Below are 72,089 nucleotides of genomic sequence, written 5' to 3'. Positions count from 1 at the left end.
CCTTGTCTCAGGCCTGCCACTGCAAGGCCTGTGTGTGCAGTTTCACTGTCACCTCGACTTGGCATTTAAAAGTACTTGCCAAGCCTAAACCTCCCCTTTCTCCACATATAAGTCACCTCTAATGTGTGCCCTAGGTAACCCCTAGAGCAAGGTGCTGTGTGGGTGAAAGCAACCTGTGTAGTTTACATGTCCTGGTAGTGTAAAACTCCTAAATTCATTTTTGCACTACTGTGAGGCCTGCTCCCTTCATAGGCTAACATTGGGGTTGCCCTCATACAGTATTGAAGTGGTAGCTGCTGATCTGAAAGGAGTAGGAAGGTCATATTTAGTATGGCCAGAATGGTAATATAAAATCCTGCTGACTGGTGAAGTTTGATTTAATATTATTATTCTAGAAATGCCACTTTTAGAAAGTGAGCATTTCTTTGCACTTAAATCTTTCTGTGCCTTACAATCCACGTCTGGCTGGGCTTAGTTGACAGCTCCTTGTGCATTCACTCAGACACACCCCAAAACACAGGGTACTCAGCCTCACTTGCATACATCTGCATTTTGAATGGGTCTTCCTGAGCTGGGAGGGTGGAGGGCCTGCTCTCACACAAAGGACTGCCACACCCCCTACTGGGACCCTGGCAGACAGGATTGAACTGAAAGGGGACCTGGTGCACTTCTTAGCCACTCTTTGAAGTCTCCCACACTTCAAAGGCACATTTGGGTATAAAACAGGGCCTCTGCCCTACCTCATCAGACACTTGCTGGAGAAGAAACCTGAACCAGAACCTGCATCCTGCCAAGAAGAACTGCCTGGCTGCTTAAAGGACTCACCTGACTGCTTTCTACAAAGGACTGCTGCCTTGCTGTTGCCCTGCTGCCTTGCTGAACTCTTGTCTGGCTGTAAAAATGCTCTCCAAGGGCTTGAATAGAGCTTGCCTCCTGTTCCCTGAAGTCTCAGGACTAAAAAGACTTCTCTTTTTCACTTGGACGCTTCGTGCGCCGAAATTTTCGACGCATAGCTTGTTCCGCGGCGAGAAAAACGCCGCACACCGATGCTGATCAACGCAGCACCTTCGGGACGACTGGAACTTCGACGCATGGCCTCGCAAGGAAACGCCGCCCGACCTCCAGAGGAGAAATCGACGCGACGCCTGCCGTGAGAATGAAACTTCGACGCACAGCCCTGCAGAACGACGCGCAGCCGGTAAACAAGCAGGAGAATCCACGCACAGACCCGGGACATCTGGTAATCCCCGCGATCCACAGAAAGAGACTGTCCGCGCGCCAGAAAATGATGCACGACTTCCCCGCGTGAAAAATAACGAAGCAAGTCCGTGTGTGCTGGGGAGAAATCGACGCACACACCCTTTTTCCACGTATCTCTTCTTCTGTGGCCCTCTGAGGAGATTTTTCACTCCAAACCAGGTACTTTGTGTTTGAAAGAGACTTTGTTTGCTTTTTAAAGTCTTAAGACACTTTGGGGCATATTTATACTCTGTTTGCGCCGAATGTGCATCAAAATGTTTGACGCACAATTGGCGCAAACCCTGCCCCATTTTTATACTTTGACGTCCGACCCCGCGGGCGTCAAAATTCCACCATGTGTGTCATTTTTTGGAAGGAGGAACCAGCCTTGCGTTAATTATATGCAAGGTAGGCGTTCCCTTCCAAAAAATGACTTTAAGGCCTGTGCCCCTTATTTATACTCTGGCGTCATTTTGACGCACAGGAGGGGGTGGGCCTTAAAAAACAGCGCACAGCCTGATGTGCGCCGTTTTTTTACATCTGGGTCAGCGCAGGCGTTAAGGGACCTGTGGGCTCGGAAGGAGCCCAGAGGTGCCCTCCCCTGCCCCCAGGGACACCCCCTGCCACCCTTGCCCACCCCAGGAGGACACCCAAGGATGGAGGGACCCATCCCAGGGAAGTAAAGGTAAGTTCGGGTAAGTATTTTTTTCCAATTTTCTTTGTGGCATAGGGGAGCCTGATTTGGGCCCCCCTACATGCCACTATGCCCAATGACCAAGCCCAGGGGACATAAGTCCCCTGGGCATGACCATTGGGCAAGGGGGCATGACTCCTGTCTTTGCTAAGACAGGAGTCATGTCAATGGAGGTTGGGCGTAAAAAAAATGGTGCAAATCCGGTTTGAGGCCTGAATTTTGCCTCAGACCTGACGTGCACCTTTTTTTGACGCACAACCCCCATTTTCCCATACGCCGGCGCTGCCTGGTGTGAGTCTTTTTTTTTTACGCACACCAGTCCGCAGCACCGGCTAACGTCATTCCATTAATAAGGCGCCCGCATGGCGCGTTGGAATGGCGTTAGCCGGCAGTAACATTTTTTACGCCCAACTGCGTTGGCGCAGTTGTGCGTCAAAAAGTATAAATATGGGCCTTTATATCACTTTTCAGTGATATCTCTACAAATTCACGTTGCAACTTTATTTGTTTTGACCTACAATTATCCTGATAAATATTATATATTTTTCTAAACACTGTGTGGTGTATTTTTGTGGTGCTATATGGTGGTATTGTATGATTTATTGCACAAATACTTTACACATTGCCTTCTAAGTTAAGCCTGACTGCTCGTGCCAAGCTACCAGAGGGTGGGTACAGGATAATCTTGGATTGTGTGTGACTTACCCTGACTAGAGTGAGGGCTTTTGCTTGGACAGGGGGTAACCTGACTGCCAACCAAAAACCTCATTTCTAACACCTGTTCAGCGGTGCTTGAGACGGCGGTGCCCTGTTCAGCGGTGCCTTGTTCAGCGGTGCTTGAGATGGCAGTGCCCTGTTCAGCGGTGCTTGAGATGGCGGTGCCCTGTTCAGCGGTGCTTGAGATGGCGGTGCCCTGTTCAGCGGTGATTGAGATGGAGGTCTCCATTGCAGGATCTCAGCTGCTGGCGGTCCTTCATGGCCCAGCGGGGCTTTTGCTGGCGGTCCTTCATGGCCCAGCGGGGCTAGTGCTGGCGGTGGCCTCCTGGGCAGGTGGGCTGGTACTGGCGGTGTCCTCCTGGGCAGGTGGGCTGGTGCTGGCGGTGGCCTCCTGGGCAGCTGGGCTGGTGCTGGCGGTGGCCTCCTGGGCAGTTTGGCCGGTGCTGGCGGTCCTGTCCTGGGCAGCTCACCTTGTGCTGGAGGTGGGCTCTGGGGCATCGGGGATGATGGCGGTCTTCTCCGCCGTACTGCTCTTCCCAGACTTGCAGGGTTTCTTGTGGCCCTTCCCCACCTTGGAAGGTGTCACAGCTGACTCCACACTCCCACCGGGAGCCCTGGGAGCAGCTTTGATGGCTGGAGTCTTCCTCCTCTCCCGCCGGGCACTGGCCAACTTCTGATGCTTCACAGGTGGGGGACTGACTGTGCTGTGGCTCTGTGCCACACTGGCTGCCCTGGTGGCCGGTGCACTCCAGACTCTGGTGACTACAGGCACCACTGGTCCCGGAGATGTTGTGGCTGAGGTGCTACTTCGGGACCAATGAGACGGACGGGGTGGGGGAGGTGTGGGAAAGAGGTCAATGTTGGACAGGAAAAGTTTTTGGGAGACACTGGGACGGGTAGCTGGAGGGGGTTTGGGAGTGGAGGAAGAGGTGGTGGTTGTAGGTGGTGTACGTTTGGTGACTTTGGGTGAAGGTGCATGCGCTGGAGGCTATCGTGAGGTGCATGGCTGTTGGGTGGGTGTGTGCCTGCGTTTGTGTATCTTGGGAGGGGGCGTCACAGACACACTGGGAGAGGACACAGGGGACGTGTGAATGGTAGTGGGGGTGGTGACTGCACGTGGGCGGGGTGTGGTGGTGGGTGAGAGGGAAGTAGTGCATGCAGGTGTGAGTGGAGATGAGACTGGGAGGGAGGAGGGAGACGAGGAGGAGGGGGACACAGTGGAGGCAGTGGATGTTGGTGTGTCTGCATGTGTGTGATGCTTGCATGAGTGCCTGTGGGATGTGTGGTGCTTATGTTTGCCAGAGCTTCCCTTATGTGTTGACGTGTGTGCATGCTGGTCTGTAGGTGTGCTTGGGATAGGCTGAGGTACAAGGGTTTGTGTCTGGGTGGAGGAAGTTGAAGGTGGGAGGCTAGAGACGGGGACAATGGCAGTCATCAGTGCTGAGGCCAGAGTCTGAAAAGCTCGCTGAAGGGCCGCCTGACCAGAATGAATGCCCTCCAGGAATGCATTGGTTTGTTGCAAATGCCTCTCTACACCCTGGATGCCCAACAGTGAGGAACCTGAGGAGGTCAATGGCCTCCTCACTGAGGGCAGCAGGGGTGACTGGGGCAGGGCCTGAGGTGCCTGGGGTGAAGGTGATGCCCACCCTCCTGGGTGAGCGGGCACGGGGCAAAGGATGAGGGGCTGCTGGGAGGGCGGTGCTGGTAGGGGGGGTGGCGGCTGTACCTGTAGATGCGGGGCACAGATGTTGCCACCACCACAAGGGAGCTCCCTTCAGAGGACGAGTCCGTGTCGCTGGTGTCAGCTCCTGTCCCCGCCGTGGAGCTCCCCTCGCCCTCCGTCCCACTGGTGAACTCTGAGTCCATAGTCTTGCCCTCCAGGGCCATGTGGGATGCAGCTCCCTAGTGCTCCGGTGCCACTGCTCCTCCGCCTGATGATGCTAATGCACACAAGAACAGGGAGACCACAAAAAGGGGGGGGGGGGGACAGAAGAAAGACATGTTGAGTGCATACATTACCGCTACAGTTGGCGGACACGTCAGACACAGAAGCCCCTTGCACTACGCCGCGCTCTTGGGGACAACAGTTAAATTCCTGGGAAATGGCCTACAAGGCTATGGACGACATCTGCACACATAGATGACACAGGGGCATGACTAGGTGTACTTGGCACTCTACAGAGGTGGGTTGGGGTGCCACATGGCCTGCCTTACGGAGGGGCCTTGCCTACGGAACTTGCCCTGGCCTAGGGAAACCCACAGCCCACCTCCCCCACCCAGACACCTCCACTGCGTGCAATTTCAGCAGAATGACAGTGTACTCACCCCCTTGTGGCCGTCAAAGTGATTGGCCCCCATCCCTACCCTTGTCATGTGGCACATGCATTCACCGTCTTTCATGCACGCAGCACTCTCCCCCCTTCCTTCTTACATCCAGCCCTCTCCACACAGGCATGGCCCATACAACATGCTCCCTGTGTACTTACCTGTTTGTCTGGAGGACCATAGAGTAGCGTGTACTGGGGGAGGACCCCATCCACGAGCTTCTCCAACTCCTCCGATGTGAAGGCAGGGGCCCTTTCCCCAGACACTTGAGCCATTGTCTCTTCCAGACCGAGGTCACAGCAGCACTTGCAGTGTAGGTCCTCTCCTGTCGAAGGTCAGGTATTGAGTGATTGAACAGATAGAAAATGGCGGTCACGTCCGAGGCGGTGCGTACCGTCACCGCTGGCGTACATCGTCATTGGCTCCTGGGACCCATAGGGTCCAATGTTAACCAATGCAGCATTGCGCCGCCGTCTTCGACCACCTACCGCGACGGTGTACAAAGCCAGCGCAGTTACCTCACATTCCATTGTCCCAATTTACAGGTCAGGCAGCCGCCATTTCAGGGGCCCACATGGCTTCATTTTCAACTGCGTCACACATACCTAGGCCTAGACTCTACACACATGCAGGCCATCTTTTGTGAATGAATGGTGTTCTGTGCACACTGTTGGTACGTACCTCTGAGTTGTTTGACTCTGTGCTCGCTTTTGTCCTTCATAGGCACCGTCCGCTGGGACATGTGAGGAGATGGCGGCATCCTCTGGTGTACCGACCGTTGGTGGACCTGTCGACAATGGAGGAGCGACATGTGATTATCAGATACAGGCTTTACTGTGCCACAATCCAGGAACTGTGTACCCAGTTGGAGCCAGACCTGATGTCAGCAATCCGCCATCCCACAGGAATCCCCCCTCAAGTGGAGGTGCTGTCAGTGCTCCATTTCCTTGCAAGTGGGTCTTTTCAAACAACAGTGGCCATAGCATCAGGAATGTCCCAGCCTATGTTTTCCAACATATTGTCCAGAGTGTTGTCTGCCCTTCTGAAACACATGCAGAGCTACATCGTTTTTCATCAGGTGGAGGATTTGCCTACAGTGAAAGGTGATTTCTATGCCCTGGGACACATCCCCAACATCATAGGTGCCATTGATGGGGCACATGTGGCTTTGGTCCCCCCCACAGGAGTGAACAGGTGTACAGAAACCGGAAGAGTTATAATTCAATGAATGTACAGATGGCATGTTTGGCAGACCAGTACATCTCCCATGTGAATGCCATGTTCCCTGGCTCAGCGCATGACGCCTATATCCTGCGGAATGGCAGCCTCCCTTATGTGATGGCTCAACTCCAGAGGCACCGTGTGTGGCTATTAGGTGAGCACCTGGAAGCAAATCATTGGGAATGGTTGTCTGGGTCTGGGGATATCCCTCCAGGTTAGTGCATCTAACAGTTGTCCCTCACCATTTGCAGGTGACTCTGGTTACCCTAACCTGTCATGGCTACTGACCCCAGTGAGGAATCCCAGGACAAGGGCAGAGGAACGCTACAATGAGGCCCATGGGCGAACTAGGAGGGTGATCGAGCGGACCTTTGGCCTCCCGAAGTCCAGGTTCCGGTGCCTCCATATGACAGGTGGATCCCTATTCTACTCACCAAAGAAGGTGTGCCAGATCATCGTGGCCTGCTGTATGCTTCACAACTTGGCTTTGCGACGACATGTGCCTTTTCTACAGGAGGATGGTCCAGATGGCGGTATTGTGGCAGCTGTGGAGCCTGTGGACAGTGAAGACGAGAAAGCAGAGGAAGAAGACATGAACAACAAGGACTCAGTGATCAGCAATATTTCCAGTGAGACACAGGTAAGGGTACAGACCTGCCTACTACATGTACTTTAACACTACTACCTCTCTACTGTATGTCGTTTTCACCCAGTGTATGGTCACTGAGTTGTCACTTTCCCTTACGATTTCACAGATGTGGGTCCCACTGTGTGACATCTGCTTAGATTCCTCATGGACTAGAGCTGTGTGACATAGGTATGTTGACATTACAATTGAAAGAGCATTTTGTCACTGTAATTGCTAATACACTATTTCGAAATCACAGACAGACTCCAGATTGTTTTGTGCTTTAAGGGTGTTTATTTAAGTGCTCAATATTGGAGGGGGTAGTGAAATGGTGAGAGGTGATGGCAGAGAAATGTCCATGGCAGAGTCCAGTCTATTAGTCTCACAGGTGTATTGCCCATATGGGCACAAGAAGTGGAACTGGGGCAGTTTAAGTATGGACAGGGTGACAAAGTGGGACAGTAGGATGACAATCAGGGTGAGCTCATTTCTTGGCGGGGGTCTTGGCATCTAGCTCTGTCTTTGTCCTGGATCTCAGGGACCGTTTGCGGGGTGGTTCTCCCTCTGCAGGGGGTGGGGTGCTGGTGTGGTGGTCCTGTGTCGGGGCGTCCAGTCAACTAGCGCCAGCGGAGGTGGTGGGCAGTTCATCGTCTATGCTAGTGTCAGGGGCCCCTTGTAGTGCCACTGTGTCCCTCCTGGTGTTCACGAGTTCCTTCAGCACCTACGATGGTGCCCAGCGTGGAGCTGATGGTTCTGAATTCCTCCCTGAAGCCCATATACTGTTCCTCCTGCAGGCGCTTGGTCTCCTGAAACTTGGCCAGTACTGATGCCATCGTCTCCTGGGAGTGGTGGTAGGCTCCCATGATGGTGGAGAGGGCCTCGTGGAGAGTGGGTTCCCTGAGCCTGTCCGCCCACTGTCACACAGCAGCCCTCCCAGTTCCCCTCTGTTCCTGGGCCTCCGTCCCCTGGACCGTGTGCCCACTGCCACTGCCCCCAGGTCCCTGTTGTTGTTGGGGTGGTGGGTTATCCTGGGTTCCCTGTTGTGGTGGACACACAGCTGATTGACGTGTCCTGGGGACGGAGGTATGGGCCCGCTGGGTGGGTGCTGTGCTGGTGTTTCCAGATGGGGGAAGGTCTGTAGTGGCCTGTGACTGTGTGAGGGGAACCGACTGTCCTGAGGTCCCCGATGGGCCGGGCTGGTTATCTAGATCCAGTTGGACAGAGCTGCTGTCATCACTGTGGGCCTCTTCTGTTGGTGGTGTGGACATGTGTGGACCCTCCTGCCCGGTGATGTTGGGTAGGGGTCCTGCAGGGGTATAAAAGGATGGTTATGACATCTGTGTGTGTCATGGTGTGCAATGGGTGGGTGACCGTGTACCCCAGTGCTTGCATTCCTGTGTGGGACCTTGTGTGATGATGGTCTAGGGGGTTGTATGGGTATGGGCAGTGGGCATGCTTTAGTGATGCGTGTCCATGCTTTGTTGTTGCATGCAGGCGTTGGTGTTGGGATGGGTGGTTTGTGATGTTGGGACATATGTGAGGAGTTGGGGTGCTGGGGGTGAAGGTGAGGGTGGGGGTATGTGCTGGCATGCAGGTAGGGTGGGGGATGTAAAAATTAAGATTTGTCTTACCAGACTCCATTCCTGCAGCTACTCCTGCAAGGCCCTCAGTAAGCAGGATCGCCAAGACCTGCTCCTCCTATGTTGTTAGTTGTGGGGGAAGAGGTGGGGGTCCGCCGCCAGTCCGTTGAACCACCAGGTGGTGTCTTGAGACCACGGAACGCACCTTCCACCATAGGTCATCCCACCTCTTCCTGATGTCCTCCCGATTTCTTGGGTGCTGTCCCACTGTGTTGACCCTGTCCACTATTCTTCGCCATAGCTCTAATCTTCCTTACTATTGAGGTGTGCTGCACCTGTGCTCCGAATAGCTGTGGCTCTACCCGGACGATTTGCTCCACCATGACCCTGAGCTCCTCCTCCGAGAACCTGGGGTGTCTTTGCCGTGCCATGGGGTGGTGTAGGTGATGTGTGGGGTGGAGTGTGTGGGGATAAGTGTGGTGATATGTATTGGGGTGTTGTGTGAGGTGCGTGGAAGTTCTGTGGGTGATGGTGTTGTGTGACTGTGGATGCTGTTGTTCTTGCTGGTGCTGTCTCTCTCTGGCCTTCTTTTGGAATTTTTTGGTCGTAGGGGTTTGTGGGTGATGTGGGTGTGTGTTTTATATTGTAATTGGTGTGTGGTAGTGGTGTGTGTATGTGTATCAGGTGTGTGTATTTTGAATTGTCCAATGTGGCTGTGTTTTGTAGATGTGTGTGTATTTTGAGCGCAGCGGTGTGTACCGCCAATGGAATACCGTGGTTGAAAGATCGCCGCGTGGATTCGTGTGTCGTGATAGTGTGGGCGTATTTCTGTTGGTGTGACGGTGGAGGTTTTGTCGCCGAACCGGAACGATGCAGCTCAGGTCCCCAAGTGGATATCGACGCAGTGGCAGCATTGTGACCGGAACTTCCACGCACAGCCCACTGGAACAACGTGTCACTGAGCCGGAACTACGCAGCCCGACTTACTGCGAGAGGAATCGACGGAGTGCCAGCCGTGCAACAGAAACTTCCCCACATTGCCCTTCAGATCAACGCAGCACCTGTGACTTCGTCCAGCATGCCTAAGATTACCACGCATTGTCCCTGGGTGTCAAAAAGAACCTACATCACAAAGAGGATTAAAGCTTGCGGGCCGGAAATCCAACGTACACCCTTAATTTTCCACGCATCTCCTCTCCTGCGGTTTGTGTCTAATTTTGACGAAAAGCAGGTATTTTATGCTTGAAGAGACCATTGTTTTGTGAACTAAAGATTTTTTTTATCATTTTAAAAGTGATATTTCAACATGTACTTATTAGATCTTGATCATTTTGACGTGCATTTAATCAAATAAATATCTTATATTTTTCTAAACCTATGTGGTGTCTTTCTGTGGTGTTCTCACTGTGTTATTGCATGATTTATTGCAAAAATACTTTACACTTTGCCTTATAGGTTAAGCCCGACTGGTCAGTGCCAAGCTACCAGAGGGTGGGCACAGGATAAATGGATTGTGTGTGACATACTCTGACAAGGATTGTGACCCCAATTTGGAAAAGGGTGTATACCTCTGCTAACTAGATACCCCATTTCTAACACTAGGTATGGTATGAGATAAGGGTTTCTCTGAAGGCAATTTCCACCAATTTGTGAGCCTATTCGGAGAGACAGAATCTGACATGTACCTTACTTTAGTGGTCTGTGGGAAGTTACTTACCGACACCTAGGCAGAAGCAATGCATGTTTAGACATACTTGACTTTGACATTCCTGACACTCGGTCAGCCTATGTGCTTTACAGTGTAATAAATAGAGATTGGTGACTGTCCACTTGTGTCATTGTGTTGGTATTGATCCCCAGCATGACACTACCTATCCCACCTCACATTTCCTTCTTATGAGTCAATAATTAGAAGGAAACATTTTGCAGATGAAACTACTCCCATTGATGAAAAATGACAATCATACTTAGATAGTGTAGAAGTTGGCTCTGTATGTACTATTTCAAAGTGAGAAATAGCATGCACAGAGTCCAAGGGTTCCCCTTAGAGGTAAGATAGTGGCAAAAAGAGATAATTCTAATGCTCTATTTTGTGGTAGTGTGATCGAGCAGTAGGCTTATCAGAGGGTAGTGTTAAGCATTTGTTGTACACACACAGGCAATAAATGAGGAACACACACTCAAAGACAATTCCAGGCCAATAGGTTTTTATATAGAAAAATGTATTTTCTTAATTTATTTTAAGAACCACAGGCTCAAGATTTATAATCAATACTTCAAATGAAAGGTATTTCACTTAGGTAACTTAGGAACTTTGAATCAGCAAAATAGCATGTACAGTTTTCACAATAATGGCAATAAGCTATTTTAAAACTAGACACTGCAATTTTCAACAGTTCCTGGGGGAGGTAAGTGTTTGTTAGTTTTGCAGGTAAGTAAACCACCTACAGGGTTCAAAGTTGGGTCCAAGGTTGCCCACCGTTGGGGGTTCAGGGCAACCCCAAAGTTACCACACCAGCAGCTCAGGGCCGGTCAGGTGCAGAGGTCAAAGTGGTGCCCAGAACGCAAAGGCTTCAATGGAGAAGAGGGTGCCCCGGTTCCAGTCTGCTAGCAGGTAGGTACCCGTATCTTCGGAGGGCAGACCAGGGGGCTTTTGTAGGGCACCGTGGGGGACACAAGTCAGCAGAAAAAGTACACCCTCAGTGGCACGGGGGCGGCCGGGTGCAGAGTGCAAACAGGCGTCGGGTTTGCAATCGGTTTCAATGGGAGACCCAGGGGTCTCTTCAGCGAAGCAGGCAGGCAAGGGGGGGCTCCTCGGGGTAGCCACCACTTGGGCAAGGGGAGGGCCACCTGGGGGTCGCTTCTGCACTGGGGGTCGGATCCTTCAGGTCCTGGGGGCTGTGGGTGCAGTGTCTTTACCAGGCGTCGGGTTCTTAGAAGCAGGCAGTCGCTGTCAGGGGGAGCCTCTGCAGGCGTCGCTGAGGGGCTCAGGGGGGTCAACTCTGGCTACTCACAGGGTCGCAGTTGCTGGGGAGTCCTCCCTGTAGTGTTGTTTCTCCACAGGTCGAGCCGGGGGCGTCGGGTGCAGAATGCAAAGTCTCACTCTTCCGGCGGGAAACATGGAGTCCTTTTAACCTGTTCTGTGCCTTGGACGAGGTGACCTCGTCCAAGGCTACAGTTCCCGTGTGCCTTGGACGAGGTCACCTCGTCCAAGTCACAGGAACTTGGGGGAGCGCTAGCGCGCCCCCCTGTGCACCCCACCCACCCCCCCAAGGCGGGGATGGAAGGGGAAGCCCTTCCCCTTCCACCCCGTCCCCCCGTCCCCCCCAGCCCCCCTGTGACGTCAGCGCGTGAGTGCGCGCTGATTAGTCACAGCGATTGAAAGAGAAATGCTCAGCATTTCTCTTTCAATCACGTGGGGGAGGCTCGGAGAGGCTTCCAAGGGAAGGAAATGTATTTCCTTCCCTTCGAAGTCCCTCCCAGGGTTTTTGAAACCCCACTAGACACCAGGGATTTTTTTTTTTTATTGGTTATGAACATAAGGGAGCGACCCCTTGGGCAAGGGTCGCTCCCAGGGGGGGCATTTTTTGGGGAAGTCCTTTTCTGCCCCCGGGGGGGGGGGGCAGAAACCTCTAGGGCACTAGGGATCATTTTTTTTTTTTCTATTTGTTTTGTTTTTGTTTTTTTTAGGTGGGGAGTGACCCCTTAGGCAAGGGTCGCTCCCGTAGGGGGCAAATTATATTTAGGCAATTTCTGCCCCCCTTGGGGGCAGATTGGCCTATTTTCATGAGGCCAATCTGCCCCCAAGGGGGGCAGAAACCACTAGACACCAGGGAGTTTTTTTAGTTTTCGTAAATTTCACGCAAGGGGAGCGACCCCTTAGGCAAGGGTCGGTCCCCTGTGGGGGAAATTATTTTAAGCCATTTCTGCCCCCCTGGGGGGTAGATCAGCCTATTTTGATTAGGCCGATCTGCCCCCAAGGAGGGCAGAAACCACTAGGCACCAGGGATTTTTGTTTTTTGTTTTACGGATGGGGAGCGACCCCTTGGGCAAGGGTCTCTCCCCTGGAGGGGAAAATTGTATTTAGGCTATTTCTACCCCCTATGGGGGCAGATCAGCAGTTTTTTGCTACGCCAATCTGCCCCCAAGGGGGGCAGAAACCACTAGGCGCAGGGATTTTATTTTTGGCGCCAATGTCACGCAGGGGGAGCGACCCCGTAGGCAAGGGTCGCTCCCGGGGGGGGGTTAGAGGGGGCACATTTATTTTAGGCAATTTCTGCCCCCCTAGGGCAGATCGGCCTATTATTATTATTAGCGACTCCTCCTTGTTTTTCTCATTATCTCCTCTGGCCTTGCTGCCAAAAGTGGGGCCGTGGCCAGAGGGGGCGGGCATCTCCACTAGCTGGAGTGCCCTGGGGCGCTGTAATAAAGGGGGTGAGCCTTTGAGGCTCACCGCCAGGTGTTACAGTTCCTGCAGGGGGAGATGAGAAGCACCTCCACCCAGTACAGGCTTTGTTACTAGCCACCGAGTGACAAAGGCACTCTCCCCATGTGGCCAGCAACATGTCTGGTGTGTGGCAGGCTGGTAAAACTAGTCAGCCCACACTGGAAGTCGGGTATGTTTTCAGGGGGCATCTCTAAGATGCCCTCTGGGGTGTATTTCACAATAAAATGTACACTGGCATTTATTGTGCTCAGAAGTTTGATACCAAACTTCCCAGTTTTCAGTGTAGCCATTATGGTGCTGCGAAGTTTGTGTATGACAGACTCCCAGACCATATACTCTTATGGCTACCCTGCACTTACAATGTCTAAGGTTTTGCTTAGACACTGTAGGGGCATAGTGCTCATGCACCTATGCCCTTACCTATGGTATAGTGCACCCTGCCTTAGGGCTGTAAGGCCTGCTAGAGGGGTGACTGATCTATGCCATAGGCAGTGTGAGGTTGGCATGGCACCCTGAGGGGAGTGCCATGTCAACTTAGTCATTTTCTCCCCACCAGCACACAGAAGCTGGCAAGCAGTGTGTCTGTGCTGAGTGAGGGGTCCCCAGGGTGGCATAAGAGATGCTGCAGCCCTTAGAGACCTTCCCTGGCATCAGGGCCCTTGGTACCAGGGGTACCAGTTACAAGGGATTTGCCTGGATGCCAGGGTGTGCCAATTGTGGAAAGAAAGGTACAGGTTAGGGAAAGAACACTGGTGCTGGGGACTGGTTAGCAGGCCTCAGCACACTTTCAAATCATAACTTGGCATCAGCAAAGGCAAAAAGTCAGGGGGTAACCATGCCAAGGAGGCATTTCCTTACAGATAGTATATTAGTTGTGTTTGTTTACATGTGCACAGGAGATTAGGATGAATGTGAGCAACAAAATAATGTTCAAACAGTGAAGGGATCTGTCATGGTAGATGTTATCATTAGGGTAGCTGCCACAACATTTTAAGTCCCAAGTCCAGTATCCTACCATATTGGGAAATTAGAAAGTGGTTGTAGAAAAGTCAACAGGGTGCATCTGAGGCACAAAAGAGAAAATCTATCAGTTGGGGGTTACTTCCTGGCAGTGGTTGTTGCAGGGGGGTTCTTCAATTACCGAGGCATGGGTGTCTGAGGCATGTCCTCCTGGCAGAGCCTGCATTCCACTGGCTGAATAAGATGTTTAAGGGGCTGGTCTAACTTGGTCAATGGAAGGCGTCTTGTGCTGTGGACGCTCCCTGTTCAGGGTGGTGTTGATGTCTCTCAGCACTGCTGTTTTGGCAGCCAACTGAGAATAATGGGCCTCCCATTGTTGCATGACTTCCTGGTGGTTGTCCCTCTGCAGCTGCTTGATCTCCCTCATAATGGCAAGTACCCCGCCCCTCATGCTTTGGGATGGTTGGTAGGATCCCAAGACTTGTGAGATGTTGTCTTGACCAGAAGTATCCCCAGGACCTTATGACACTGTCCTACACCATTCCTCTCACACACCCTATTCCCACTTGCCTGTGCCCTTGGCACAGTTTGCACACTGCCACTGTTGTCGGGATCATTTTAAGGGATTTCGAGTTGTGACTCTGGCACCTGAACTGGGGGGCAGTTGATGGTTGCTACTGTCCTTGGGACACTGGTTTGGGGTGACTTGTTGCCTGAGATGTATATGCAACAGGGCTGGGATGAGTCGCTGTGGGCAGGGTGAGGCTGACAGTTGTTGTCTGACCAGGTTGGCCAGATGGGCCAGAGCTGTCCTCAATGTCCACACATTCATGAGTGCTCTCCTCACTGAGGGCTTCATGCAGGGGGAAAGTGGCTGTCTCAGGTGTGCTTTCTATGGTCCCAGTGGCCGGTGGACCTGTTGAAGATGGAAAACAGACAGTTACAGATTATTATGTGACATGTAGCATCCAAGATGAAAGGCAGATATGTTTTGGCCCATGTACAGATTGGCTTTGCTTGATCCTCTTATATGGCAGTGACACCTGATTTAAATTGAGACCTGATGTTTGGGGTACAGACAATTCCTTTTTTAGTTACCCTGATACAAGATGTCAGAGTTTCTTGGCACTTGGATGTCTGTTCATTGATTCATATTTTGGCAGTAGTGTAGTATTATATGTTTAATGGTACCTCCCAGTTAGCAATACTTCATTGTTGAGTTACCAGACAGCTGCACAACATCATGTGGACTGACCTGGGCATCAGATTTGGAGTAACCATTATACCTGGCCATAAGTGACGGATTACACTGAGTACAGCATATATGTGAGATCCCCCAGCTGAGTAGAGTCAAATAGGTAATGGGAGGTAGGAGGGACAGAGTAGTAAAGGACACAGTTGTAGCTGTGTGTGTGGGGTATGTCAGTGGCAGCTGTCTTTGACATTCCTGTCAATGGCTGTCCTATGGCAACCGACATTACTATTGTTATCCCACTAGGTGAGTACTGTTCTATAGGGGATATGCGGTAGAAGAGACAGTTTAGTAGAGGACACAGTTGTAGCTGTGTGTTAGTGTTATTGTACTAGCAGATGTCCAAGAATTGCTGTCATTCCCTCGAGCTGTACAATTGTGCATCATTCAGGTGAGTATCCTCCATTGTTCAGGTTACATGCAAGTCTATTTTCAATATGGTACACTTTTCTGGTTTTCTTAATGGTAGAACAGTGCCTACTGGGAGTTGTAGTGCTGTCAGTCTCTGGACTACCGACACCATACACAGATACAGTGCACCTAGGGAAGCTAACTTCACATGTGAGATGCCAGACAGGGGTATTCAGACAGTTGGACACAGGGTTGGTGAGTGGGTTGACTGTTAAGGTGGCAAAAGATGATCAGTGAGCATGCATGAGAAAACATTTTGGTGCCTTCATTGGTATAGTGACTTAGCCAACTCGACTCTCCCAGGTATTCCTGTCAAGCCCTCAGGATGCAGAATGGCCAAAACCTTCTCCTCCCATGATGTGATCTGTGGGGGTGGAGGTGGGGGACCACTGCCATTCTTGTGTACCAGCAGCGGGTGGCTGGCTGACATGGAATGCATCTTCCCCCTGAGGTTGTTCCACCTCTTCCTGATATCCTCCCTTGGTAACAGAATTCACTCTGTCAACTATTCTTTGCCACATTTCCATTTTCCTTGCAAGTGTGGCGGTACTCTCATAATTTCATCTACTATGATTCTTGACTCGTCGTCTGTGAAACAGTGATGTTTTGTTGTGACATTGTGGTGGAGGACAACAGTGTAAAAGGATGATAGGATGTAGGTGCTGTGTGGTGAGGGGTTGACGGTTAGTAAATGATGTGTGGAGGTGTTATTTTGTGTGGTGGGTGTATTATACCAGTATGGGATAGTTGCTATGTGACAGTTAGATGGAGGCCTAAACTATAGTACTGCCTCTGATTTTGGGCACTGGCTTCTATGTGTGGAGTTGTAGATGCAAAGAATTCTGGTGTGTGAAGGGTTGTGTTTTATAGCTCAGTTTGTAGGTGTGTCAGATATGTGGATGTGTGTCAGATGTGTGGATTTTAAATCTATCCAATGTGCTGTTGTGTGTTACTGTGGTGACCGCTGACCTCCGTGATTTGTGCCATCATTGGATGACTGCCATGAAAGATCTGCCATTGTGATTTGTGAGTTGTAATAGGTGCGTTGGTTGGTTGACGGGTTGGTGGTGCTGGTAGTAGGATCACCTATTTTCCACACTCCAGAGTCCTGGCGATGTTGGTTTTTTAGCTGGGTTTGGCAGTCCTAGCTGTGTAACTCATAATACGACAGTCTGTGAGACCGCCAACATGGTAGTCTTTTGGCTGCTGCCACCATGGCAGTCTAGCGGTCCAACCGCCAGACTCGTAATAAGGCCTTAAGTAACGACATAGGGCTTGATTACAAAGCTGGTGGTCTTGAGACCACCAGCCTTGCGTTAGCACTCAGGATTGCCACTGCTATTGTGGTCCAACTGACACATTATGACCCTGGCAGCCAGACCACCAGATTCCCACCATCACCGCCGGGATTGGTGATCCCAAATGGCTGACACCAGTGGAGATCAGAATAAGCCAGGGCGGCGCTGCATGCAGTGCAGCGCTGCTGATTACGACCTGGGTCTCCGCCATCCTTTTCATTGTGGTATCACTGCTATGAAAAGGCTGGTGGAGAACAGGTGCAGGGGTCCATAGCAGAGCCCCTGCATTGCCCATTCACTTGGCATGAGTAGTGCTGGGGGCCCCCTGCCTGGCACCCTTGCAATGTTTCCTGTCTGCTGTGCAGATAGTGAGCATTGCAAGGGTGCTGGTGACCACTGCAGCAGAAGCATTGCCACTGGCTCGATTACAAGAAGGCAGCAATGCTGCATCACTTTCCCACTGGGCTGACGGGCAGAAACTTTGGTTTCCACCCATTATCCCAGCAGGAAAGTTGTAGTGGGCCCAGAGGGGAGGTAGCCAGTTTGGCAGCAACCTCCCCGTTGGAAGTTTCCTACCTGCCCAACTCGTAATGAGGCCCATAGTCATGACAGTTATGCAGTACAAACTATAGCTGGCGCTCCAGATATGGAGCTCAAGGTATAATGTTTTCTGATCTTTGAGAGAATCAATTATCCACCCAATAAATGCAATTAAAGTATTTTGCTTGATCACATATATAGCTCTTTTTTTATTTCAGGAAGTTTTTCAAGTGCAATTCTGCTATGATTACAAATATGCACTATTTGAGATGTATCATTCATAATGATGAGGCCATGTCCAGATATCTAAGTGTTGTTTTGTGGATAGTGACACTGGCAATTTGTATCTTGAAATCAAAAAATGAAACAAAATTGCATTTCAAAATTTCACACTTTATAACACAGCTCGAGGCTGCATCCAAAACTTATTAGACAAGATGTCTACCCTGAGATTCTTAGGAGGTTTAGATTGTTTCTATTTTGAGCATTTGCTCTAATATAAATAAGTGGGCGATGATGGGGCAAGAAAAAGAATGAAAAACTATGCGTTTTATTTATTAAAGACAAAGACAAAAAATACCTCTATCACAGTTGTTTGTTTGAGAAAATACCTGCTACAATAAGTACGGTTTTGTAGAACCAATACTAAAATCTTGAATGAGGTAATGCATTTTAATGATCCATGCATCAAAAAAATATGCATATGAAATGATTCTTAGAAAGAATGCATGAAATTAATGGAAGTATATCGAATGCTTAGTGAAAAGTAATCATATTTTAATGTTTATATTTTTTTATGTTTGTAGGAATAGTACAATCCACAGCAAGAACAATTTATTATGATAATGATAATGTAATTTCAAAAGCATCTTCTTGCAGGGACATCTGCTGGCAGAAATTAAAAGAGTTGTAGGAACATTTAATACAAGAACCCTCTCAACATAGCTCTCGACTCTTTTTCAATGTGCATCCCTCTCTCCCAAAATTGTGCGTCTCCTTCCCTTTCAGCTGCCACCGTGTTCTGAAGTGCAATACATTTATTAAAAGGGCAGTGCAAACCCGATGGGAGACGTGTCCGTGATTTTGGTATTTTGCAGTTTGGAGAACAATACTTCAGTGATAAGATTTCCATGTAATAATGGGCAAGGCAATGAGCTGAAAGTAATGAATTGAATGTCTGTGAGTGTCTTTAAAAACAAGCAATAAATATAGCTAGCATTTGGGGTACTGTACATGTCAAGGTAACGCTTTGAGCCTTATAAAGTGTAAGTAACCAGAGGGTCCAGATTTATCATTATTAGACACAGTGCAACAGGCAACACAACTTCCTGTGCTGTGATTTGTCAAATGGAGAGTGCAGGAATATGCTTTATTTGCTAATATATGACATATTCCTGAACACCCTCTCTCTCTGTTGGTGCACTCAGTGCAGCAAAGCGCCAAAGCAGGCGCCCTTGCATCATGTTGCAAGGATGCCTGCACTGCAGCCACAATTGTTTTTGTGCAGGAAGAGACACCTTTCTGAAAACCACAATCCTTACAGATGTTTTCCTCTTTCTAAGAGTGCTGCAGTATGATATTTCTCCTCAGTGCACCTCTATCAGGAAGGAATAGAATTTTGACCCGTTCTCAGGTGTACCTGTCTTGGTAAATCTGGGAATGTGTCAAAATACATTGGTGGATGCCTGAGAAGCACTCTTCACCCATTTGCTTCTGCTTCTTCCTTGCCTTCCCAGTTCGTTCTTTCAGAATTGTGGTATTGAAGACTAGAGGCTGTGGTTCAGGGAAGGTGTATGGTTCTCTATAGGCTTGGGCTTATCCTGACAGATAAACATCTCGAGTCCCTCAAGTCCGCTAAAGTTTCACACCACATACTCAATATTATTCCTATGTCCTCTCTTGGGTCTTCTCTTGTCCTTCCAACCCCTACCTCTCCAATTGTTGAACATTTTTGCTCCTTTCTCTCATCCTCAGAATGCCATCTCCTGACGAGTGGCATAACGTAAAATAGTGGGTGCCCCTGCAGAATGTGAAGAGGAGCCCCTGAGTTTCCCATATCTCATAAATATTCATTGGCTTTAGGCACAATGTAAACCCTCTGAACAGTTTACCTTGTCCTCAAATCTACGTTCTCCAGTGTCCTCTGTACCCCATGGTTTACATCCTCTTTAGTGCCTGGTCTCCAATTGTTCTTTGCCAGCCTTGTTCAGCTACAGTCACTCCTCCCCTCTTGTTCGTATTCTTGAATCTCCCTTGCTAGTTTTCCAGTGTCTTCTCTGGTGTCTAATTGCCAACTTATCCTCCTCTCTAAAGTTTACTCCTCTTAGTGAAAGACAGAGAAGACCCCTGGGACCTGTTTCTTTGACATCTCTAATGCTAAGCACGTTTCTCTAATTTGTTGTTGAGCTTTACGTTTACTTTTCACTAAAAGTGAAAAGTATGTTAGCTAAACATTAATTTAGCCAGATGACCATTGACACCTCAGAACAAGACCTTGTATATGAGATGAATATTCGAATTGATTTAAGTAGCTAGTTTTAAAAGTGATTTTTCTCCTTTATTTGCACACATGTGCCAGCCCTTGGTGAAGGTAGAAGTTGTATAACTATAAATGCCGCGTACAGAGTGTAGGAGTGAGTGGTGAAATGCTGTTTCCACAGAGGAATGTAAAAACTAGATACAAATATTTTAAAGACAAACCAATAAGCGAGCAAACAGAATGAAACGAGTCGTGAATACTTTGTTTACGTGAAACAAAGTGATTGCAAGTTACAAGCACATTCTATACTGGGACAGTAGAGGGCATGGGAGGAAAACGCAATCATTATCTGAACTCTGTGTACCATTAAATCAAAGCCACAACTATTAGGACTGACGACTGAGTCAATGCTCAGTCACTGGTGGGTGCCAAGCAAAAACACATTTAGCAACAAAAGAGCTATAGATAGAAACCTTATCGCTGGACTCTTGCTAAATGTACCCATGTTTGCTCAAATACAGTTAGAAAAATAAGATGTTGCTGAACTTTAGTCTGATTTACTCACATTTATCTCACTTACTGTAAGTTGTGGGTAAAAGATAACTAGCCCTAGCTTGCCAGATTTTACACTGCAAGCAACAAATGCAGAGCAAAGAGAAACTGTGTCAAATTCACTACTGCTGTGAAGTAGATGAGTGCATTCTGTCCACACTGAATAAAACTTGGAATTAAATGAACTGCAAACAGGTCGCTAACATTTGTAACTCCACAGTTTTATACTTACAAAATCGAGGGGGATATGCGCCACATTAACGTAATTATTTATTTATGACATTAATGTGGCCCAACGAGGCCTAAATGTCGGCACCGTATTTACAGGGTGGCGCAATGCATTCGTTGCGCCATCCTGTAACCCTTTGTGCTGCATTATGCATGTGCCAGGCATAATGTATGCAAAGGGGGCGTTCCCCGTTAGGGGAGCTGAAAAAATGGCATAAGGAAATTTATGAGATTTCCTTGTGCCATTTTTTACCACACTTTTAACGCCTGCTCAAGAGCAGGCGTTAAAAAGAGGCTTCCATTCTTTACAATGGAGCCCTTGGAACTCTGCAGGAGTAGCGCCAATATTGTGGCACTACTCCTGCAGAGTACATCAATAGTGTCATTCGAAATGGCGCTATTGCCCCCTACCCTGCGCCATGGCACACATGGTGGCGGTAGGGAGGTGCTAAGGGGTGCAGGGGCAGCACCACTTTCCATAAATTTGCCCCCAAATGTCTAATATTTAGCTCATGTTCGCATCATTTATCCATTTAAATTTTGGGGTACTTCTTTCATACTACAGCTACTGGTATTTCTACTACTACAATCAAGGCCACAACTTTTACTACACTACGGCAGCTATTACTACTACTACCACTACTACTACTACCCCACTACTACTACCACTGCTAAACCCAATTGTTTTTGTAATATTTTCAAAAAATTATATTTTGGATTGAATAATCACATCAATCATAAAAATACTACAACAAAGAAAGGTATCATCAATAGTAATAATAGTGCATACATACACAAATATACCTACACACATGGATGAGATATAGAAAAGAGAAGTAATTGATTTAACCTTCCATCAATTAAATACATTTAATCAGGCCTCAAAGATAAAAGAGAGCTACCAGTGCTTAACTTGAGCTGATGTATGCTGGGGTGGATGTTGCACCAGAACTAATATTTGAAGACCAGAACTTATTTCAGGCATTAGATTTTCACAGAGCATAAAAAAGGGAAAAACAAACAACACAGAAATACCGAGGAAGAGAAAGACAGAAAACATGTCGCAAAGGGAGAAAGCAGAAAAGTGCAAGAGTGAGATAAAGGGGCAGGGAGTTTCTAGCAGTGAATTAGAGCGGCCTGAGGTGGATTTAAGACTACACAGACTTGTAATTCGGTCATCAACATCTAATTGCACTGGCAGACAGCTTTTGAGCAGAACTTTGAGCCCCAGGTATTCATTCTTTTACAAATCAAGTACTGTTGGCTGTATTACATGAAGGGTATCAGCTGGCACTTTTTTCACTAAAAGTTGCAGTGGTGGTGTTTTGCGACCGTTAATCGTCTTTGATTTGAATGGTGTGTAATTTATCACTAAATGGAGCTACAATATTTTTGCAGGTAATACTTTTCAAGAGAGAATATTTTTTTCAAGCATGACTTTATTTTGAGTTGCATTTCGGTGTACACTTCGATATTTGTAGGCAGGCTGCAAATGTTTTCAGTGATGAAACACTAAAAACGTTGCTGTATGATCCTACAAGTTATTTGATATTTAACTCAAAAGATAATCAGTACAGCTAACGAATTGTATTACGAAGTTAGACTTTTTTTTTTCCAAACGTAGAGTAGTGAGTCGTAATTTTGTAATTAGAGTCATTGCTAAGAAGTAGCTAGCCCTGCACAGTATGTGAGTGCTATTTAGCACTATAAAATTATGTGCCAATTTTACCACAGTGCGAAAAGGAGTCAAACAAATTTACTGATCACAAATTCAGAGAGAAATAGTACTGCCATGACCCCTTGTCGTGTCACTTGTGCACAGCCTTGTGGTATTTTAATTGGCTGTAATAAATTACACATAATGACTAAGATCATATTGTCTAGAGATGGGTGGACTAAAGAAAATGAAACTATGCTCATGGGCGACCTTATCCAAATTCTTTGCTGGCAAAAACGTTTAAACCAGCTCCATGTAGCAGGAGGCAACAAGTAAAATGGGGACATGGTAGGACGGTTGGAACATGGCAGCTCCTGCCACCATTGGCGGCTGGTAATTTTAGGAGGGAGGGGGGCGGGCAGGACATGCACACTCACACTCATTCACACACATGCGCATACACATCCATTCACAACACTCATTATCAAATATTCAAACATACAAGCACATACCAAACATTAATTTAAAGAAAAAAAATACACACACACACATTTACCTTCAGCTCTGCCTCTGAGGTCTCAGGAGAGTTGGGACTGCTGCTTTTCCTCACTGGCCAACCTAAGGTCAGCCAGTGAGGGAAGGCAGCAGGCCCAACTCGTCATCGAGTGGGAAGTCGTAAAAGAGATTGCTGACCCCACTCTACTCTGTGACAAGGTGTCACTGATTGATATTCGCCCTAGGTGCTTCTGATTTCAATTGGTTTTGCCTCTGTCCTGCTTCCTCTTATTGTCTGATGGCAGATAGGTTATTCCTTAGTCTTTTGCTCAGGAAAGGACTCTTGAATTTACTATAGCTCTCTATGAGGTTTAGAAAGGAACACAGGTTTTTCCTGCACACTTTCAATGTTTCACTTGTCCCAGTTGTCTCTAACTCATTCATTTTTGTGGGCAGAGGTTCTTTCATGCATGCAGAACACTGCATGACCCAGAGGACAGATTAGAAAGAGAACTTTAGCCCCTGTGTTGCCATTCCTGTGGTATCTTTGTCCTTCACAAGTGCAGGAGTTGAGTTGGCCTGGCTCAGCTGGGTGGGACAGGTCCTACATACTGGGTTAGCACATGTTCACCCTTCCTCCTGTGATCATGTTTGTGGGGGAGTCTAGGAGCAGGAAGCCTTTGGTGTTAGTCAATATCATCTAAGAAACATACTGACTACCAGTGTTTTTTCACAAGGTAAGCACTATGTCCTTCCTGTTCAAGAAGAAAGACTAACAGTGCATATTGGGGCATATCATGATCGGCTGCAATGTTAAGCGCAAAGCCAAACACTTGGGGCCATATTTATACTATTTAACGCAAAACTGCGCCGCCGCAGTTTTGGTCAAAAAATTTACCGCCGGCTAACGCCATTTCGTAGCGCCGTGCGGGCATCAAATTTATACTTTGATGCACGGCGGCGCAATCAACAGGTGGGAGTCATTATTTTTGACGCACACCGCGGCATCAAGTCGTAAAGGAAAACAATGTTAACGTTACGGAAATGACTGTGGGTCGATTTACGACACCGCAACCCAGATATGCGCCGTTTTTGACGCAATAGCGTAAAAAAAAAACGCGAACACTGCAAGTGCACCAGAGGAGAGCCAAAATGGATCCCAGATGCCACTACAGACCCCAGGAAGATGACAGCAGACCAGGAACCAGCCAGGACGATCCATACAAGAACCAGGACATTTATAGAAAGAAAAGAAAGTGTTGCTTCAGTGCAGAGGAGCAGGAAATCCTGGTTAAAGAGGTGACGGAACACCAGCACCAACTGTTTATCACCTCAAAGGCAGGACCAAGGAAAAAATGGCCAGGAACAGGAAGGCAGCACTGCAGACTGGAGGTGGGAGTCCAGCACACCAGGAGGCCGTGGACCACATGGAGGAGATGTTCGCAGCCGTCATCCCTGAGGAGATTGTCACAGGGATTCAAGGACAGGACAGCGCAGACTACCACGAGACAACACACATGCAGGGTAAGTCGCATGGGGAATTTAAATACAATAATGTTGACTGTAAGCAGGGGGGGAAATACCTACTACACATTGCATGTAAGTCATCATATACATGGAGTGACATGGGTAAAGGGGTACTGCAGGGGGGCATGGCCTGCACAAACAGAAGCTGGGGCACAACATTATACTACACCAACAACAGTCCTTTGGGGGCATGCTGTCATGCCAACAATGGAGCAAAGGGAAAGCCTCGACAAGAGGGAAGGCCACTACATCAAACTTACATCCTGGCACTCGTCAGCCAACATATCTACTACATTAACTAGGGCCCTATTAGCAATCCTCTAGCCAAAACGACAACTGCAATGTAACTGCCACAACAGTTGACACTACCACCTCTGATCTGTGTGCAGCTATAGTAGCCAATGGCAGTAACCTCCCCATGGAACATACATACCTAAATTAGGGGGTGAGGATGACATCTGCAACAATCTCCTGAAACAAGACAAAGGCCCCAGTACACGCAAATGTCAATGCCCACAGGTGTCACAAACATTAGCCAATGTAAACAGCAATAGGAGTGACACAGCACTAAGGACACACCCATGCTGCATATGTCAGGGTCCTCCCCGTGCCTGGCAAACAAGGCAACATCACAAAAGTCATACTGCTCAGACAACAGCATTGAGGAGGGGACACATGGAACTGGTCACTGAAATACACCTGCACAGTCAGAGGGGGAAATAGGACACTGATACGACTATCAGGGCAATCCAATGTAACACACATTACCCAACATCAGCAGGACACATTAACAATATCAACATCCATATCACATCATAACATTGCCATGCATAGGATATGCTACATGTCAATTACAATTAAGTCAATGTGAACGATCAGGGATTGGGGCAGGTCCTGAGAGTCAAGTGTGCTGCCAGGACCATCAGAACACCCACAGCCAGTGAAAGGTCTCACCATGAGAATGGATATACACGGAGGGTCGAGTAGGACAAGAAGGTGGCTATTCTCTATTTGGCATAAAACAACACCTAGAAGCAATGAGGCTGACAAGTCTGATAACTCAATAACATACATGTGACACACAGGTGGGCCATAGGCCTATAACAATGCCCATCTGAAGGACAGCAGATATCAATACAAAACAAGATCACAAAGTGAATTCATCAAAAGGCAGGCACGTCACGTCAAAATTGTCACAACACAGACACACTAATTGTACCCTGTTTCATTGCAGAGGAAGATGGATCACCTGCCGATATGCCTGTCCCAGATTTCCCTGATGACATGGATGACGAGCCCATAAAGATTCTCCAGGAGACCATCCAAAAGGTCCTTGAAACCCTCCAGACCCCACCTTCAGTCACAAGGAGGAGCACAGAACAAGCAGCCAGCGCAGAGGATCCACCCACCACCCCAATTGCAAGACCTGCCAGCTCCAATACAGCTGAGGACTCAGACGACACTGGCACCAGCTTTGAAAGAACTGTAGTTGGAGTACAGCGGGAGCTGGCCAAGGAGGTGCGGGTGGGGATGCAAAATATGGCAGCCAACCTTGAGGGGGTGCGTTCGTGCATGATGTCATCTGCAGATCAGGCAGCAGCTATGCAAGCCCTAACATCCATACTGCAAGGACTGCAAGGACTACAAGAAACTGTCAAGGAATTCATCACTGCAGTAAGGGAGTTGCCACAACACCTCGCACCCCAAACCTTCCACTGCATGCACGAATGCAATCATGACTCCCTCAGGGCCGACCTGGCTGCCTACCATCGTGATGTGGCTGCTATTCTCAAAAACCAGCAGACCCTCCTTGCTGCAGTGCTGTCCTTAAGACCTTCACAGGGAGCAGCGACCGGGATGTCTGACTCCACGTCTTCTAACACTGAGGTGTGTGTTGCCCCTTCACAACCAACAACAACAAGGACGAAGCAGGCAACACACACATCAGAAGAAGAAGACATGGAGCAGATCACATTCACATGGAAGAGTACCCGGAAGCACTAGTCCCTGCACCATGGTCTACTTTGACCAAGGTCCTACGTTTAGTCAAATGCCAGTCTTACAACAACTATACTCAATGACTGTTCTGCTAACCACTGTATAACTTGTCAGCATGCCCAGTGAATGTCTCTCTCCTACTAATCGGCAAATCCTGTCCCTCTGCACTGTCTGTAACATCACCCTAGCATGTCAGGAGCATGATCCACACCCCTTCTGTAGGATCACCATGTAAGATTGCACTAGAACGGACTCAGCAAACATGGACAATGTACATATTGCACTACGGCACCTATCAATAAATTGCACTTGCACACCAAATATGTCTCTGTGTAATTTGACACATCAACTGTGCAGTAGATAACACAAATGTGCCTGTGTGACAACCATGTAGCTTGTCAATACAACTGTCCTGACATCATGTAGTCAGATACATCTGTGCAGTGGCCAGGATTGCATCATAGCCTGCCCATCCTGAGGAGAATAACTTATGAAGGGAGAAACCACACACCATCATGCTGTGTTGGACAGAATAATGCTTCATCAAGAGAAATCAAAGTCAACTAATAGTGCCTGATAAATGTTGTCACCATACAATACTAACACATTGAACTATGCAGTCTAATCTAAGCAAACACTACAAAACACAGCATCAATCAACCTTTCTGAGTAAACAACCAAATAGGTAATCATGCTGAATTTTAGCACAAATTATCGATGTCAGTAATGAAGACAAGAAGACAAGAGTGTTAACAAGACCTCATCTTCAAAGATGTCCCTGAACATCACACTGCAGTCCGACCTAAAACTGTCCCCACAATACCAAGTCTGGAAGCACACTTTGTGACGTAGAAAACATACTCATCGACACAAATCCTTTGTGATCCATGTCAACTCCAATTGGTGGTTCTAACAAATGGTGGATACTTACCAAGGTAGCACAGGGGTAGCTGCCATTTTACACCTCAGTTTGTTTTTGTTTGTAGCATAGGACACAAATGTTATGGAACAACAATCATCCACACTGATGGCAAGGCCATGATCAAGTAGCAGTTAACACATAATGCAAAGGGTTATCTATATATGTATTCATAACTAATCACACCAGAGGCAACTAAGGGAAAAGTCATACCTACACTAATCTAACCTGACTACTCATTACCCACAACTGTCCCTAACTAACCTAAGCTAAACTTCCTCTTCACATATAACGAATCGATCTAAACATCAACCCCCCACCCACCATTATGAGACAGGAGACATGCAGGACAACACATACTAACCTACACACATACTATACTATCCTAAACAATCATATATTTTTTTGTTTATTTAAAAAAAAAAAAAAATGTTTATTATTTTCTTTTTTTTAACACACTGGAACCCCAATATTGACCCCCACCCACCCACACACTTAATAAGGAAAAGTAGAAAGAATCAGAACCCCCCACCCTCCTCCCTAACACTAACTAAACTGACAACCTATACTAACCTAACACTAATCCCCCAATCCCACTAATCATGAGAACAAGGAAAGAGGAGGGAGGGGAGGGAATTATGTCCATTGAATACATCAGTCCTAGAGGTTGGCCCTCCGGAGGGTCCGCCTGATAGACCTGACCCGCTTGGTGATGTAGGCGACATCCTGGCTGAGATTATCCACCTTTCTTATTACTTTGTCCATTTTGCGTTCCAAAGCCAGGAATGCCGCAGGGTCGATTGGAGGTGCTGCTGCTGTTTGGGTCCCGGCAGAGGTGCTCTGTGTGCGTGTTGAGCCTAGCCCACTGGACTGTCCTGCAGCTGTCACACTGCTGGGGCCTGGGTGTGCTGCAGAGGCAGGGACAACTGTCCCCGCTGTGGCTGGGGCCACTTGGGGAGAACCGGTGGTTGTGGTGTTGGTGGCTGTAGTGGGCAACCTTGGGCCACCCTGTGGTGAAGCCCACCATGCTCCGGAGGCCCAATCCGACTGGTATTTACGGGCCATCCGTCGGAACCCCGACTGCACCTGCAGGATGTGTCGGTACCTCATGGCACGCCTCTCAAATTCATGTCTCAGTGCGGCACTCATGTTTGCAGCTGTGAAGACAAGAGGCAACTATTTACCATAGGAACTGCATTGTGTGGAACAGCACAAGTGGTCAATCTGACAATACATTTACTGTACTTGTAACAGCTCATATCACCATACAGATCATTGAAAGTCTCAGAGGAAGTACATGGAAAGCCTGCCTACAAAGGTCATCTCACACATAGCACATACAATAATCTACATGATGGGTAACAACTGGCAATAACTTGTCATCAAAGTACTTACACTTGCAGCTAACAATCATGCTGCACCTCCTCCGCCTATTGCCTGGACTACATATGTCAGTGTATGTGATAACAATCCCAAACTTCAAGGTCTGCATTTTGTAATGAGATTTGCTAGTATAGAACTCATGTGCCATAACTGAGTGTGTACACTAGGTTCAAAACCTTTTTGTCTTTGGGGGGGGGGGTAGGAAGAACAACAAACAATCCCAAAATAGATGCACACCCAGTAGTGTATAGAAAGCTCAACATGTTTTTGCCTCCACACACACACCACCAGTAAGGGCTATCAACAAATTGGAGTCAGCTAAACCTTATCCTATCCAAGGTCCACGCATGTCAAAATGTATTGACCTAGGGCACCATCACATACTTCCAGTGAGGCATATTTTTCAACAGACACAGAGGAGCAAGAACACCCATGATCATGAATAGCATGCAAACCTAGGCCGTTGCACTCTAGTTCCACACACTTCTAGTACAACTTGTGGAAGTACATGCTCCCGGAAGATCCAACCTACAGTGTACTTAGGGGCATATTTATCCTCCGTTTGCGCTGAATTTGTGTCGTTTTTTTCGACGCAAATTCGGCGTAAAACTAACGCCATATTTATACTTTGGCGTTAGACGCGTCTAGCGCCAAAGTATGAGGAAAGAGCGTCATTTTTTTGCGTGAACGCCTTCCTTGCGTTAATGAGATACAAGGTAGGCGTTCCCGTCTAAAAAAATGACTGCGACGCAAATGCGTCGTATTTATACTCCCGGGCAAAAATCACGCCCGGAAGTGGGCGGGGCAAAAAACCCCGCATTTGCGCCGGATTTTAGCACCTGGGTCAGGGCAGGCGTTAAGGGACCTGTGGGCTCAAAATAAGCCCACAGCTGCCCTCCCATGCCCCCAGGGACCCCCCCTGCCACCCTTGCCCACCCCAGGAGGACACCCAAGGATGGAGGGACCCATCCCAGGGACATTCAGGTAAGTTCAGGTAAGTCTAATTTTTTTTTTTTTTTTTTGCATAGGGGGGGCCTGATTTGTGCCCCCCTACATGCCTCAATGCCCAATGACCATGCCCAGGGGACATAAGTCCCCTGGGCATGGCCATTGGGGGGCAAGGGGGCATGACTCCTGTCTTTACTAAGACAGGAGTCATGTAAATGGCGTCTGGGCGTCGTTAAAAATGGCGCAAATCGGGTGGAGGCGATTTTTTGGCGTCAACCTGACTTGCACCATTTTAAGACGCCCTAACGCCATTTTCCCCAACGCCGGCGCTGCCTGGTGTACGTGGTTTTTTTCCACGCACACCAGGCAGCGCCGGTCTGCTAGCGCCGGCTAACGCCATTCAATAAATACGGCGCCCGCATGGCGCTTCAGAATGGTGTTAGCCGGCGCAAAACTTTTTGACGCTAAACTGCGTTAGCGCAGTTTAGCGTCAAAAAGTATAAATACGGGCCTTAGTACATCGGTTAATAGGGAAGCAGCAGTTTTCAGACAAGCCGTTTGCAGAAGCTATCTGGGAGAATATCAGTCTGATATGCAGACTCAGTCCGAGACGAGTCCCAGTGCAACTCTTATTGTAACTAGTGTATTCCACATGACTTACCCCAGTTCCCATAGCGGGCCCTACAGGAATGGCCTTCAAACCCAAGATCAGACAAATGGATAAGCATTGTGTGAGAAACTGGGGCTGATTGCAGAGGCCCCATAACTTTTTGCCCCCATTTTCCACTTTATGCTGGTGTTTTCCTGACTCTGATGGTGCCCTGGGTACTGCTAACCAGTCCCATGGCCTGTGCTCTGTGTAAAATGGATATGCAAATTAGGCTAATTATAATTGGCTAAGTTAACCTACCTATAAGTCCCTAGTATATGGTAGGGCATGTAGGTTTATTGACCACAGCATAGGTGGTGCAAACCTAGGTGCATTGCTGAGGTGCCCAGTGTCATTTTAAAAGCAAGCCTGCCTTGCTGGCTGCTTTTAAATTAAAGTTATATGCAAATTCGACTTTGGAATTAAAGGTACTTCCAAAGTCTTAAACTACCTTATTTTTACATATAAGTCACCCCTAAGGTGTGCCCTATGTGCCCCTAGGGCTGGGTGCCATGTAACTATAAGCAGGGACTTTATAAAAATAGATTTATAAGCCCTGGTGAGGTAAAAACAGCCAAATTCGTTTTTCCCTCATTGAAGTAAATGGCCTTCATAGGCTAGAATGGGCAGACTTTATTTTACATTTTAAAGTCTCCTTAAATGTTACATACCAAGAATTTGGTATCAAATTGATTGTTGTAATAAATCCCACAACTTCCAGTTGTTGGATTTAATATAACTAGTTCAGGTAAAAAGTTTAGACTTTACCTAAAAAGTTGCCAATTTCAGCTCTGCATTGTTTTTGCTGCTGTGCTCTGATTGGCCAGCCTGCAGCAGCTTCTGCCAGGCTACCTTGATGAGGTGTGAAGTGGCCTGACTTCACACAAAGGAATGTGCTTGGGGGAGAGAATCTCCCCTCAGCAGATGGTGAGGCAGGAAGGGGGAGGGCTGCCAAACTGGTCTTCAAAGGCAGAGAAGGGCATTTGCAGCACCCAGCAACACCCCCACATCCTGCAACCCCAGACAATTAGGTGCCCCCTTGATTAGATTAGGAGAGGGCAGGAGAGGGGTGTGTTTATGATTTTTAGCCACACCAGTGGGTGGGCTCAGACAGATGTAACCTCCAAAAATCAGATTCATCCATGTTGGATTTTTAGAGACTGTTGCCTTCTGGGATGGATTTTTGCCACACTTCCCAGGAAGTGGTCATCACAGGGGGACGACCCTGTCCCTGATTGGAGAACCAGGGCCCCCCTACTTTTCACCCAGGAGCAAGTATAAAACTGGCAGACCTGCACCCATGCCTCAGATCCCCTCCAGAATTCAACAAGAAAGGAACTAAAGAAGAAGAAGGACTGCCCTGCTGGACCCCTGGCCTGCACCTGGACCCTGCACTCAGAAGGACTGCACCAGCTGCACACTTGGGCTTCACCACAAGAAGGACTTTGCCTGGCTTCAACTGGTTCAAGGAGGGACTCCCTGTTTGCTACAGGTGAAAAATTGCTAACCAGAGTCCCCTGCACCAACTCCTGAAGAAAGCGACCAGCTGACCACTGTCCAGTGGCCAAAAAGGAGTTTGCGCCAGGTGCATTCTGGGAGTTGAAGTCCGCACCCCCCAAGGACCATCACAGAACTTCTGGACCCTTGGGGCGAGCTGTGGACCCCAAAAGAACCTTAAAAGAACATCTGGGTGAAGCCCCAGAAGTTTGGAAAAGATTTGAGAATTTTTGGAAAAAAGCTCCAGAGAGGGACCGACCCGCCGCGGAAATTCTAGCCGGCTTGCCTCAACCGCGACCCGGCCTGACTTCGTGGTTCGTCCCGGTAAAGAAAAACATCCAAAAAAGAGAGTAAGTCCGAACGTAAAAAGTTGACCGGGACCTCCCAGCCATCGTATCCGAGAAGGGCTCCATGGACGTCGGATCAAGATCCAGGTTTACCCCGGTCGAAGGATTTTCATCTCGAAAAAACGACTAAGTCCGAAGGTAAAAATCTCCACCGAGGAAACCCACATTGCGTATCCGGACAAGGGCTCCAGGAGGTCGGATTCAACTGGCAGGTTCGTCCCGGTGAAGAAAAACTTCAAAATAAAGACTAAGTCAGAAGGTAACTTTTTAACCGAGGCCTCCCGCGACCTGTAGCCGAGCAGGGCTCCATCGTGGTCGGCCTGAAAGTTTGACTTTGCCCCGGTCGAGGTGCAACCAGATGACCCGATTGGCGCTTTTTGTTTCTAAGCGCTAGAAAAGTAATAATTCTTTAAAAATTCATATCTCCGGTTCCCCTGAACCGATTTTAATCGTTTTTGTGTCATTTTAAAGATAAAAATATAAACTATTTTTATAAATTGGTTTTGGATTTTTAAACTGTTTCCTGTGTTTTATTTAATTACTGTTTTGTGATATTTGAATGCTTTACACTTTGTCTCCTAAGTTAAGCCTTGACGCTCGTTGCCAAGCTACCAAGGGTTGAGCTGGGATTAATTTACTGAGACCTAACTGTACCTATGTGGAGGTTAGTGGCTTGTTGCTAGGTGTAGGTACCTACCTGCCCTACCAATAACCCATTTTCCAACATAATTGGAAGCAGCGACGGGATCCTGTACTTGTGTTCAATATCACGTTACAGTTTTGAGTAAAACAAATTAAAAATCCTTTAAATTGTCCTAGTGCAAAAATTGTTTTTAATTTTTAATTTTAATTTTTTTTATTAATTTGGATTAATTTCAATTATTGAATTTTTGTAATTTTTCTAAATTCTTGTTTCCAATTTTTGCAGAGTTTTTGTTGACACAAAACTAGGGAACCATGGAGCTTGATCTGGCTAGCCTACCCACACTGACAGTAGTCCAGCCTAGGGGGTTGTGTATTGAAAGAGGGTTGCCTGCAACCACTGATCTCAGGAAGCAAATCCTGATCACATCCCTGACAGCATGGGCTGAGGCCCAAGAGGTAGAGTCAGAGGAAGCTCCAGAGGAGGGAGAAAGAAGGGAGGATGCAAGCTCTAACCACTCAGGGGAGGGAAGGCATCTGACCCTAAGTGAGGACGAGGAAGAACGGTCCTCAGTAAATACAGTCACTAGGGGCAGACCCAAAGCTAGTGGTAGGAAGGGGGTCCCTTCAGGAGGAGAGAACCCATCCATCAGAGAAAGAGAGCTGGAGGCCCAGCTAGCATACATAGCTTTGGAAGCAGAGAAGCTGGCCCAAGAAAAGAAAAAGTGGGCATACAAAGAGACAAGAGATGGAAGCAGCGATAAAGAAGCTGAGGTGTCCATGGGTGGGGAAGTTTGCCCCAGATTACCCAAGGGGGTGGTTCCTACTTATGTAGAGGGGGATGACATAGATAAGTGGCTAGGGGCCTTTGAGAGGGCACTCCAAATGAGAAGGGTTAGGCCTCAATACTGGGGTTCCCTTTTGTGGGAGTTGGTCCCCAACTCAGGGAGGGATAGGCTTCTGACGTTAAGGGGGGAGGAGGCAGATTCATACCCTAGTATGAAGAGGTGCTTAGCCAAGAAGTTTGGTCTGACCCCAGAGCAATATAGAATGAAGTTCAGGGACACCCAGAAGGTCAGTACCCAGTCTTGGGTTGACTTTGTGGACATTTCACTAAAGGCACTAGAGGGCTGGATTATTGGTAACAAAGTAGATACTTATGAGGGGTTATACAATCTGATCATGAGAGAGCACATCTTGACCAATTGTATCCAAGAAAGGTTATGCCAGCATCTAGTGGACTCTAAGCAGACCAACCCTAGAGAGCTAGGGGAGGCAGCTGATGAGTGGTTGAGAACCAGGGTGGTTGTCAAGTCCCAGGGGGGAGACTCCAAGAAGGGGGGGACAGGTCCCCAAAAACCTAAGGAGGGAGGTGGTAAGCCCACCACAGAGACTCCCTCTGTACCCCAGAACCCTAAGAAGGAGGAGAGTAAATCCCACTCCCACTCTGACCAGCAGAGACAGTTAGACCCAGGGTTAAAAAAGCTCTTGGACAGTAGGGCTTGCTTTGACTGTCAGCAGACAGGTCACTTCAGAGGAGATGCAGCCTGTCCAAAGAAGGTGGTTAGCACTGGGCTGTCCAGTGTAGCCATAGAGGAGGATTCCTCAGATGATGAAGTCCTCCTAGCATTGTGCTGGGAGACAGGACCAGATGGTAAGCTGGTGATCCCTGAGGGTGGGAGTAGGCACTTCCACCACATTCAAGTGAATGGGATCCCTACCACTGGCCTGAGAGACACCTGTGCCAGTCACACTGTAGTGAGTGACCGGTTAGTGACCCCAGACATGTATGTCCCAGGAAAGACAAAGAAAGTCAGGATAGCCACAGGGGAGGTCACCTCCAAACCTGTAGCCATAGTGCCCCTAGAGAGGGAGGGTATCCTTGACTGGATTAGGGTGGTAGTCAGTGCTGACCTTCCCCTAGATTGTATCCTGGGCAATGACCTCCCAGAGGTGAGTCTGGTCACAGATGGGGTGGTCGCCCAGGGCGCCCCCCCAACCCAAAGTCCTGGGGAGTCAGTCCCTACAGTTAGGAGACAGGGGTCCCCAAGAAAAGGAAAGAAGAAAAGGAAGGGTAGGCCACTCTTAAAGAGAGTTCCAGGGAGCCAAGGGCCTTCTGCCCCAGTAAGGGGGGAGCCCAGAGTTGGCACTGGTGAGGCCTCACCTGACCCCAAGGAAGTCCTGAGTAGTCAGGCAGCTGTCCAGATGCAAGGTGTTGCCCCTGCACTGACAGAAGGGAGAGTGGAAGGAGGGTGTCTGCCACAGGAGGCGGTAGCCCCCCACTCTAGACAGCAAGAGGGGTGCCAGGACCCCAAAGTTGCCCCTAAAGCAGCTCAGCCACCTGTCAGTGGAGAGCTTAGGGTGTGGTTCTGGGTACTGACAGCTGTCAGTAGCCTCTGCTGGGTGCTAGCCTTCCTGGCAGCACTGTACTTGGCCTGGGAGGCAGACCCCAAGGCCAATAGCAAAGTAGGCCCCCTGACCCTATTGGTCATGGTGGGGTTGCTCAAGTGTTGGGTGACCTCTTTGGGTAAGCTAGGTGTTGCCCTAGCAAAGTTAGGAGTAGGAGAGGTGGGCACCTCACTACCCAAGTTGGCAGAGAGAGAGGAGGAAGAACCCCCTAGAGGGAAGTTTCAGTTTGAGTTGGGTCCTTTTACTGTTGGGATGGCTTCACTACCCAGAAGGAGTGACCCTGACAGGAGGATATAAGGCAGAGTAGGCCCTGCAAAGGGACAGCCAGTTTTCTTCACTGTCTTCCTCGCCAAACAAGCCAGGAAGACTCTCCCAGGGTTGGGCTGAGTCTCCTGGGCGTGTGGGCTGGGGGGGGGGGGTTGTGTGAGAAACTGGGGCTGATTGCAGAGGCCCCATAACTTTTTGCCCCCATTTTCCACTTTATGCTGGTGTTTTCCTGACTCTGATGGTGCCCTGGGTACTGCTAACCAGTCCCATGGCCTGTGCTCTGTGTGAAATGGATATGCAAATTAGGCTAATTATAATTGGCTAAGTTAACCTACCTATAAGTCCCTAGTATATGGTAGGGCATGTAGGTTTAGGGACCACAGCATAGGTGGTGCACACCTAGGTGCATTGCTGAGGTGCCCAGTGTCATTTTAAATGCAAGCCTGCCTTGCTGGCTGCTTTTAAATTAAAGTTATATGCAAATTCGACTTTGGAATTAAAGGTACTTCCAAAGTCTTAAACTACCTTATTTTTACATATAAGTCACCCCTAAGGTGTGCCCTATGTGCCCCTAGGGCTGGGTGCCATGTAACTATAAGCAGGGACTTTATAAAAATAGATTTATAAGCCCTGGTGAGGTAAAAACAGCCAAATTTGTTTTTCCCTCATTGAAATAAATGGCCTTCATAGGCTAGAATGGGCAGACTTTATTTTAAATTTTAAAGTCTCCTTAAATGTTACATACCAAGAATTTGGTATCAAATTGATTGTTGTAATAAATCCCACAACTTCCAGTTGTTGGATTTAATATAACTAGTTCAGGTAAAAAGTTTAGACTTTACCTAAAAAGTTGCCAATTTCAGCTCTGCATTGTTTTTGCTGCTGTGCTCTGATTGGCCAGCCTGCAGCAGCTTCTGCCAGGCTACCTTGATGAGGTGTGAAGTGGCCTGACTTCACACAAAGGAATGTGCTTGGGGGAGAGAATCTCCCCTCAGTAGATGGTGAGGCAGGAATGGGGAGGGCTGCCAAACTGGTCTTCAAAGGCAGAGAAGGACATTTGCAGCACCCAGCAACACCCCCACATCCTGCAACCCCAGACAATTAGGTGCCCCCTTGATTAGATTAGGAGAGGGCAGGAGAGGGGTGTGTTTATGATTTTTAGCCACACCAGTGGGTGGGCTCAGCCAGATGTAACCTCCAAAAATCAGATTCATCCATGTTGGATTTTTAGAGACTGTTGCCTTCTGGGATGGATTTTTGCCACACTTCCCAGGAAGTGGTCATCACAGGGGGACGACCCTGTCCCTGATTGGAGAACCAGGGCCCCCCTACTTTTCACCCAGGAGCAAGGATAAAACTGGCAGACCTGCACCCACGCCTCAGATCCCCTCCAGAATTCAACAAGAAAGGAACTAAAGAAGAAGAAGGACTGCCCTGCTGGACCCCTGGCCTGCACCTGGACCCTGCACTCAGAAGGACTGCACCAGCTGCACACTTGGGCTTCACCACAAGAAGGACTTTGCCTGGCTTCAACTGGTTCAAGGAGGGACTCCCTGTTTGCTACAGGTGAAAAATTGCTAACCAGAGTCCCCTGCACCAACTCCTGAAGAAAGCGACCAGCTGACCACTGTCCAGTGGCCAAAAAGGAGTTTGCGCCAGGTGCATTCTGGGAGTTGAAGTCCGCACCCCCCAAGGACCATCAAAGAACTTCTGGACCCTTGGGGCGAGCTGTGGACCCCAAAAGAACCTTAAAAGAACATCTAGGTGAAGCCCCAGAAGTTTGGAAAAGATTTGAGAATTTTTGGAAAAAAGCTCCAGAGAGGGACCGACCCGCCGCGGAAATTCTAGCCGGCTTGCCTCAACCGCGACCCGGCCTGACTTCGTGGTTCGTCCCGGTAAAGAAAAACATCCAAAAAAGAGACTAAGGGCCTGATTCTAACTCTGGAGGACGGTGTTAAACCGTCCCAAAAGTGGCGGATATACCACCTACCGTATTACGAGTTCCATAGGATATAATGGACTCGTAATACGGTAGGTGGTATATCCTCCACTTTTGGGACGGTTTAACACCATCCTCCAAAGTTAGAATCAGGCCCTAAGTCCGAACGTAAAAAGTTGACCGGGACCTCCCAGCCATCGTATCCGAGAAGGGCTCCATGGACGTCGGATCAAGATCCAGGTTTACCCCGGTCGAAGGATTTTCATCTCGAAAAAACGACTAAGTCCGAAGGTAAAAATCTCCACTGAGGAAACCCACATCGCGTATCCGGACAAGGGCTCCAGGAGGTCGGATTCAACTGGCAGGTTCGTCCCGGTGAAGAAAAACTTCAAAATAAAGACTAAGTCAGAAGGTAACTTTTTAACCGAGGCCTCCCGCGACCTGTAGCCGAGCAGGGCTCCATCGGGGTCGGCCTGAAAGTTTGACTTTGCCCCGGTCGAGGTGCAACCAGATGACCCGATTGGCGCTTTTTGTTTCTAAGCGCTAGAAAAGTAATAATTCTTTAAAAATTCATATCTCCGGTTCCCCTGAACCGATTTTAATCGTTTTTGTGTCATTTTAAAGATAAAAATATAAACTATTTTTATAAAATAGTTTTGGATTTTTAAACTGTTTCCTGTGTTTTATTTAATTACTGTTTTGTGATATTTGAATGCTTTACACTTTGGTGGTCATTCCAACCCTGGCGGTCCATGACCGCCGGGTTGGAGGACCGCGGGAGCACCGCCGACAGGCCGGCGGTGCTCCAATGGGCATTCCGACCGCGGCGGTAAAGCCGCGGTCGGACCGGCAACACTGGCGGTCACCCGCCAGTGTACCGCCGCCCATTGGAATCCTCCAAGGCGGCGCAGCTAGCTGCGCCGCCGAGGGGATTCCGACCCCCCCTACCGCCATCCAGTTCCCGGCGGTCCGCCCGCCGGGAACCGGATGGCGGTAGGGGGGGTCGCGGGGCCCCTGGGGGCCCCTGCAGTGCCCATGCCACTGGCATGGGCACTGCAGGGGCCCCCGTAAGAGGGCCCCTAAATGTATTTCACTGTCTGCTGCGCAGACAGAGAAATACGCGACGGGTGCAACTGCACCCGTCGCACAGCTTTCACTCCGCCGGCTCGATTCCGAGCCGGCTTCATCGTGGAAGCCTCTTTCCCGCTGGGCTGGCGGGCGGCCTGAAGGCGGCCGCCCGCCAGCCCAGCTGGAATGTCAGAATTACCGCCGCGGTCTTTCGACCGCGGAACGGTAACCTGACGGCGGGACTTTGGCGGGCGGCCTCCGCCGCCCGCCAAGGTCAGAATGAGGGCATTCAGAATGAGGGCACAAGGTCAGAATGAGGGCATTCAGAATGAGGGCATTCTGACCTTGGCGGGCGGCGGAGGCCGCCCGCCAAAGTCCCGCCGTCAGGTTACCGTTCCGCGGTCGAAAGACCGCGGCGGTAATTCTGACATTCCCGCTGGGCTGGCGGGCGGCCGCCTTCAGGCCGCCCGCCAGCCCAGCGGGAAAGAGGCTTCCACGATGAAGCCGGCTCGGAATCGAGCCGGCGGAGTGAAAGCTGTGCGACGGGTGCAGTTGCACCCGTCGCGTATTTCACTGTCTGCGCAGCAGACAGTGAAATACATGTAGGGGCCCTCTTACGGGGGCCCCTGCAATGCCCATGCCAGTGGCATGGGCACTGCAGGGGCCCCCAGGGGCCCCGAGACCCCCCCTACCGCCATCCGGATCTCGGCGGTCCGACCGCCGGGATCTGGATGGCGGTAGGGGGGGTCGGAATCCCCGCGGCGGTGCAGCAAGCTGCGCCGCCGCGGAGGATTCAATGGGGCCGCGGTACACTGGCGGGACCCCGCCAGTGGTGCCGGTCCGACCGCGGCTTTACCGCCGCGGTCGGAATCCCCATTGGAGCACCGCCGGCCTGTCGGCGGTGCTCCCGCGGTCCTCCGCCCTGGCGGTCAAAGACCGCCAGGGTCAGAATGACCACCTTTGTCTCCTAAGTTAAGCCTTGACGCTCGTTGCCAAGCTACCAAGGGTTGAGCTGGGATTAATTTACTGAGACCTAACTGTACCTATGTGGAGGTTAGTGGCTTGTTGCTAGGTGTAGGTACCTACCTGCCCTACCAATAACCCATTTTCCAACACATTGGTCAACTCAAAATAATGTGATAACTGAAATCCCACTAATGGAACAAGACTAATGATTGGGCAGCGCATCACACCTTGCAATGTGTTCAACACACAGTAGTCCATCACACATCACCAGCAAACACAAAACATACCACACATGTCAACACTCACTGTAGGTGTCGGGGTCCTCAAAACGAGCCACCTCTCCCACTGTGTATGGTGCAGGTCCACCTGTAAAGCATGGAAGGAAGAATATGCTCAGAATCCGTGCACTGACAAACAATTTCAAATACAAATAAAATGTGATAATTTGACATGAGTAATGAAACACTTTCAGACATGCTCCTACTGCATGGAATAATTCCTGTGCAACATTTACATAGGATAGGTCTCCTGCTACAGTTACACACACTTCTACACACATGCAGTGGCCCGGACTGTCATGTGGTGGCAAACATGCACCTCCATTAGTGTGCAGCAACAATATAGGTGTGTATTCATCTCATCATGTGCATCCAAGAGAGACATCCAAAAGCTGGTTACTTGAGGACTCATGACCTGTCAAACAGCCTATGTGGTCATGACACATTTGTGACAGTTAGGTACATGGTACAGAGGGCCAGGTACTTTGGCAATACCTCATGTTGTTACAGTTTCATAAATTGATGTGTCCAAACAATGGTGATTGGCACCAAACATAGATGTTTGTACCCTAGTCCATACCTTTGGACTGCCATCCCTAATCGGATTTTGGCACAAGTGACAATAAATACCTGTCTAATATGTTAGCTGAGGGCACCTGAGTCCTTTACAAATATGGTTCATGTTCAGATCTGGCATGTATCAAGAAAATGTGAAGGAGCACATTTATCCCGAACAGGCATGGCACTTCCGTGAACACTTTCCCTACACACTAACCAGACACACATGAGACATATGTCTGGGCCACATTGCTATCATCAATTGACGTGAAGGCAGAACTCATTTTCAGCATCATGTAGGGTTTCCAATGTCAGTCTAGCTATAGCGTCAACATATGTAGGTATGATGTTACTACATCCATACTTCACTGGCAATTGTGACCTGTAGAGTCCTGATTGCGTCATTAATGTGTCGCTTGTCTGACACAAAGGCGGCACTACATTACATTCTGCTACAAGCAACCTGTATGTGTGGAAAACATGAGCTGCCTGACTGCTAGCATTTGTCATCCTTCACATAGTGCATCAATTACCCTGTATGTTTCCCTAGCATTACACACAGTCAGCTACTTATCTGGCAGATTGGGTACCAATCATCTCATGTCACTACACAGCTTTTAATTGTGCACATTTACATGATCTGTACTCTCCAACATGGCCACCAATCATGATTCCCAGGTGGTCCAGCATATTTTGCTCCCTGGAGATCAGGTCAGCCCAGCAGTGCTTCAATTGATGGTCATTCCGTTGGCTCCCATACAGACGCACCAAGTGATGGCGCACCTTCCCCCCCGGACTTTTCGGGCCTCCATGTGATACCCCTGTTTCACCCTACCCCCAGCCTCCAGCATCAGTGGGAGGAAATGGCAAACCAGCCATATGAAACCCCCCAATTCCTCCTCACCCATCCTGGAAAGCCGTGGCCTACCAGACATTTAGGCACAGAAAAAGGGGGAAAAGTAGTAGAAAAAAAGAAAAGGGGGAAATGGGGAAAGTTGGAGTGAGGAAATACAAAGAAAACTTAACAAATAGAATAGCCCAACTATCCCCTATATTACAGTACCCACAACAGACTCCCACAGACAATAAATACAACACTGGACTGGACAAATTTATACAACACACACTCAGACAGTATTCTACAACAATATATTGATGACAAAACAACAAGTAAGATGGCACTCTGGACACAAAAGCACAAATTCACAGGACAACACTTTGCACACAGCCACACAGTCTAGAATAATCAGAGACTGCAAAGTGAAAGTGAAAGTACACCCACTGTACAGAATCTGTAAACAGGATATCCTATTACATCACATCCTGCATAACATGGCCGCCGTTTTTTTCCATTATGCGTCATATTTTCACGCATACAGGTTGTGCGTCATATTTTTGATGCACAGGAGTGCAGATAATACAGAGTCAAAATATTTTAAATAATTGGTAAATAATATTTGTTTGCAGCATAATTTACAGTTCCAGAGGTGAAAATTAAGCCGCAGCCAAATATGATATCTATTTATTAAATGTTTTTTTGACTCTGCATTATTTGCACTCCTATGCGTAAAAAATTATGACGCACAAGCTGTATGCGTGAAAATATGACGCATTATGACAAATATGTATTTCATTTGTCCAATTGAGTAATGGAATTTTGCATGACCAAACGGTGTTAAGTGATAAACTTTGGGGTTAGCTATAGCAAATGTCCCTTATAGGATGTATAGAAGGTATTCACAGTGCAATTGTAATGATTGGCCTGAATGGATATTACTCATAATTGCGCACATATGTAGGTAATTGCTGATTGCAACTTTCAAAATATGAAAGAGATACCAGGATGTATTCCTTAGCAAATTTGTGAGCACATGTATCAAGCTATTCCAAATAGCATAAAGGCCAATTAGGTAATGCAATTGTCGACTAAACCTTTTTTGGGGGTAACCATGTGCTAATTACGAGTTAATGTAGCTAAAATATGTTTCACTATTGACATGTAGGGCACACATGCCCCTTATGCATGTGTGTGCTTCACATGTGCATAAAAAAATTATATTTGTGGTGCAGCAGAGGGGGACTTAGGCCCCCAGCACCCTGGGGTTTGCTGTTCCTGACTTGCAACTTTATCAAAGGTTTTCCCAAATTCAGTAATGCTAAACCATTGGCAGCAGGCCCATAGATGCAAATTGAGTATGATTCTCTGTTTGCTAATCTGTAATACCATTTGCCCATTTGAAGTTTGCCCTATTACTTCTTTGGAGAATTCTGACATACCATTTAGCATTGATTTAATAGCAAATTCTCAACGTTCCTTATGTCATGATAGCAAATAGGTTGTTGATGTATGTGGCCCTTTATGCATTACCTGGTTTAGTGGCATGTTTCATTCTTCCTGCTAGGTTACAACTGGGACACTACTGTGATAGGCTGCTTGCAACCATTTTGTTGATTGGATGGTACATGTACATGTGTGTGGTCCAATGTTGATCCAGTATCAACTGTTAAGGTGTATGTTGTCACTGTAACATCCAGGTCTCATCATGAGTTATTGCCAGCTAATCGTGTATCTAATGAGTATCGTTTGTAGCTAAGTGTGACTAAAGTCATTGAGGACATGGTAACCTACACGTGGATGGTCCCACCCTGTCACTGAAGACGTGTAATGAGACTTTCAACTGGGCAACCGTGGTGTGCTGAATGAGAGAATGTCTCAGGTGCCTGGATCCGGCATGTGTCATTGCAACATTTGTACTCAAGTTGGCCTCTGTGGATGGAAATGCATCAGGAAACATCATAGCCTCGGTGCAGAAGTAAATGGCTGGTATTCACCAAACACGAGCCATCTCTATTATTTGAACAATGTTACTCAGCGTGTGAACTGTCAGGGTCCTCATATGTATCGACTTTTCATGGACATTATATGAGGTTGCTGGTTCTGCTGGAGGCCACGTACACCATCAAAGGCTATGGCCCAGGTACACTGTCACACTTTGTAGTTTAGGCATTAATGAGGCCCAGACAACGGATGGGCCATGATTTAGCTATTCAAGGGCACTGTCACAAATATGATACAAAGAAAAGTCAGATGATGCAATACAATGTATTTGAGTATGCATTGATGAGGCAAATGACAAATTAGCCTCTGAGGAAAGAGAGGATTTGGACAGCAAGTGTGGTCCATAGGTGGCCACTGGGTATCTTTAGGGTGACCCACGGACAGGTGCCAGTCAGGCTGACAGGATGCTGGGTCAATCAGGAGCCAGCTCTTTCACAAATTACATGATCAGTGGTCTGACTAGGACTGGTCAGAGGGAGCAGTAGACAGTTGACATGTCACACTGTGTATGTCCTGTGTTGTTTTGAAGGTGACACGTGAACCCTGATAAAGTGTTACACGGCAACAATAGTAGCAATGCTTAATGGTGTAATTGCCCAAATGTCTACATCTATGCTGTAGGAGGCATCAGCAGGGACGGGGCATGTAAATTTGGGTGGTGTGCATGGAGGGGATCACTGGTGTGGCCTCCATCAGTGTCTCACAAGTCCTGTCGGATGAGATTTGCTTTAAAATGGCCTACAGTACCTTTCACACGAGAATCAATCTACAGGTGATACCAGGCCTTATAAACTCCAAGCCAGTGTATTATTTGAGCTGACTTCCATGCAGTGAGATGGTACTATGACAATGGTAGGCATAGGAAAGGGTGTGGCACACTAGATGACTCTTGTGAGTGTGTGTATGTAGATGAGGGAATCTCAGGTTACACATATCGGCATTCCAGGGACCTCTTCAGACAGGTGGGGTGTGACCAGGCGCATGGGTGTGTAAGGTTTTTAGAAAAGGGCTGACATGTAGATGGGATGTGATGTGCTGAATGCTTGTCATATGTGTGGCACTTGTGCTGTGTATGTTCTGCTTATGTGTAACTCTAGTGACAGATAGTCATTGCAAAGATTGTATGTAGTTGGAATTACTGCTGCCAAGAGTATGGTCATACATTCCTGTTCCTGAAGCAAAAGCATGTCAACTGCCTGATGTATGAGGCCTGTTTTCCCCTAGTTGAGTGATGGTGTTTTAGTTGTGTGACATCTGCTGCGATGAACCATGTTTCCTACATGTATGTGTGTAATAGGTGTGGTCCTCAGCTATTGCCCTTCAAAGGTGAACTGTACAGGATGTCAGTCATTTACATTGTGTGTGTATGTGACCGTTGTATGATAGGCATCACATTTGTAGTGTATTTTTCTGTGTCCTGATTGTTATATCATTAATGCTCCATGAGGCGACATTCTTCTTCTGATATTTAGAGCTAAAGGTGTGCAGAAATGAATAGCCAGACCATGATGTGGTGTTTGTTATCAGTGTTTATTTACAATAGTTCATTAAGTGGTGATGGTGATAATATTTTTAAAAAATTGTTCACAATGTGTTGGCGCCTACGCACTCCAGCAGCCGTGTTTGGTTGTTCCCCCTCCTGTTGCAGGGCAGCATCCTCCTCTTCCTCGTCGTCATGTATGGGTCTGGTTCGAGGAGGGGAATGTTCCTTTTGACACAAATGTTGTGCAATATTGCACATGTGAGGATGATCCTACAGACCATCTCGGGGGAATATAGTAGGCTACCACCAGTGATGTCGAGGCAGCGGAACCTTGACTTGAGGATGCCGAAGGTCCGCTGGACAATGCTGCGTGTCCTCTTATGGGCCTCGTTGTATGCCCACTCTGCAGCAGTACTCGGGTTGCCAAATGGTGTCATTATCCATGGCTGGATGCCATACCCCTGATCAGCTGAATGAGAAAAAGAATGGGATCATGTTGATGTAGCTGGCACTATTGAAAAGACCTTTAATGGCAGAAGTTGTCTTCTGTTGTCTGTGACTCTTTTGTGTACTGATGTGACATCCTATACTTGTAGGCTATGCCATCTGCATTGTGTTGTTTCCTTGGCTGAGCAAGTGTTTGTCTGCTAACTGTTTGTCATCTGTATGTTTTTGGATTTTCAGTGCAGTGTGCCCTCCCTAGCATTGTGACTTCTGAGACAGGTGTCCTTGTGTCTTCACTTGGGGTGAGTTGATAGTTCAATGTAGAGTTGAATTTATAAGTGTTGTTAACACGTCCATATCAAAGTACCCTGGACATCCCATACCTTTAGGCTTTTGCAATGTATTAATGTAAAGGTCATTGGGACACTTACAATTTGCAAGGTGACATTTTGGCAACCACACTCATTAATGTCTTCACATTAGGCTGTACAGTAAATTACGATGTGTGACAGGTTCAATGGTGACTTAAGAAACATGGCTAGTGATGTCAGTACCTCAGTGTGTTCCTTTCTAGATGTTGCTGTTGTGGTGTATGTTTTGTGTGTCCTAGATGGTTGCTGTGCAGTGTGTATATAAGTAGGTTTTTGTACTTACCAACAAGTAGTCCATTGCCATACCGTCCATCCTGGAAGTGTTGGTTGATGGTGCAGTGACGGAAGATGAATGAGTCATGTACACTCCCAGGATATTTAGCCACGATGTTGGTGATCAATCCTTGGTGATCGACTATGGCCTGCACGTTGATGGAATGTGTGTGCTTCCTGTTGCGGTAGAGGTGTTCAGTTGCAGCTGGTGGCACAAGGCATACATGTGTGCAGTCGATTGCACCAAGGACGTGTGGGAAGCCACTGATTGCGTAGAACCCATTTTTAGTTTCCTGCTGCTTCTGCAGTGTGTTAGGGAAGCAGATGTGGCGGGGTGTCAGGTGAATGATGGCATCCAGTACTTTGGGCAGAAATGCGGAGAATGATGGTTGTGATATTCCGCCTTCCAGGGCACCAGTTGTTTGAAAAGAGCCACTTGCCAGCATGTGGAGAATGGCAAGCAGCTCTGTTTCTGTTGGGATGGTGTGGGGTGTCACCAAAGTGGGGGCCAACTGCTGTTCAATGTTGCGCAGCAGCTGCTGAATGGCCTGCCAGTTCAACCGGTACCTCTGTATGATGTCATGTTCCCTGAGGCCCTGAAGGGTGGTTCTTGGGTGGAATATCCTCTCCTGCCTTCTGCGCTGCCTTTGGGGTCCCTGCTGGTGTTGTTGTAGCTGCTGTTGTTGCTGCTGGGCTCTGCGTCTGCGTGCATGCTGGATTAGAATGACCTCCATGGCTCCCTGTTGCTGCTCTGCTGCTCTGCTGTTTGTTCTGTGTGTTCTGATTAAATACAGGTGTGTTTGCCCCATTTTAACGCCTGCCCTGACCCAGGCGTTACATTTTGACGCAAATCGGGCTGTGCATCATTTTCTGGCTCCGCACCCCGGCCGTGCGTCATTTTTGCCCGAAAGCATAAATACGACGCACGCCCGTTTAAGTCATTTTTTTGGCAGGAACGCCTACCCTGCATATCATTAACGCGGGGCGGGTTGCCGCCTCCAAAAAATGACACACGCGGCAGAATTTTGTCGTCCGCGGGCTCGGGCGTCAAAGTTTAAATACGGGGCAACGTTTGCGCTGATTGTGCGTCAAAATTTTTGACGCACAATCGCCGCAAACGGAGTATAAATATGCCCCTTGGTTTTATGCACCTACAGTTTGTAAAGTGAATAATTTGAACCCACTGTTTTTCATCAGAATCATTGCATTATTTTACGCAGCACCACTCAGCAACTGAAAGAGCGAAATCCTGCTGAGTGTTTCCGAGCTGTGCTGTCTAAAAATCGTTCCCTATCACGGAGAAAAAACAGCTTAAATAAATTAATTAAAGACACACCGTCTGAGGTTGAAAATACAGGTGCTCAGCTCTATTGTAAGCCAGCATATCCTATCTTGATAATGACCCAGGGCCCTCATGTGCAGGACTGGAGAGCTGTGTCCTTTTTCACTTCTTTCCAGGTTTGGGTTCGGAGGCCTTACTTTCTTGGAAATCCCCCCCAAGATAAGGTCTAGAATGATTTAATTCCTCTGTGCACGTCTGATTATCGCAGTATCACTTTGATGCAGCTGATTCCCTCTCAGCTTTTTAGTTGTCACTAGGGTCACAATATTTCATTGTTTCTTTCTGTAGAGTTTTCCATTGGCACAAAGTTATTATTTCTCATTCTGTTTCTGGCTGCAGTTTATTTTGTGACAGTGTCTACTTTCAGTGAACTTCTTTTATACTTACAATAATTAGGGAGTCACATTATGTTCCACCAGAGTTTGCTTAAAAACAACCACTCTTCTTTTAATTCTGAGGTCTTCTCTCTGCTTTGATTAAAACATATATTTATATTCCATTGTCTCTCTTTGGTATCCCATGATCTCCTAGTTTCCTGGTGTCCTGAAGATGAATTTATCTTCCCATGCTAATGAAACAAAAGAAATCCAATAGCCATGGTTTAGATCACAAGTTGTTTTAAAAAAAAAACATTTTAAAAAATGTTTTAAATTATTTTTATTCCACTCAGCTCAACGTACAATGTACATAAATAACCATTACATTTCAGCCTAGCGTCGTGGCTATGCTTACATCAATTTCCATTTGCCACGTTTATCCAGACTTTACATCTTTTGGTGCTTTTCCGGCCTAATCACTGTTACTTCACTGCATATCTTACATTCACTGATTTTACCCCTCATCTCCCAGTGATTATGGATGCTTCTATTCCAGCCTAATGTGCCCCCTGGCTGTAATCCAGGGTCCCCATATTTTCTCCCATTACTTCGGGCATCCCCAGCTCTGATACACCACTTTTTCAGCTCCCTGACACCAGTCCAGGTCTGATTCCCATTGTTCCACAGTTGGTGGGGCTGGGTGACTGTGGGGCTGGGTGACCCCCATAGTCTCACAATGTTTCGCTTGCCCACCCCAAAAGCCAGCATCACTCATACCCTAGCATATCTATGTAATGACTCATTCTCGGTTATATGCAATAGAATCCACATTTTGTGTACATGGTGCTGGTGTCCTAGGGTCTGTTTGACTCATGCTGTGACCTCTGTCCAGTAGGGCTGTATCACTGTGCAAGCCCAAAGGATGTGAAAGAAGGTGGCCTTTTGCTCACAAACGCAAGGCATGTAGGAGTGTCTACTTTTGGGATTTTATGGAGACGGGTTCTAGAGCAGTATGCCCTATGTAGGAGCTTTAACTGTACCAGCCTAAACCTGGCTCGGATTACAATTTCCCTTGGGCTCTTTAGTGCCTTCTGCCAATCCTCCTCTGTAAAGTCTCCCAGGTCTCTGGTCCATGCTTCTCTGAGGGATTCCAATGTGTCTGGGGCATTGCTCAGTTTTTTTTTCTATATATCAGGGAGATGGTTTTTCTGGTAAGTGTTCTGTGAGAAGCCTGTCCTCCAGTGGATTGGCGGATGTCAATTGTTCCCTCTCCACGATGTGGCATGGCAGGACATGGCCCAACTGTAGATTTTTATAATGTTAATTGTGTTGCATGCCATATTCTACCTCAAGGGTTTGGAAGGAGATGTATGCTTGGTCTCTCAAGACGTCTCCCAATCATTTGATGCCCAGTAATTCCCACTTGTTGAAACCCTCTAAGTTACTGAGTTCTCATAGGAGGTCACTTTCCCATAGGGGGGTCAGTTCCGTTAATATGCCTCATGAGTTTAGGGCACTGGTGGCTTCCCTCCAAACCCTCTCCACCGTCCTCTTGTGAGTTAGAAGAGTCCTCTCTGTGTTATACCAATAAAGCACTGTTAAGTAATCTCTCCTTCCCATTAGTGATCTGTCTACTCAACCAGCTGGCTCACTCCTGTTGGCAAACACCCATTCATTTATTACTGCCAGTTGCAATGCCCAATAGTATTCAGTAATATCTGGGAGTGTGATCCCCCCTTCAGCTACTCCACTTTGTAATTGTCGAAGTGCTATGAGTGGGGCCTCACCATCCCATAGGAGAAGCCTCAGTGCTTGATCTACTTGCCGAAATAGAGTTTGGGGGATTTGGTAGGGTGATTTTTGTAGGATGTACAGTAGGTGAGGGAGGGACATCATTTGAAACAGGGCCGCTTTGCCCATAAGTGATAATGGTAAAGATCTCCAGTGTGAGACATCAGTTTTAAGCCGCTCTATTTGTGGGATGAGATTAGCGTCTAGAAATTTCTGGGGGTCCCTTATAATATGTCCCCCTAAGTATTGATGCTATCCTGTGCCACTGGTTGGGCCACAGAAATCTCAGTGGGACCCTCTGTTAATGGGTAGAGCACTGATTTGGACCAATTTCTTCAATAACCGGAATAGCCACCAAATGTTTGGAAAATATGCAAGACGCTGTCAACCCTGTGTAAGGTGACTACCCAGGAAATCGTACCATTCACTTGGACACGTGCCATAGGTGAACGGTAGAGAAGCCGAACCCAGCTGCAAATTTCAGTCCAAAACCCATTTTGTGGAGTGTGACAAATAGGTATGGCCATTCAACATTATCAAAGGCCATTGTGGCGTCTAGCGCCATAGGGACTGCCTCCTCGGAGCTAGGGCTACTTGTCATATGGAGCGCTCCGTAGAGCCTCCAAAGGTTGAGTCTCGTTCACCCTTCAAGGCATAAAGCCAGATTGGTCAAGGTGGATCAGTGATGTTATTCTGCCTGGAGCCTATTCTCCAAGACTTTTGCAAAAATTTTAGTTTCTGCATTTAGTAGTGAGATCGGCCTATAAGAGCTGCATCTGGTTTGTGGTTTCCCTGGCTTGTGTATTACTACTATTGTGGCCATGCACTGATCCTCTGGGAGGAGCCCGTCCTGTAGTGCAGTCTGAAATATGGCACGTAGGTGTGGCTTTGTACATCTCTATTGGCAGTCCGTTTGGGCCCAAGGCTTTCCTGAACTGAAGCCCCTGCATAGCTTATGTTAACTCCTCTACCATTAGGTCTTCCTTGAGAGCCACTCTTGATTCCTCCTCTAATTTGTTTGGACGGATATCCCTCAAGAGCTACGTATACTCAGTATCTCCCATGTGGGTGGCAGATCGATACAATTCCTCATAGTAGTCAGCAAATACATTGGCTGTGGTCAGACTATCTCGCTGGAGTTTCCCCCCTTTGTTTTCTATCTCTAGCACCCAGGACCTCTCCGGGTCTCTTCTGTCCAGCCACGCCAGGAGTTTGATGGCCTTATCACCAAGTCATAGAGGCGTCGCTGCATGGCTAGTTCATATCTGTGGGCAGCTCCCTCAATCAAGTCTTGTAGGTCCCTCTGCTTAAGGCGCAGCTAATGCCCGAGTTCATTATTCCCATTTGTCTGTGCCCTCAACTCCAGCTGTGCAATGTCTCGCTCCAGCTCATGACACAGCTTTTCTTTTTTTTTTCCCCCTAAAAAAAGGACCTGTGCGTGTCCCCATATTACCGCTTTAAATGCCTCCCATCAGGTGCTTGCAGATGTGACTGAGCCCAGGTTTTCCTGGAAATATGTCTCTGCCACGATCCTTAATGCCTCCCTGATTTTCGGGTCTTTAAGATGCCAAGTGCCTTTTCTGAGGGGTAGAGATGTGGTTCAAACTGCACTTATAAGTTTAACCTCGATCGGGCGATGGTCGGAGACTCCAGGGTGTCTGATACTAGCATCTTGGAATCTGTGAATGTCTCCATGGTGCGTGAGCAGGTAGTCTATACGAGAGTAGCTATTGTGGGGGAGTGAGAAGTAGGTGTACCCTCAAAATTGTGTGTTGCGTGTCTGCCAAATGTCTGCCAGTCCCATGACATCTACAAAGGAGTTCAGTGCTTTAGTGTCACCCCCATGGAGGCTCCAGAGAGCCTATCTAGCTCTGGGTCCATGATGGCATTCATATCTCCCCCAAAATCAGGGTCTTATGGTAGACCTAGTATAGTCACATTCAGTTCAGGATATGCCAGTGAGTGTAGGCGTGGAGGAACATATATAGACCCCACACTCATGACTTCCCCCTCCCACACGCCGGATATCACTACATACCTCCCCAGAGTGTCATGCCAACTGTGCTGGGTTGATTTCTTGATCAGTATCACCACTCCTCTCGAGTTGTTTGTGTAGCCTGCGTGGGCAAGTAGTTTGAACCCAAATCTGTCTAGGGCTTTACATGTGGTGCCTCGGAGATGCGTCTTCTGCAGTAGCAAGAAGTCTGTGGAATGTTTTGTGAGATATTGGAGAATTAATGTGCGCTTTATCTAGTTGCCCAAACCATTTACATTCCAGGACCATATAAGTAAGCTATGTGGCGTTGACATAGTGTGAGTTGTGGGGTTTCACGGGGGGAAGAATTCGTAGTGCTTCTGTTCCGTAAGTCGTAAGAGAGGGACTTGGCACGTGCGTTCCGCCACACCTTGCTTCACCATCTCAACAGACAATTCACCTGAGCAATCAACTACACAGCTCAACATGCTGTGAAACTTAATCATAAACAATGATAATTTCCCACAAACTTCCCCCCTCCCCGCTACCCTGCATTGTGAATTGCCCCAATTCGCAGAGAGCCTGTTGCCCTAACAATATAAACAAGCGCAGGCCTGACATTATCAGCGTGCCACACTTTACGGATTACTGGATTTGCCTTCATTCCATCTCTCGCAACCTTTACATCTAGCGGGAGTTCTCCACCACTTACAGGGTGAGGCATCGACCTTCATCTAACCCCTCCAATTGTCATACACTGGATAATATAGAGTCTCATGTCTTTGGTGAGGTCCGTGCATTCCCTAATGGGCTGCTCTCACCCGAGAGCCATCGGTGGCTTCGACCCGTCTGAGAATCTAGCGATGGTCTGCCGGCCCCTTGTTTCTTCTTTTGCACCCTTGCTTTGCTTTACTTTTAACTGAGCCAAGATATACACACTGAAAAGAGTCAAAAAGATTCTCTGGAATGCACTTCTTAATCTGAATAAGACATTTATTATAGATTTTTGCAGGGTTCGTGAAGGGAGGTTTGAGTAGTAAAAAGTGTACTTTCAAAATATGCAACAACAACGTGAGACCATGTATAAAGAATCTTCAATCTATAAACAGCAAATATATACATGCAAAGATACAAACACGTATATTGATATATATATATATATATATATATATATATATATATATATATATATATATATTCATATGCAATGCAAAGCAAATAATTAATAAAAAATTATCACTGTAGGACCTGTCAGATGCTTCATCTTTCTCATGCCAGCAAGAAGATGACCCCGTTCAACTGCGAGAAAGAGATCTTCACCCTCACGGGACAAATGTCAGACGTTTGACGTCCAATCCTGACCGAAGTCTCGGAATTCATCGCTACTGAGCAGGGCCACCTTTTTATATCTCAAACAACCATGGAAAGGGCCTTCTAGAAGAACCCCTCCTCTCAGATAGAAATATAAAAAAATGCTGGCTAGTTTAGGTAAACTTTGAAAGGAATGCGTCGGGAGCTGGCCACCTTCACAAGGCACTCCTCCCAAATTCAACCCGTTCCCTTGCCTATGATAAACACCAGCATGGTACGGTCTTATCGTACTGACTGCTTACCTCCCACATATCGTGTACCAGTCCTAGCTCTCCGGTGGGAAGGAAAACATGCAGAAGTAGAAAAACACATTGCATAACATGTTTGCACAAAAAAATACTTTAACATGACGGAGAAGCTAAGCTGAACACAAAATGGATTCTAGGCCAAATACAAAATGGAGTCTATAACCAGTGACCACTAAAGTGACAGTATGCAGCTAAGTGAGGTGCAAAGCGGCATGACATGACATCAGTGGTCAACACGCAAATAACATTGCAGCCCTCCATCCCTCAAGCCAGTCCCATGCTTCTTCCGGTGTCATGAACAACAACGTCTTCCCCTCCATAATGACCTTTAATTTTTCTGGGAATAACATCATGTACTTCAACTCTTGTTCTCACAGAGCTCGTTTTATTTCATTGAAGCACTTCTGTTGTGTCTGAACTTGTAGGGTAAAGTCAGTAAAATTGCACACTGTAATATTTTCAATTTTGAGCGGGCCACCTGTAGGATAGCATCTTGATCTCTATAATTGGAGGGGCCCCCGGGGGTGGCCTGGGGACCCGGAATCTATGTGCCCTTTCTACTGAAAAGTTTGTTTAAGTCTCTTCGGCAGTAACAGATTGAGGACCAGGTCTTCCACAAACAGATCAAAACACAATGGCCCTCTGCCCCCTTCAGGAGCTCCCTCTATACAAAGAATGTTCCATTTCGCCCCACCCTCCTGATCCTCAAAGTGGGTGGTGAGAGCCATGGTTTGTTTTGTGAGGTCCTGCACTTGTTCCTCCAAGTGTTTAGTGACAGATTGCAGGCCCGAGATGTGAGTTTCAGCCACTGTTAATTTCTCTGTGACTAATGAGGCTCACTTAAAATATTACTGTGTCAACTTTTGGTTCCAAAGTGTCTTTGACACTCTGAATGGCAGTCATAATGTCTTGCAGTGTGGGCTCTGTTTTTTGCAGAGAGTCCGAGTGAGCAAGTCCCGGCTCAGGTGAGCCCGACGCCTTTTGAGTTGCCATTTGTGAAACTGCGTACTTGGCAAATGCTTTCATCTGTGGGTGGTGGGGGCCTCGAGTTCTAATCATAGCCTTTTCGCACGGTATTGATTTTCTCAGGACGTGTCAGCTTCCCCAGTACTAAGCTTTGTGATCTGTTTTTAGGTGTTTTTTAACTCAGCTTTCGTCATTGTTGCACTTCCATTTGCACCAATCATGTCTCTCTGTAGTGGTTACACTGGCAGGCGGCTTCCGTTCTCACGTGGCCCCAGTGTGTGCCCACCATAGGTTCTCTTGGATTTTCACTTACCAGCTCTCTCCATCTCTCACCTGCTCCCCTCCCTTGTTCTTCATGTTCTTAGCTTCTCTTGGGCTGCCTTTTAGTCCCCGGACCTTCTGGTGAATGGATCGTGCTCTCAGATGGGGGGAAATATAAGGGGGCGGGAGGGTCTTTTCCACACAATTCAGCCCTGTTTCCTCCGGGGCCGCCTCTCTTCGCAAGGCCACAGGCCTCACGCAGCACTTTGTTCTCCAATCACTTCTACTGCCCGCCGGCCCCACAATGACCACTGCTGCTTGCCTAGTGACACCCCTTAAGTTCAGCCAGCCGCCGTGCCGCAGCTCAGAGTTTGTGTGTGTCTGCTCAGGAGCTTCCTCAGGGCACCTGATTTCCAGATTATCCAATTTCCTGGGGTCCCCCATTAAAAGGATCCTGTTCCAGGGTGAATGGGGGGCGAGGGAGGCCTTCTTCACCCTGCCAGACTAGCAGCTCCCTCGGGCCCCACTTCCTCCACTGTGCACTGGGGCCTCGGGCACTGCCGCAGTCCTGCTCAGCTCCACGCCCCCCAGCCTCTCCTGCTTCCTTCCTGCCTTCTGGTCACCGCAGCCGAGCGCCACGCTGCACCCCCTTTCCTCAACCGGCCGCTAGGCCTTCGTTCAGGTCCCACAGGCCTCTAAGCCGGAGAGCTTCCTCTAGGTCCACCTTCGGTCATGATTTTTCGGTCGCCCTCACCGTTCCAGCGCCATCGGCCTCACTGCTGATCCGTGAGCCCGTTTGGCGCTTCAATGTCAGTTTTTCACTCCCTGAGTACAGGATTAGTGGTGGATATCTGGGGACTTCAGGTTGGAGACGGCCGGAGAGTCATTAATGTGCAGCCATCTTTGGTACTGGCTAGCCATGCCCCCTAGATCTCAAGGTTAATCACAGCATTTGACAATTAAGGAGGGCAATATTAAAAACAGGCTGATTCTTATTTCTGTTCTATTTGCATAAAGGTCAGTGAGGGAGACCAACATTTTTCTTTTCTTTCCCAAATATCCAACGAGAGGGCATGAAAGCAAAGTTGACAAGAAATCTGATCTGTAGAGAGACATAGCAGAGAGAAGTGGGATAGGCTTTTTATTGTCAATTTTGACCACAATATTTTACACACCCTGAGATGTGGCTCGCTTACCTGGAGATGGTTTCTCTTGGTTAGTTGTGAATGATGATCATTCTTTCTGGTCAGTGCCTTTCTCCTATCCTTTCTCTTCTATTTGGGTATTGCTTTCCAGTGTTCATCCATGTCTTCTAATTCTGAGCTATTTCTGCTTTCCTTTCCTCAGCAGTGGCAATGAGTTCAATTACATCTCTGCCTTTCTATTTCAAATTTGACTATGACTGATCCATTCTGTGCATGCTATGGCTCATATCAGTAGGAAATGAGGTGAATAGAAAGATTCACTCTACTGTCTTTTAGAATAACGCTGAGGGTGTGGCCACTGAAATGTTGTGGGCCTATGGGAAGGGTTCGAGAGGTAAGCAAGCCCACACAAATGAGCAATCTAAATTGAAAGGATGCTCAGTCCATGGGAGACATAAGGGATTTGACTACCAATTATAGAAGAGCTGGGACTTGAGCACAAATCACAGACGTGTGTGCCTGTTTGTTGAAGGGCATGATTTGTAGGTATGTTTATGTATTGCATGGTAGTTAAATAAAATGTAGCCTTTAACTTTAGCACTGCTGCAATTGAAAACTACCTTAACTCCGAGGAAATTTTCCATTTTCTGAGTTGATAATAGGTCGCACAATGGAGAACTGCCTAAATAAGCACATAGCTTGCTGAACTTGCAAACATAAAATGCATGGAAATATTTGTACGTGGAAATCTGATTAACATTGAATCATCAAGAGAAAGGAAAAACACATTTTAATATTATAAAAATAGTATGTATACCTTAACTAGATAATATGTACTCTATAGGGGAAACATTTACATTCTAAATTTATGAGAAGCGCAGCAAGGAAGCAAAATTATGTTTCAGAAAGAGTTTGGTACATTTTAGGGCTTCCTATTAAGCAGATGCTTTTCTATTTAAATTATTTGTGTGTTTCTTTTATTTGGAGGCTTTATAAAAATGGCCACACAAGCCCAAATGCATCATACCACACAATAAAATAAGTCCACCAGTAGTCACGTTCAGCCTAATCTAATAAAAGAAAACTAACATACATAAAAACCACAAACACAGAGGAATAAAATTAAAATTGCAGACAAAGTCGAAAGCTAAAAAAAAAAAATCTAAAAGTTATAGGAAAAGTTGGAAAAAGGTTAGCATTGTGTTCTCCCTTATTAATTATGTTTCAGAGAATTTCACGCCATTGTGACAAACATGTAATTGACTGTTCAATATGTTTCTGATTTTTAGTGCTCATTGCCACCAAAGGTGTACATGTGCTTTGCAAATAACAGTAATGCATCTCAAGATCGTAGAGCAGAAGTAGTGCTAGCAAAATAGGTGGGCAAGTAGAAGGTGTAGCTTAGGTGAGTAGAAGAGGGATTCTAGCATGAAGATACAACAAGGCCAGGAGGGACACATTGGAGAAAGTAGAACGGAAGGTCGTAGATAAGGGCAAAAGTAGATGGTGAGTAGAGGAAGCAGCATTTCACAGAGATGAGGAACACATATTGGGCCAGACTATAGAAAAGTAAGGGTGGGAGAGAAGGATAGGGTAGGAGGAATATAGGAGCATTTTGTATAAAAAGGAGCAGATTAGACTAGTAAAATCTGAAGTTAATGGACAAAACCTATAGTTTAAATATGATTGTGGGTCAAGTGCAGCCCAAATAGATAAGGCTTTAGAAGATGATGGAAGACCAGAAGCGTTGTTGCAGTTCTACTTTCTGGAGGCAGGGAGTTCAAGAATATGAATGTATTTCCAAAGAATGATTGCTAGAGACCATGTAAGGTTCACAATAATGCACTTTGAAAAAGGAGGTTGTTTTTGCTTCTTAGTCTTAATTTCCTGATACCTCCCGAGATCTTGAGTAAATTATTCAGATAAGGTGGGGAGTTTGATCCCGGGGGGGTCGCCAGGCTCTGGGCAAAACAAGCATCATGTTGATAACAGGGCTTTGTTTAGGCTCAAAAAAATTTGCTGCAGTAAACCGCTTTGTATTGGGCCATTACTAATATGTTTTGTCATTTAAATCCAAGCTGGGAGTGTGTGTTAAAAGAACGACTCCAAAACTCCCACCCCACCCCTAATATTCACACTGTGAACACTATTATACTTTAGTAAGCCCTGCATGACCAGAACAGTATGTTTGGTATGATGTATGTGATTGCATTTTTAAAGCAGTAACATAACTTAACTGTAATGTTTAAATACTTCTAGACAAATTTAACCATCGCCAATTTATTAGATTAATTGTGAAAAATTCGGAGGAGGGGCCCCAATTACTTCTTTTTTCAGCTGAGGAGGCGCAGCTTTAAAAAGTTTGAAGACCGTTGCCTTAGAGGGAATCCTGTGCAGTTCAAAACAGCACAGGAAGATGAAAATTAATGTCCTTGAAGAGAACAACAGTCTGGATGAGTCATGACGAACAACTTGGAAAGGCATAGGGCTGAATAAGAAACTCTGCCTAAGGCCATATTTCCAAAGTACAGATGAGAACAAATTAGAGCGTGTACAGAGACTTTTTTTGGTTAGGCTGTATGATTGGTTTTAACTTTTTCAACATATGCAGAAGAATGTTTGCTTTAGGACATTTTATTTACTTGAGATTCACTAGTTAGTGAAGAGTCTAGTTGTATTCCAAGGTAGGAGACTGTCAGGCATAAGATTGTTGTACCTTGCTGAAAAGTGTGATTCTTTGATTGAGTGACTAATACATATTCCATCAAAAGCCCAGCTGTATGGGAAGCATTTTTCAATATTTCTGTAGTCCAGGAGTGCTAAAATCAATAATGAAATAGTGCTAGAGATCACAAAGGAGCACTGTTTACAAAGAATACTTGACAAAATTATTCTGGTACAAAATAGTATTAAAAATTGTAACATTTATTATACATACTTATAAAGTAAAGCACAAAAATATTGACGACTAAAATATTAATGTCTAAACTATTGACATGATAGTGGTGAGTACTTAATAGTGATTTAATAGTGATTAAAATAATTTTCACTGAAATTAAAGGTTAGCTTATTTAAAAAAATTATATACATACATATATATAGAAAACTCTAACATAAACACACACAACATTAATGTATTAGCATTAAAACATGTTCTAAAAATATAAATAATTGTAAACTATTTGAAAAAATATATACCGACACTGATATTAACTTGTACTTTACAACAACTTATTTTACAAATAAAATCATTTTTCATGAAAAGTAATAATAATTCTAAATACAGAAACAAAACCTAACATACAACAACATATATTGTTAAAATAAAATATAATTCATAAACATGTTTTAATTGTATGAAACTATTATGGACATTTTTAAATTAAATGATAACAATAAAATGGAAAAATGCATAGGTTTCACCAACATTTTCTCTACCTACATTAGCAAAACCTCCCTGTAATGTGAAACAAACTAAATCCAAATGGAAACCATAAAAAAATAGATAAATTTAAAGTCAGTTGAACTACACTATTCTTACTACAACATTAATAACGGTGTCAGGTGTAATATTCTAACTCACCTAACAAACAATTAGGAAAGTGCCTACATGGGGTGATAGATTCACTCTTCGAACTACATTCTAGCAAAGATTTTGAAAACTTTATACACTAGAAAGTCAGATTTACTATTTTAACCTCAAACTAACAATAATTGTATTTACTATTCTTACACAAAGCTAACATAAATTAGAAGATGTGCATACATTCAGGTAGTCAGTTTTACTATTTTTCTTTCTATCTCACATTGAGGAAAGTTTATACATTAGGTGTGGTTACGTTTATTATTCAAGGTCAACTCTAACAAACACAAGAACAAGTATTTATATTGGAGGCTAGTGTCAGATGAACCATCTTAACTCCAGTCTAACAATTGTTGGGGATATTGTGAAATGGAGCAGAGATTTTATTAATCAAATTTGCTATTCTAGCTTTATTCTAACAAATATTGGGGAAACTGCATACATTGCAGGTTCAAATGTACTTTTATAACTCCAGGCTAACAAACAGTGAGTAAGGGCCAGATGTAGGAAAGGATATGCGAGTCGCAAACGGCAAAAACTGCCGTTTGCGAGTCGCAAATCGCATTTTCCTATGCAGAAATGCATTCTGCGAGTCGGGACCGACTCGCAAAATGCATTTCAGAATCACAAATAGGAAGGGGTGTTCCCTTCCTATTTGCGATTCCTAGTGGTATGCAATACCATTTGCGACCGCATATGCGGTCGCAAATGGTGTCGCAGTTACCATCCACTTCAAGTGGATGGTAACCCACTCCCAAATTGGAAGGGGTCCCCATGGGACCCCTTCCTCTTTGTGAATGGACCCCAAATTATTTTTTCAGGGCAGGTAGTGGTCCAAGGGACCACTACCTACCCTGAAAAAATACCGAAACTAAAGGTTTCGGATTTATTTTTAAGTGCAGCTCGTTTTCCTTTGACTACAGCAGGCCTCCATGTTTGCGAGTGCCCATAGTCGGTATGGGGCCGCAATTTGCGACCCACCTCATTAATAATAATGAGGTGGGTCATCGCGACCCCATACCGACTCGCAGACGGTGTCTGAGACACCGTTCTGCATAACATTTTGAGAGTTGCAAATAGCGAGTCGCTATGACTCGCTATTTGCAAGTCGCAAAATGTTTCTTTGCTACATCTGGCCCTTAATGCCATGCATTGAGCCTGTCAGATTTACAATTATAACACACATCTAACAAATACTAGGCAAACTTCATATAGGGAGGGTGAAGAAGTGGTCCTGGATTTCTGTTTTAACTCAAATCTAACAGACATTAGCTAAAGTACATACATTAGAGGCATATTTACTATTTAAATTCTGTCTAATGAACATTGGGAAAAGTTCATACATGTTGGGAAGGGGTTGGGAAGGGTTTAGATTTCCTAGTATAACTCCAGACTAACAAACACTGAGGAAAGTGTTTACATTGAAAAGACACCACATAATACTCTAACTACATTCTAAAAACAGTGGAAAAAGTCCTTACCTTGGCAAGAGGTGGATTACAATTTACGATTCTGACTCCAATTTAACAAACATTCCAGAAAGTGCATACATCGGGGAAGAGGCTGGGATACAATTTACTATTTTAACTGCAGTTTAACAAACATATGAAGAGCATAAAAGGAGGGGTCAGAGTCAATGCACTCAAACTGCATAGGTACACATTTTAAATTATTGAAAACTAAACATAACAACTTTTTATCATGGATATTTTGATTAAAATAATTTCAAGAAATTACAAATATATCAGAAGTTCGAAAAAAATAAAACTATTACATTAAAATAATAGAATGAAAATGTAATTAACACGCACAAAACAGTAAACAAAACAACTGCTATAGTAATTAATAAATATACAAGTGATATGATATCATAAATGATATTACAGTTAAAAATATTTAAAACCTCACTATAATCGTGTCATAAAAGAGATGTGCTTAACTTCAATATTTATGACCTTGATATTTTTGCTGTTAGCACAATATTATGATCAGATGACACAAGTCTACATAAAGGTAGAAATCAGAGGATCATAGATTACCCTCATCTAGAGGTGTAATAGGCCGTTTACGCATTTAGCTGTCTAACATTAGCCATATGAGTGCATTTCAGGCTGCATCTTATGTGCAAGTTCCTTCATTTTTTAGCTTGTTTTGTTCTCTTTTGTATTAATTGTTGTAAGGTTTCTATGTTGGCTTTTGTCCTGAAAATATACCCTGACTACATGCTACCTATGAAGTAGAACTGTGAGCAATTAGGATAGATCTTTGGGGCTCATGTTGACCCTTACTGTGAGGGCAAGGTTTTATAATCAGTGCTGGAGAGGTTGAATGTAACTAATGAGCGATCCAGCCACTTCTAAGATGCAATTCACATATTTGGCACTTTAAGACGGTGAACATTAGATCAAGCGTATATCCAGACAGACTACTCACTGATTAAAACAAACCTATCTCAGTCATTTTGTCTGTCACTGACAATGTCTAACATATGTTTATCTAGACATAACCGAGGCTTTCTGAGTTACCGGTTGCATTAGTAGAAAACGTTATTTCTCCCACTAGGAAGAAAACATACTATCCTGGAGATGATAGGGTACTGTCATGATGAGTATTGCATTGTGGCATTTGATGCATTGCAAAACATGGATTTGCCTGATTTAAAAGTGGTGTATGTTATCTCTGAACATACCAATTCCTAAAAGTGGGCTACATCCAATAGCCCTCCTCTTTCTGAAGTTTTTTCTAGTACAGCATTTAGAAGCAAATTGGAACCATGTCATCAAACGTAGTGATCACAGTAATTTGAAATCCTTTAATAAGTCATGTAGGGCAGGGGAAGATTATGGGTTGATTGGTAGTTGATTAGACCCACTGTAAATAGTGGCCTTTCTTCATAGTCATTGAGTGCTAGGTGTTAGGATCATCTGTTTGAAAGACTGTTGTGGTTCAACAGTGGATTATTCTAGTGGTTCAACAATGGGAATGATCTGGATAGTGGAATTCTAATTTCTTTGTGACTGTCTACAGAGCTTGGTGGAACCCACATTATGCCGGTTATTAGTGCCAATGCTGTGTTTGATATGACGTGTGCTGGTATCACTGCTTCTGTAATTTGAGATGACTCAAAGAGAGTTGGCAAAGGGTGCCTGCACCTGGTAACTGTTCAGATATATCTAAATACTAAGGAATATACTTGTTTTACATTTAAAGTTGAAATGGTCAAAATGGTACTAGGTGCCTTCTAGGAAGATTATCTCCCAATGAATTTGTGTCAATAGTTTTTTCACTTTTCACTTCATCACATTCTTCTCACCTATAGAGTACGCTGACAATGTCTTCAAAATTGTATATGTATTGCCTTTAGGTCTATTGTGCAGGTACAATTTAGCTCACAGGTGTTTCTTCTATTTATGGAGGAGTTATATAGTAGGGTAAGCTAATTTCTATTATGCTATAAAATTAATGCACTGCATACTCACCAGTATGATAGATTTACAAAGAACAGATAGAACACATGTGGTTCGAAGAGGAAAAGAATGGTCCAGTCTCAGGAAAAGGTGGTCGCATGGCCTTTAACACTAATACAATATGGAAAGAAAACACATTTATTTTACTAAGGATGACACACTTAAAAGTACACTATCTTGCTTCCATTTCTAACCTTCTATAATTAAACTCATTATGAGACAAGAATCCTTAGATTCATTCTCTCTACCCAGTTTTGTTAAAGGGACACCTTTTTGAAGTAGGGCCATGCAGAGGACATCTGCAAGTCATGAGATAAATTGAGCATCAGTGGTTAAGAGGTTAGAATGTTATGGGTACGTTTTCTCTTCTATCAATATTATCATTAAACATTGCACTTGTTTTTCTGTTTTTAACATTAATACACTACGCTTTCATAACTTTTGATTTAATAATATCCTCACAACTGATAAAACTGAGTATTCCACTTCACATTTCTGAAGGATATATACTTCTCGTCTTATTTATTAATAGATTTTCAGTATCTTGAAATAATATTTCTTAGAAAACTTTCATTTAACTTCCACTGACTTTCCTACCAGAGGTCAGAGATTATTGGCAAGTTTGCTTAAGTGCTGCACCATTGCAATGCAATACAAAGCTATGGATTGATATTTACATTCCTGCAAATAAGCTATTTTGCATTGGAAAAGTGCTCTTTTCTGAGTGCAAATGGTACTGTGCATTGCCTGGCATCAAGTGGGCCTTACTTGGGTGTTACTTAGGTAGATCAACGCAAACACATACTGGTTGTGACACAAAGCCCTAACTACAGACATAGCCATGATGTGTTTTCCATCAAAACAACTCCTTGAAGCATGTGTCATCCATGGGCAATGTGCTAACTTTTACAAAACAGCACAAATTGCATGTGTGATGAAGTGCAAAACACACAGCCGATGCATGTGATCCTTCTGAGTTTATATTGGCACAGGAATTTATACTAGACCTGTATGTTTCAGTACTAATCTTATGCTAAACAGCACACACTCAATTTTGGACTATGGTGCAAGGCAGCACACCTTGCGAGGCAGCTTTTTATAGCACCATCACAGAGGATGAGAGCATCAATAAGCCGATCATAGTAGATGTGTGCTCTTTTTTCAGCTTAGCTCAATGTAGCACAGAATAATTGGTTGCTACCCTGCATTAAGTGAAAAATGTGTAAATCGTCTCTAAGTGTGATTCATTCTGTTAGTTAATAATCATACAACAGAGGTAAAGAATGCTAAGATTTTCAAATAGTGATTGGCATGTGAATCAGGGTCACACTGTCTCACCTGAGAAAGGTTGTGAGCCCTCACCCACCTACCTTGGTGGAATGCTTCCTCATTGTGGAAAATCCTCATTCACATCCTGTGAATGATGGTTTCCATGGGTTACACCAACTTTCAGAAGCACCTTGGAGATCTTTTTTGGGGGATCATTAGGAATGTGAGTAAGATTGTCTTCAAGTTGCTCTATGTGCTTTGTTTGGAGGTATCTATGACCAGATTAAAAATTAGAAGTTGAATATCTGTCTTTGGTCCCCCATTCTTCTGGTCTACAGGGTTTTGGTTAGCCTTGCACGGGGTCACCATTTTGCATTAGTACCTATTTTTATCCCCTCTTTAGGGTTGAGCACACAAGCGCTCTGGCCTATTGTAATCTCTCTGTGGGCTTTTAAACACACCCGTGTCACACCGATCACTTTTTTTGGTTCATGGGCTTGCCTTTTAAGATTTGCTTGATTTCAACTGTGAAAGGTGTACATACGTCAAGCATTTTCCTGTGTTTAGCCCTCCTTGAGAGCACCGGCCATCTACTGAAAACATACGCAGCGCCATGTTTTCCGCATAATTTCTGGACTACTTTTCCTTTTTATTTCCTGCGCAGCACAATCTCGCTGGGCAGTAATCAAGTGCTTTGCATGACTACCAGTTTACTTCTATTAGCTTTCCTACAAAAGAAAAGAAAAAGCTTGTAGCCTCTTTTCCAATTGTTATCAAAATCCCAGCTCTTCTTGAACACAGTGACCCTCGGCTGCAAGCCATAACCATCAGTAAAGGCCTTCACCCAATGCTCTCACAACAAATGGATTTTCAGAGTTGAAACAGTCTACAGGGGGTGGTGAAAGAGCTGACAAACGTACTAGTACCATAACTGACACAGGGGACAGGAACTAACCAATATACATGATTTATAAAGCATGAAACACCCAACTAGGGTCTCCTAACCCACTATCAGTCACAATGTTTTCTACTAAACCTTCTCTCTTAACTATACCTTGCGAAATCATGCCAACTGTCTCCCCATTTTTTTCCGAAGTCACTAAGAAATTGAATGATTTCCTTAATGCTCAAACATTTAATTAAGTCTTCATGTTTATATCTTCGCACTGCCATACCAGTGAGTTACCCTAAGCCATAGCCTCAAGGTAATACTTCGGCGAGTACTTCAGAGGGTCTTCTAGTGGCTACAATGTTGACTTTGAAACTAAGCCCTAGAGTTCCAATCCCGGCTTTAGAACCCGGCCAATACCGTCTGATGCTGGGCAAATATCACAATGCCTTTGCTCCATGTGTAATGGTGTTATGTAAATATGAAAGGTATAAACAGTATGTGTGGCAGAAAAACAACTGTTTGCTGTGTGGCTTAGCACTGTCCAAATTATCTGTTCCCATGACTACATCTGTGATTGGCTAACGATTAGCAGTGCCCCAATTACCTTTTCCCACCCATGTCTGTGATTAACTCAAACAGATCCCCTAGCAGTAGTTCTCGGTCCTTTACATCATGTTCCTCCTCCAATAAGAATATTCTGTGTAAAGCACTCTGCTGCTCGTTGGAGATAGCTTTGTACGATTCCAAATACGTATTTAAAAAAACATGAACAAAAAATAACCAAAAAAAAATGATAAACCAAGGAGCACTTAGGCAGTATTCGTAGCAAGCACAGCGAGTAGATATGCAAATGTCTATCCAAAAACATACAGCGATTGTGCAAACCCGAGCCTATGAACAATTAAAGTGGTTCTAGGTGCTAAGGCCCTCATTACAACCCTGGCGGTCCAAGACCGCCAGGGCTGTTTTGGCTGAAGCACCGCCAACAGGCTGGAGGTGCTTCAGAGGGGATTACGACCGTGGCGGTAGCGCAGCGGTCGCACCGCCGGGACTGGCGGCTACCTGCCAAATTTACCCCGGCGGTGATAATCCGCCAGGGCAGTGCTGCTTGCAGCGCTGCCCAGGGGATTACAAGTCCCCGACCTCCAGCCTTTTCCTAAAGGCTGGCGGTACAGGGAGTCGTGGGGCCCCTGGGGGCCCATGCACTGCCCATGCCACTGGCGTGGGCAGTGCAGGGTCCCCCTGACAGGGCCCCATGCAGCTTTTCACTGTCTGCTATGCAGACAGTGAAAAGCGTGACGGGTGCAACTGCACCCGTCGCACGGCCGCAACACCTCCGGCTCCATTTGGAGCTGGCTCCTATGTTGCAGGCGAGATCCCCGCTGGGCCGGTGGGCGGAAACCAGGTTTCCCGGCAGTCAGATGTTGGCAGGCAGCTGTAGCCACCCGCCAAGGTCATAACGAGGGCCTAAATGTGCTAAATGTGGCAAAAGGGTCATAATTGTCACCCCTGGTGTCATTACATCTCAACACTGTTGAACAGTTCTGGCAGCGCACCCATAAACCCTTGGAAGCACATCTTGTGTAACATTTGATTTCTCAGTACACTGGTGCTTCCTCGTGACCTGTGAGAGCTGTTGTATAACGTTAGAGTGACCAGATTCTGAATACCAAAAAACCCGGACATTTCACAAACATAAAAGAAGGACTACAATTTTACACCCACCAAGCAGAATGACAGCACTCATCAACCTAATATTACAGAAGAGGCACTTGGAAAATAAATAAAATAGATTTTTTAAACATAGTAAAACACATTTTAATGAAATTGCTTTCTTATAACAACTGCTAAATGGCCCTGCTTTGTAACTCACAAATATGCCTCCCCTTTTTAAAGTCGAGCGTGCAAGCACTCTGACCTGTTGTAATCTCTCTGTGGCCTTTTAACCAAGCCCATGTCACGTCCATCACTTTTGGTTCGTGGGCTTGCCTTTTTATAATTCACTTGATTTCATTTGTGAAAGGCAGGCATTCCGACGTTTATCCCTCCTTAAGCACACCAGGCAACTACTGAAAACATACGCAGTTCCATGTTTTCTGCCTGGTTTCTGGACTACTATCCATTTTTATTTCCTGCCAGCACAATCTAGTTGGGCCTTAATTGAGCGCTTTGCATGACTAGAAGTTTACGTCTATTGTTTATCCTAGCGCTCCTTGGCGACTTCAAGGTCAAGTCCCCACCCGCTCTGGCCTGTTGTAATCCCTCTGTGGGCTTTTAACCACACCCATGTCACATCCATCAATTAAGTTGGTATGTGGGCTTGCCTTTTTCAATTTGCCTGATTTAATTTGTGCAAGGCATGCATACGTCATGCCTTTTCCGGTGTTTAGCCCTCCTCGAGCACACCAGCCAACTACTGAAAACATATGCAACTCCATGTTTTCTGAATGGTTTCTGGACTACTTTCCCTTTTTATTTCCTACCAGTTTACTTCTATTGTTCTATTGTTTATCGTAGCGCTCCTCTGTGAATTAAAGGTTTTAAACAGTGCAAACTCATTCGGTTTTTCAAAATTATTTATTAGTAATTTTCCCCATTCCTATCCTCAAACCCACCTGCTCCTTCCCTTGTTTAAATTTACAAAAATTCTGCAGGGAGGGGGGGCTTAGGGGTTTACAACGCTAATAGTTCTAACTCAAGCAAATGCAAGACCCATTGCATTGCAAATGCTTGCTTAAGTAGTCTGTCACTCATCTATCTATACTGTGATATAAATGCAATCATACAAAAGGTGAACCCTGGGTCTCCTTCATTCATCCCACACATGTTGTCATGCAGGGCACTTTGAAGCATACATGCAGTTATTCCAGTGTACCTCGATGTGGTGTCTAGATTAAAACTAGAAGACATAATCAGTAAAGAAATAACAAACACTTAATGCATGTGTAATTTGAAATAAGCAAGTGTATGCATTTACTGTGCATTGTGTGAAGTCCGTTGGCTAACTCATGCTCCACAAAAGGCAAAAATTGTCAATCCACATGGTGAAAAAAAAACTACAAGACAGTTCAATAACATGCAAAGAGTTGAAAAATAGCCCGTAATGAACTGAGGAACAACAAGGAACTAATCATCAAACAGCAGGCAAATGTAGGAACATTGTATTATAGATAGCAACCATATACAACAATGAATGTCTGTGGTTCTTGTTAAAGATTCAAGATCCAGCCCCATAGATACTGACCTTTCCCCTTACAAACTTATTGTATGCAAATTTCACCTATGTATAGTTTAAAATGCTTCCCAATTGGAACAATGTTGTAGGAAGATAGTCAAATATAAATAGGTATAAACACAAGAAGAATAATCTGTAAAAAACATCATTATCCAGTAATACCACACCTCAGTGATGTTAAAATGCTAAGACACTTGTCTAAGGTACACCTAAGAAATATAGACACGTATCAGATGCTTGGTATTGTGAACTTGATTTCAAATTTAGGATATACCTGCCCAAATTGAAGTTGCCACCTTGTACCTATGCAACTGTTTTACTTTTGTCTTTGCCATGCTGAGGCTGTTGTTAAATTCTGAATGTTAAAACACAGGGGGCTATTCACAAACTGCATTTTGTAGCACATTTAGTAACAGTACTACTGACATACTACAAAATACAACTCCCTAACGCATGTATGTAGGTCTCAGCCTCCACTTCTCCCATGATTCATCTGACGAGTTTACAGCTCATGTATGCATACATTTTAGCAGTAAATGTAAGTGTGACAGGAATCGTGTATGGAAAATAGGGAATGCCTATTACTAAGTAGACGGGGTATATGGAGGAGTAAGGAAGGGTTTAAGTAGGACTAGGGAGGACTTTGAACAGGGATAAGCACACAGCCACAAAAGACTAGGGCATTCCATTTCACAAACTGCACTTCTGAAGTTGCTATAACCAGGGAGGACCAAAAACTGTAGTAAATATACTTTAGATAAGACCTGGAAAAAGTCTGGCACCACAAATTGCCAACCACTGGTACCTCAATAACCTCGTATAGAAAATAATGGGGACAGGGATTAAAAATAACACTCTATTTGAAATAATGTTAAAGTACATTTATTTAGTTTGTCTTTTAAAAAAAAAAGATATATAGAATGAATTTAGTGGTAAAGAATATAAATAAAAGTACAGTTTTTCTTTTCGATAAAATATTTTACTAACTTTTCAAATTTAAAAATAAAAGCAAGTACTTTAGTGTAAAATAATTTGATACATAAACTTAAGTGATTTTTAAGGCATAATAAATTAATACAAGCACTTTATTGTAGATGGCAATTTTTTAAAATGCATCTTTAAAAATGTAATTTAAATAAATTCAAATTAATTAAGTTCATAATGCTAAATGTGTTTCACATAATTCATACAAAATGCCAGGTAAACAGTCTACTAGGGTCCTTATAAGCTGAAAAGCATCAGAACGTAGATGTGAGGGCTGCAGTCACAAAGCTTCATCTGGCGATTACAAATGTTATAATTTTCTCTGAGTTATACCATTTAAAAAGTTAAAATGTTCAAGTGGTGCAAAGTGGCCAAGGTCCACTGGGTTGAATATGTAAAGGTTGAGCACAATCTTACTTATTTCCTTTGACCTCCAATCAGTCTGGCTTTACAGATAAAGGTCCAGCGAGAAGCATATTTTCAATATGGATGTAATTTATACATAAGGCAGCGGCGGCCACCGCAAATGTTAAGGGGGGCGGGGGGGATGATGGCGACGGGGAAAAAAACACTTACCTTTCTCATCATTGCTGTCATCAACGCCGACTCCTGCCACCTCGCTCCACTTCTGATGTTCCAGCATTCACTGTGACACCAGCACAGGGTCCTCAGCAACCCCTGTGGTGCTTTCATTCTAAACCTAGCATGAAAGCAGCATCAGGATTGGTCTGAGCGGCTTGGACTGCCCCTCAGACACAAGCCTGGGGTCGGTGGAGTTTCTCTAGCCCGGCTGTGTACACGGCGGGGTTGGAGAAACCTAAGTGAGCATGTTTGTTTGACTGGTCTAAGACGGCTGGCCAAACACACATGCGCACTTAGGTGCACTCTGTCATCCCCCCACCTTCCTTGGCCCAGCCGCGCCCCTCCCTACACTGCTGGCTGAGCCAGCAGATAAAAAATAAAATAATAGTAAGCTATTGTTTCATTTTCCAACTGCTGGCTCTTAACCAGGGGGGCGAAGCCCCTCCACCTTTGCGGAGGAGCCTCCACTTGGATAGGGCACTTCATTTAACACCTTTGCCGAGGTGCCTCCACTTGGATAGGGCAGTTAATTTAACACGTTGGATCAGGCAGTTATAATAACGATTAACTTTTCTAAGTATATAAACGCTGTACATTAGGTCATAGAAAAAAATATGAGCAATCTGGAGATTACATTGTGAATTCTTTTTAACACATCCAGGTTCATGTGTCCCAGAATAACGCACAAGAAATGTGGTATACTTGAAAGAATTATTTTTCCGAGCTTCACCAAAACCATTAGGTGGAGACTACTACATCTATAATCATGCTGTCAAAATATGCCCTCACCTGTCAAGTTTAATCAGAGACTGTTTCAGCTTCAGATCCTATGCAGGAAAACTGAGAACATTTCTAAAATACTGGTGCAGAAAAAAAATCCTTACTTGATGATGCTGAAACGAACGGTAAATCTTTGTTAACTCTGGGTAAAATACAACAAGCATGTGAAACACTAAGACAATTGCCAGTGAACTCATATAAGTAAACACCGATCCATTGAAGAAGATTGTAAGCATCGTGGAAATGAGGGATGTGGCTGAGAATTCTGCTTAAGCGCCTTGAAGCTCGTCCAAATGAATGAGATTATAAGAGGTGCCTCAAATAATTTGATTTCCCCTTCACCATCTCTGTCCAATTTGGAAAGAAAGGAAAATCAAATAGAAAACATTGGTACAAAATATTGTTACTTAGAAGTATTGTGCAACAGCTGAAACAATGGCAGCTCCATACATTAGGCGAGCACTAACTAGTAAGAGATTGGCAGTTGCTAGAATGGTGTAATGTTCCTAAGTCAATTGCTAGGACAGTTCATTCAGATAGAGATCAGCAATTCGATCCGGCGGAAAGTGCTACATGGTAGAGGTTAAGCTGTCACGTTTATCAAACGTCAACACTTAATTTTAGCATGACTCGACCTCTAGGAGGAAAGGGTACACTATTAAACCACCAAAGTCCTGCGCGCGACACTGACTCCTCTTTCAAGGACTGTTGAAATACAATGAGATCACCTGATCAGTAGGAAATGTGCATCTACTAAGATAAAACATTGTACTGTAGGGTTAGACACTTTCCGTGACACTGACAGCCGACATTTAAACTATTGTTGTCAAGAAGCAATGGCTGACTGACTCTCAAGTGAGGAGGTAATGAAGCCTGATAGTGATCACTGGATGGATGAAAGTCGAACAAATTCCTGCATTTTAAAAATAGACAATAACATATTATAGGAAATGTCAATACATTGGTTTCTTTTTAAAATTGTCAGAGTCAGAATTAGCCTCGTATACATGATACCGTTTTACATAAGGAAGTTACTCTCACAGGACATGTAGCGGCATATTTATACTCCGTTTGCGCCGAATGTGCGCCAAAGATTTTGACGCACTTTCAGCGCAAACGTTGCCCCATATTTAAACCCTGACGCCCGAGCCGGCGCACAAGGAAACTGGCGCTATGTGCACCAGTTTTTCGAAGCGGCACCCCGCCCTGCGTTAATGACATGCAGGGTAGGCGTTCCCGTCCAAAAACAGACGCACACAGCATTGCGTCGTATTTATGCTTCAGGGCAAAAATCACTCCCGCGCGGCAGGCGGCGCAAAAAAATGGCGCAAAGCACGAATATCGTGAAATTTTAACGCCTGGGTCAGGGCAGGCGTTAAAATGGGGCAAACACACCTGTACTTAATCAGAACACACAGAACAAACAACAGAGCAGCAGAGCAGCAGAGCAGCAACAGGGAGACATGGAGGTGCTTTTTCTTCAGTGTGCACGTAGACGCAGAGCCCTGCAGCAACAACAGCAGCTACAACAACAACAGCAGGGACCCCAAAGACAGCGCATAAGGCAGGAGAGGATATTCTGCCCAAGAACAACCCTGCATGGCCTCAGGGAACGGGACATCATCCAGAGGTACCGGTTGAACTGGCAGGCCATTCAGCAGCTGCTGACAACTATTGAACAGCAATTGGCCCCCACTTTAGTGACTCCACGCACTATCCCAACCAAAACAAAGCTGCTTGCCGTACTTCACCTGCTGGCAAGTGGCTCCTTTCAGACAACTGGTGCCCTGGTTGGTGGAATATCACAACCCTCATTCTCCGCCTTTTTACCCAAAGTACTGGATGCCATCATTCGCCTGACACCCCGCCACATCTGCTTCCCTAACACAGTGCAGAAGCAGCAGGAAACTAAACAGGGGTTCTACGCCATCAGTGGCTTTCCGCACGTCCTTGGTGCAATCGACTGCACACACGTACGCCTTGTGCCACCTGCTGCGAGTGAACACCTCTACCGCAACAGGAAGCACACACATTCAATCAACGTGCAGGCCATAGTCGATCACCAAGGACTGATCACCAACATTGTGGCTAAATATCCTGGGAGTGTACATGACGCATTCATCTTCCGTCACTCCACCATCAACCAACACTTCCAGGATGGACGGTATGGCAATGGACTACTTGTTGGTAAGGACAAAAAACAAACTCATATACACACTGCCCAGAAACCCTCTAGGATAAACAACACATACACCACAATAGCAACACCTAGACAAGAACACACTGAGGTACTCACATCACTAGCCATGTTTCACAAGTCACCATTGAACCTCTCACACATTGGAATTTACTC

This window comes from Pleurodeles waltl, chromosome 12, assembly GCF_031143425.1.
Source record: "Pleurodeles waltl isolate 20211129_DDA chromosome 12, aPleWal1.hap1.20221129, whole genome shotgun sequence".
In the NCBI taxonomy this organism is placed as follows: Eukaryota; Metazoa; Chordata; class Amphibia; order Caudata; family Salamandridae; genus Pleurodeles; species Pleurodeles waltl.
The sequence above is the reverse complement of the archived record's forward strand: the minus strand, read 5'-3'. Positions refer to the sequence as shown.